The 72,089-nt window shown below is 35.2% G+C and overlaps 1 protein-coding gene and 4 non-coding genes across 6 annotated transcripts; 3 read left to right on the top strand and 2 right to left on the bottom strand.

The window, feature by feature from the left end:
- The first annotated feature begins 15,145 nt into the window (after positions 1 to 15,145).
- Positions 15,146 to 20,145, top strand: LOC123314994 (lymphocyte cytosolic protein 2-like). 2 transcript variants are annotated; one of them, XM_044900512.1, is made up of 4 exons: positions 15,146 to 15,303; positions 17,804 to 17,981; positions 18,698 to 18,957; positions 19,897 to 20,145. In XM_044900512.1, exons 1-4 carry the CDS (start codon positions 15,267 to 15,269, stop codon positions 19,959 to 19,961), a joined length of 540 nt encoding a protein of 179 aa, XP_044756447.1. In that variant the 5' UTR covers positions 15,146 to 15,266; the 3' UTR covers positions 19,962 to 20,145. The 2 variants fall into 2 exon arrangements, with proteins under 2 accessions (XP_044756447.1, XP_044756440.1); XM_044900505.1 differs by having other exon boundaries at positions 15,148 to 15,303; positions 17,788 to 17,981.
- Trnae-uuc lies at positions 15,803 to 15,874 on the bottom strand. The gene has a single exon. It is a non-coding gene; the product is annotated as a tRNA-Glu (tRNA).
- Positions 17,559 to 17,630, top strand: Trnae-uuc. The gene has a single exon. It is a non-coding gene; the product is annotated as a tRNA-Glu (tRNA).
- Positions 20,146 to 28,042: 7,897 nt separating the features above from the next.
- On the top strand, positions 28,043 to 28,114 carry Trnae-uuc. Its single transcript has one exon. It is a non-coding gene; the product is annotated as a tRNA-Glu (tRNA).
- Positions 28,115 to 50,999: 22,885 nt separating this feature from the next.
- Positions 51,000 to 51,071, bottom strand: Trnae-uuc. The gene has a single exon. It is a non-coding gene; the product is annotated as a tRNA-Glu (tRNA).
- Positions 51,072 to 72,089: the final 21,018 nt, after the last annotated feature.

The following is a 72,089-nucleotide window of genomic DNA, read 5'->3' as shown; positions in this document are numbered from 1 at the left end:
CATATCCATTTAATTCGAAAAAACATAGAAATGGAAATAATTTCGCCAACTGTTTGAAAAGAGTAAACCATATATAGGAGTGTCCGAATCAGAACTGTTTAAATGACATACGCCCAGTTGCAGGAAAGTCCATTAAGATTTGATACCCTATCAAAATTTAAAACTGTCATTTTTGAAGGGGAAAATGGAGGATTAAGATTTTAATGAAGTATTAAATTTTAATGGACTTTCCTGCAACTGGACGATAGGCTGTTAAAAACCTAAAAAAAAAATTCAATTTTATATCTCAATCAGTTTTATCGAATGAAATGAATTTCGGAATATACTTTTTTATTTATTTGATGAATCTTTCCTGAACACAAGATATCACCCACGTCCTCCAGTTTTCTCATTAGGACCATTACGTTACGTACCATAAAAATACCAAGAATTCAAAGAACTCTTTTGAATCTGAGTTGGACGTTTTGAACGTTTAGTAAAATAAAAGTATTCTTTATATTTTCTCGTATAATGCGCCGTTCTCGTGTAATTTGATGTTTAAAAATTAAAAAGTATCTGTTAAATTTGAAAAATTGGGTACTTCGGCTGAATACAATTTTGTTTGAAAGATCCACAGATGTGTAGTTTCACAGATTTAGCTAGGTATTCTGAAGGAACTTTGTTTTTCCAGGGGTGACACAGCTCATTATGAAAACTTAAAATGGCTACATCTTTTTATCAGGGCGATGAGGAGAAAATGGTATACAAAAAAAGTGTTTCTTTTGACCTCAAGAGTCTACTGTTAAAATATTTGTACGAGTCAAAGATTCACACTGTATGTATGCGGTTAAATTTGAAACAAAATGGTATAGGACTTGGAATATTTGGTATGAAGCGAAACTTTATTTGTATAATCTTCGAAAGTTTGAATTATGACAAAAAATTCCTGAATGTGGACCATGACAATTCAAACTTGGGCAATTTTTCAACTGTCCCACTTTATTTGCTGCTCAGTTAATTTCGAATATTCAGTTAATTGTCTGATGAAGAAGTTATAATCAGAAACGTTAAATAAATAATTCTGAATATGGAACAGCCATTCTCAGGTTTGGATTTTAATGAAAACTGCATTATAACATTTTCTAATCGTTTTGAATATCCTGGCAAAATCCAGTAGCTGAAGAACTAATTAATATTCAGTAGTACGAGTACTTGTACGACCTTAAGATCTTTACTTGAAATCGACAATTAAGACAACCGTACAAACCCTCAAATTGCTCAATCAGATCCAGATCATTATCTATATCGGAATTAAAATCAAACTCGAATCTCTCTCATATCGATTCGTACTCGAATGAAAATGTAAAACGTTTCGCTACTACGGCATTTATATTTCATCCTGTACGTCTGGGTGTGTTTATGGAAGTTAATGTGCCATTAATGAAAAGTTGAGAATCACTAATTGTTACATTTATTACATTATACGAACTTGTTATTCTTGGAAGGTATATGAGTAAGAAACGATAGTTTAGTTTTATGTACAATACATAAAGGTGCGATCCGCATGAAAAAGCTACCATTTTGCAATGATAAATGCCGACAGGTTTCGGTATGCGTACAGAGTCCATTATTGGAATCTGGAACTGGATCATCTACCTCTTCAATTTGTATCGTCTGAAAAACATCGGGCACGGGCAGTGCGAGCAGGTGTTGAATGTAGTCCAGCGTTTTTGTGACCAGATCAGGAAATCACAGCGAATTTTCACTTAATTATTCGACCCATTATTACATAAATAAAACGGAGAGCAATTTATTCGAACACACATGAAGTTTCACGCAATTAAACACAATTTGGATTTCGAAGTCCTCTGAAGAAAAGAATTACGACGGTATATTGAAAAATTCTTAGCAAACTATAGAACCAAGCAAAATTTCAATGTCAAAATATACTGCTCCACAAGAGTCAGGGATATCGTATTCAATCGTTTTTAAAAGTATGTAATCTTCGAGAAAATCGCTGCAAAATCATTGGAAACTCAATAACAACTTGAATCGATCCAATAAAAATCAGTATGAGACATTTCGTCAATCTGGTAGCCTTTTTTCTGAAGTTTGGTTCTTTGCATATGCTTCATGAATGTTCTTATTTTGAAATGAAGTCAGTTTATCAACGGCTTCGATTTGAAACGAGTTTTCTGAAAATGCCAAGACGTAAATTAACAAACGCTGAGGCTAATCGGGCTATCGGAATGCTACAGGGTGGAATAACACAGGTTGTTGTAGCGGAAAGGCTTCAAGTCAACCAAAGTGTGATATCTCGACTTTGGAATTGGAATAGGTTCAGCGAGACAGGTTCCGTGTTGGAAAGACTAAGGCTTGGTGGGCGACGAAAAACAACACCTGCTCAGGATCGTTTCATCACCGTTTCGGCGAGAAAAAACCTTACATCTACGTGTAGAATGCTACGGAATACTCTTCAAAATGCAGATGGGGTCCAAGTTTCCATCGAAACCATCAGACTACTTTTGAGAGAGGTGAATCTAGGTTCTAGACGTCCATTAAGATGAGTTCCATTAACACGTGACCATAAGCGTCAAAGACTGGAATGGACAAGGCAACATATCAATGGCGTAGTGTCCTTTTCACTGATGAATCCAGGTATGGACGATTTTCAGATTCTCGAAGAATAAGGGTAGGTATGGACAATCCCACGCATACCCCGTAATCGTCGCTATGTCCAAGAATTCCATCCATTCCGAGGGGGTAGTGTTATGGTATGGGCCGGGATATGTTTCAACGGGCGCACAGATCTACACATTTTTCCTGGGAATATGACCGCCTTACACTACAAGAGCATGTCATTGACAATGTTGTGCCAAGTTTTCACGCTGCTATTGGTGAAACTTTTCTAGACGATAACGTTAGACCGCACCGTGCAGCCACAGTTGAGAATGCGCGCGAGGAGCTTGCTTGGTATTCCACATTTACCACTACCACTCACCAGATTTGAATTGCATAGAACATGCATGGGACATGCTCCAAAGAAGATTAGATAAAATCATCAACCTACCCCAGAATCCTTGACTGATCTGAGAGAGCTTCTGCCCCGTTTATGGAACCAAATTCCTCAAGAAATGTTCAACAACCTCGTGTGTAGTATGCAAAGAAGATGTCAAGCTTTTATTGATGCCCGTGGAGGCCATACATTGTATTGATAGTTTTAAAATGCTTGAATTCTCTGGGAATAAAATTTCGTTATTTTACTCGATTTTTCTTAACCACCCTATATACGCTGCAGACCTACAGGCTAAAATTAATTTGCAACTTGAAATCATATTAATATGAATTTTCATCACAAAAATCTCATTTTAACTATATTTTTTTGCAATTTAAGTCAATATCCCTAACTCATGTGGAGCAGTTTATTTTATTACTCAACATATTCTGCTCTTGATTGGATACATTTATTACAGCAAACCTGCAACGTCTCTATGTAGATTTTCAAAAAGAATGTTTCTTCCTGCTCTGCAAACCAGACCTCCACAGCTTTTATTACCTCCTCGTTAGAAGAAAATTCACGACCTTTCAAACTTTTTTTCAGTTGAGGAAAGGGATGATAGTCGGATGGAGCGGAATCTGGTGAATAAATTCAAACCCTAAATTACGAATTTTTTGCATGGCAACATGAGATTTGTGTGTAGTAACTGAAAAAACATACAAATTATTCCGCGTTTCTAACACAATACTCATGCAGCAACACTAAATTTGGTGTTACTGAACAGGATGAGTTCCTATCGTTGAAGGTTCTTTAAAATATTCAATTTCCCACACAATTCCAATCGAAATCTCCAGACACGATACACCTAGAAAGTAGAACCTGGTCAAAGAACCTCCGTCTGTGGAACAAGCCACAAATTAGTTGAAGGATCCATTAGCCAATATATTTATCTATGAATTAGTTTTCTGTTATTCAAAATGGAGCTTTATCGAAGATTCCGATATATCGTGATAGATTTATTCTAATACAGTCCACTCCGAAGCTGTCTGAAATGACATAATTTGTATTTGATATGTCGATGCAAATGAGTGGCATTCGTTTTTCTAATTGATACTTTATCCGATATTTATTCACGTTCCCGGAAAGAATGCTATTTGAATAATAAGTAGAATACAACTCTTTTCGAGGAATTCCCACAATTCCTTCACGGGAATCACAGAACTCTTTCATTTTTCCTATGCTCTACGAATATTTCTTCGATGAATGATGGAAACCAATGGAAGGCTTATCTCAAAATTCAAAGTGCGCTTACAGTCAAGTAGGTAATTTTTTCTGGAAAAGCGATTTTTATATTGCAAACTGCATTTTTTTATTATTTGAGTCAATTTTAGGTTCCGATCTGGGGTAGATTGAACCGAATCTCGTTTCATACTAGATGGCGCTCGAGTACTACTCGATAATACTCAGTAGCATCAGCCAGTATTCGTGAGAGTCTATCAATTACAAACGTTTTTCTATCGAAGAAGGAGCTGTGTTGCTCTGTCGAGGTCAAATGGGACCGAAACCATGGTCAGCATCTGCTCTTCTTGGGTGGAACGTTCTCCATTTAGTTGTCCTGACGATGGCTAATTGGTCGTAACACTTGTTGATATTCATTCATATCGGCGGGTGGTATGCATCTGAATTAATTCTCATTATTGTTGCAATTCTACCAGTTGTGGCGTCATCGTTCTTTCACTAAAATTCAATGTTCGACGATAAATTTTGACAGAAAATGAATTTTAAATGGGATCTTGACAGTCCCAAAAAACAATTTAATTCAGTTTGAATTCGTGAAATGTCAAATTTATTTATCGCAACGTCTGATATCAGTTTCTTTCTGTGACAAAATTGCTTTTTTACCTTATTTCAAGTGTTTTCTTGATTGGGAATTCCAAACGAGCGATACGCCCGTCGGTGTCAATATTTGTAAATGAAAAGATAATGCATTTTTGATTGTTTACTTCTAGGAACGGAAAATATTTTGGTGTTTCATAAAAGATTTTCATAAAAAATCTCAATCTGTTGAAAATATCTTAATCTATCTCGTGAAAATGGAGTAAGTTTAGTGAAGTTATCATAATTTGCATCCTTTGAGCAAACCTCCGATAACGATTTACTTGTAAACATTTCAGTTTTTACTATTTTCCACGATAAAATGAACGTTTAATCAATGTTTAAGGACATATGTATAGCACCGTGAAGTTTCAGTACATTATAAATTGGGAAGAAGAGAAGGTGAAAACTAACCTGGATATATAACCTAAAAATGAAAGGATTTAAACAAAAACAAATCAGTGTTTCCCAGAGAGGATTTTTCCACCTAATAAGTTGATATACACATGAATTTCGATAGCATTCACACAAAACTCATTTAGAAAACCATTTCTGACGTCCAGTTCAACTTGGACAAGCTTTCTTAGCACCAATGTTGCAATTTTAGCTATTGTATATAACGGAGAAGGCAAGATATCATAGTTGTGGCTCTCCATATAATCAATTTCCTTCTATTATGATCGTGTAAGAAGCCAGGAAGTTCGGATTCAAAAAATATTGCTCTGTTTTATCAGCTGATTCAGAACATAGTCGGAATTATTTTCATAAGTACTAATTCTTCATGACATTTATTGAACTAAAATTGATAACAATAATTAACATACTTGAATCCAGTTTCGACAACCAATCTTCAAAATTGAGAAAAAACAACTATAAACTGAGAAAAAAGGATTTATTTAGAAAATCCCCTTCAAAAATTAAAATGACTGCATTAACTTGTCATCACCATGTAGCTTCAATCTACATTTGAATTTCCAATAACTCTGATTTTTCTGAAAAAACTTCCACCAGAAATATTCAAAATACTTAGTGTGACCTCCTGTTTTCACCATCACCCTGTATATCGTTACTTTATATGCAAAGGCACCTTTCCAGGAAGAGTTACAAGATAATTCAATAACGATTCCCTCGTGCGAAAAGCTCATTTTTTTCATCGATTTAGATTACAAGAATCTTAAGAATCTGAGTCAATTGGAAATATTCCTTGTCAAAGTTCATAATTTTCATTTGAGGGATGATACCTGCGCCATCTTGATAAAAGTTTGATTCAAAAAAAATCGAGTACCTAATAAAAATAAATATAAAAAAACAACAAATAACAACAGAGGTTCAAAAAAGTGAAAAACATCTCAGAAATACAATGCGCAAAAAAATTAACGCACATTCTGAAAATCTCAATTTTAATGAAAGTTAACTCTACATTGACTTAATAACTTATTTTTTTGGTTCTCTCGGGAAGGTTTTGAACGAAACAAGACACATTAAATGAAAGAAAAATTCAGGATTTCACCGAATCTTATGTGAAAGAAGAGAAATGAAAAATTTTCAAAATACTGAAATGCTGATGAGTGATTTAATACTTGGTATTTCCACCCCTTGCATTAATTATAGCTCGGCAACGACGGTTCATATTCAAAATGAGTGATCTTAAAATGTTCTGATCTAATCCTTCCCAGATTTCTCCGAGTTGGATTCCTAAGTCATTAAGAGTAGCTGGATGGTTTTCTGAACTTCTCAGCCTTTTATTGAGGTTGTCCCAAACCTGCGCAATCGGATTGAGATCTGGACTTTTTGCTGGCCATTCCATTCGAGAGACTTCAACCTCTTCAAGGTACTCCTGAACGATGCGCGCACGATGGAGTCTGGCATTATCGTCCATAAAAATGAAATTTTCACCAATGTATGGGGCAAATGGCAGTACATGCTCTTCAAGAATGTTCCTTATATACTTATCAGCATTCATAGATCCATTATCAACGACCACTAGGTCTGTGCGAGCAGTCAAAGATATTCCACCCCATACCATAATCGGTCCTCCCCGAAACCAGTAGTATTCAGGAAATTGCACTGAGCATATCTTTCATGTGGTCGTCTGTATACAAGGGAACGTCGATCTCAATGGTAGAGGCAGAATCTACACTCATCTGTGAAGAGAACTCTTTCCCAATCGGCCTCTTCCCAATGGATATGCTCTCTCGCAAAATCCAAACGCGCCCTTCGATGGGCTGGGGTAAGAGCTGGACCTCTTGCCGCGACACGAGGCCTTAAATCATATTCTCTGAGGCGATTTCTTATTGCCTGAGTGCTAATTTGCACCTCATGAGTTTGCTCAAGCTGAATTTGAAGGAGGCGAGCGGTTGCAAACCGTTGTCTCAACGAAGAAACTCTCAAGTAACGTTCTTGAATGGCAGTTGTTACCCGTGGTCTACCTTGTCCTGGTCTTCGGACATTCATACCTGTCTCCTTAATTGCTGCAACATTCTGGACACACTTGTATGGGAAACTCCAAACCTCTCTGCAATTCTTGTGTATGTCCACCCTTCTTCTCGCAAAACTACCGCTTGGGCACGTTCCTCTTGGGTCAAATTTCGTGTTTCGCGTTGCATAGCGACCGAGTGTAGAAAATCAAACGAAAGAAAAACTATTGATCACTAGAATTGATCGAGAACAACTGATTTTAGAATGGAGCCAGTACATTCAAAATCTGATGATATCATATTTTTTTTCCTGCTGGGAAAAAAAAATCTGTATTGAAGAAAACCGTTGAAAGCAGATAACATATGCATGCATAATTCTGATAAAAATAATTATCATTGAGAACACCTTCAGTTGTAGAATAAATTTGAGATTTCCATAATGTGCGTCAATTTTTTTGCGCAGTGTATGTGAGAGTGAATCTGAAATAGAAATTTTGTATTTCATACGCTGATATATCTGATGATGAAAACCTTGACATAGACAATCGTTGGTCATGGGAAATTGTGTTTTTCAAGGTTTTTCCTAAACAAACTTATGGTCAAGTCTCTCTCGTCCCCTGTTCAACCCCCATGGGTTAGGGAGACATCAGCCAATTTTCGATTCCTAAAAAAACAATTGCTGTACTCAAACTGTTCATCTCACCATCACTCTACTATTATCTTTTATTTGGGCATGATATCTTCATGCAAAAAAATGAGTTGCTGCCATTTACAGATACAACTGAAGGGGCTTCAGAGTGAAAAAGAGTTCAACTCTCCCAGACTCCCCATAAATTTCCCGACAATTTCTTCGAGGAAACCCTTTTTCTCTTCATCCCATCTCGATTCCCTCTGTTTTATTGCCGGAGAAACTCCAACGAGCGCACACCAATTGACGGCCAAGAATCCCATAATATGACGGCTAGATTGACGTTAACTGCAATCAAATCAGCCCGATAAAATCCAGACATGCACTGCAATTTGTGCATCAACGTGTCGAAGACCACGTGCTGATCGAATTAGAAAACTCGATTCCGATACGTTCGAAAAAACGTCTGGGAGCGAAGTATGTGCTACAAATTATTCTTGAAGTGCCTATAATTAGGGTGAAAATATCATCACTTCTCTCAAAATTATTCGCGAGACATTTATTGAGGTGTGGGGAAACCATATGTTGCAACAGAGTTGCAGAAAACAACGTTAGAAATTATATGCTTGTTCGGATTACGGTATTTCGCCCGTTAATGATGCTAACTCTATAAAACGGTGCATCATAGAATTCGTCTCAGCAAATACTCGTATACGCAGATAACCACAAAGCCAACGTGGTGAGGTATGATTATTGGTTCATACGGAAGACTGCGTTTATTAACGGGCAACTTGGAGCCTCTTCAATTCATCCTATCACTATCTGACACTTTCTCGCACTTCTTCATTCCGGAAAGGTAAATTGTCATCGTCGTTTAATCTTTGGTAGTCCGTCTCTAGAAAATACCAGCAAGAGTGATTGGTGTGAATCGCCTTTCAATGTTTCATCCAAAGTGTGGATATCATTAAACAATAAAAAGTGGCCCGTTTTTCTAAAACAGCTTAAGGGGAAGTACGAGGATATATTAAAAATTCTTAGCCTACTATAGAACTAAACAAAATATCAATGTCAAAATATTTTATTACTCCACATATTCTCCTCTTAATTGAATACAATTATTACAGCGAAACTGCAACGTCTCTAGACCTTTCTTCATGCTCGGAAAACCAGACCTCCACAGCTTTTATTCATCATCATCATTGCTGTATCCCGTTGCCGGGAATGAATCTACAAAAAGACGAAAAAAGGGAAAGAACAAAAAGAAAAGAAAAAGAAACGAAAAAAAAAGTGCGAACAGACTTAATTTTTCAGGGCTAATTGCGACTGTGTGCTCTCCTGTGACTGTAGAGACCCAACCGTGACCTACATATCCTACCACACTCCGGGCATAGATAGTCACCAACCAGATCTGGCAGCCGCTGTATCCTTCTCGAGTCTCCATTATAACTGTGTTACCAAAGACCTCCACTGTGACCTGTCTAACGCTAGTTGTTCCCAGTTATGATTGGCATTAACTGATTTTAGGGATTGATGTAGTGTATCCTTAACCCGCTTATACTGGCCTCCTGGTTTCCGGGCTCCCTCAGTGAATTCGCCATATAGAGCTATTTTGGGGAGTCTTGTGTCTTGCATCCTCAGAATGTAGCCGTTCCATCTGAATCGGGCCCTCGTTACTAGAGTCTCAATTGTTGTACAACTCGCGCGTTGCAAGACTTCTGCATTCGAAACTTTGTGGAACCATCTGATATGCATTATCTGTCTTAGCTTTTATTACCTCCTCTTTGGAAGAAAATATACGACCTTTCAAACTTTTTTTAGTTGAGGAAAGAGATGATAGCCGGATGGAGCCAAATCTGCTGAATAAGGGAGGTGTTTTAAAAATTCAAACACTAAATCATGAAGTTTTTGCGTGGCAACATGAGGGGCGTTGTCCTGTAAGAGCAAAACAGCTTTAGATAGCTTTCCGCGTCTTTTTTCTTTAATTTTTTCCCGTAGAGTGGTCAGTAACGTCGAATAGTAATTTCTGGTTATTGTTCTACCTTTATCCATAAAATCAATCATGATTACTCCATGGCAATCCCAAAAAACTTAAGCAAGAACTTTTCCAGCAGATTTTTGGACACGAAATTTCTTAGGTCTTGGAGAACCAGAGTGTCGTTATTCCATCGATTGTTGATTTGTTTCTGGATCGTAGAAATGTACCCGAGTCTCATCCATAGCAACAATTCGGTTTAGGAAGTCTACATCGTTTTCAAATCGAGCACAGATCGAACGCTATGCTTTTATCCTTGCACGCTTTTGGTCAACATTCAAACAATTGGGGATCCATTTTGCAGCAATTTTTTTCATGTCCAAATTGATGTGAACTGTATGATGAACGCGTTCGTATGCGTATGAAATATTCAGTTTTCAGATATCCGTTTTAGCCCAATTCGACGGTCAGATAAAATCATGTCATGAAGTGCATCGATATTTTCGGGGACTGACACAGAAACTGGCCTACCCGATAGGTCATCATCTTAAATGGAAAATTTACCTCTTTTGAAGCTTGCAGTAAAATGTTTCACTGTCGCATACGAAGGACATTGATCACCAAGGGTATTAAGCATATCTTCGTAAATCTGCTCACCTCTTAACCCTTTTTAATACAGGTACTTGATGATGGCTCGATACTACAATTATTCGATTCTCACATTTCGGTGGACATCTTTCTTCTTTCTTTTAATTTATTGCGTAACACTGGTTTACTTTTTTGACCTCAAACTTCACACTGACACTTCTAATGAGTTATTGTTCTTTGTAAGATGTCTAAAATCATGGTGGATGCACTCGTCAATTTTTGAATGGAATGACATTAGACTGAATCGAAAATGAGAGATTCGTTTCGTGGCGGCGCCACCATGTTCTATCCTTGTTTTTTGAAAGAAAATGTAATGATACACTCTCGCTTTATTTTGTTCTGCGTTTATATCGATCACAGATTACAGTTATCTCTGTGTTCCTGATCCATCAAAGAATCCAAAAAAAAATGAACCGGACTATTTTCTCAGCTGTTAACGAATATTTCTGATTTACACTTGAATTTTCGTTGTAAAAACGAAATTGCAGATATTTCAACACTATCGAAGGATTCGAAGGAGTACTTACTATTTTTCTTCAAGATAATTTCTGTTTGACAAACTGTATTCGTGAGGAAGGTAATACAATATGATTTCAATAAAATATAGTTGTTTGGCGAAATATTCAATATAAACAATTGACAGAAACGCAATTTTCACTATACTTGTGAAGAATATTTGAAGAACAGATTAACGTATTTCTGTTTCTTAATTCATGCTCACAATTCACATTACGATTTTTCAATACAGTTCCTTCGATTAAATATTGCTGAAGTTGCCATAAAACTGATTGTTCTATCCGTCCCGAAAAACGAAACTTATCTCTTATTTCCAAAGATGGAAAAACAAAATCTAATCAGTGCATACACCATGTTTTTGGACATCTTAGGAGTAAGGTTGGCACTCATGAAATGTCGTTAATGTCATAACGCCGTTGCCACAACTTATATCAATTAATATGACGAAAGTGATTGAAAAAAGAGACAGGGTTTCAGAAGGTGCTATTTAGAATTCAGGTCCGCTCATTCAACTAGTTATACCGTACACCCTGATATTCTAAAATCCACAATACGTCAGACGTCAGTGCATACACCATGTTTTTAGACATCTTAGTTCTTTGCTATGGTAACCATAGATGTGAAGTGTCAGATTTAGCCAGTTATTCTGAAGGTAATTTTGATTTTCCAGGGGTGACATAGTTCATTATGAAGACTTAAAATCGCTATATCTCTTTATCAGGGCCGGATCGGGAAAAATGGTATAGAAAAAAAAGTGTACCAGTCAAAGACTCAGCCTGTATACTAAGATATTAAAATTTCATATCTGGAATGAAAGCCTATTTCAATAACTTATTCTGTTTCTTATTTATCTTTGCAATTTGTTGGAGTGGCAATGCGACATCATTCAACAGGTCGAATCAAATAGAAATAAACGGCACCCACCCATAGACCTCAACTCCGCGAAGGAGAAAATCAATCTTCAATGCTCCTTATCCAAAAATGACAGGATTTTACGACCGCAACGTCTTTGGCGAATCTCTCGAGCTTTCCTTAATCGGCGTCCTTTTTCCGATTCCGTATTCCAGATTCCGAAAACAAACCACTCAAACGCTCCATCGAGTACACGTAGCAGCTACTCCGGCAATTCAAACCATGAGATTTTATGATACGACATCCAATAATTATTCGAAGAAGCAATTTTAAGCCAAGACGAGCTGTAATATACCGTCGTAAAATTCATTTTATGATAACTTCACACATGGTAATATAAACGAATGGTAGAGTCGTCCGGGTGAAACGATTATTCACACAACAATGGAAGGGTATCGTAGGTTTTCTCGAATTCGACCATGTCTAATAAAGTGTTGCTCTGATAAATATTCAGAGACCATATAAGTTACCGCAGGTACCTGTGAATTCTGGGAGGATGTGGAGGCTGTAAATGGTGAGGCAAATGATTAGTTGATTCTGGTAACGAAGTCTCAGATTCAACAAAGCTAATTCTATTCAATTTCCGTTGAAGGTAAATTTATCGACAGAAACTTTTTTACACCACGACCACCATGCACAACCATACATCTCTTGTCTTTTACTTTCCAGGAGCAAAAATAGTTTGAAACTCTCAGAATCCGACAGACACATATTTCACATAGGTTTATTGGATTAATTCTTCATATTTTGAGCTAAAGATTCTATGGTTGGAATAAACCGAGCAACAAACGAAGTGGAGCAGTTTAAAAATTGCCCAAGTATGACTAACTTCGACATTTCTTTGGAGATGGAGATATTGGACTTTCACCCTGAGATGCATTCTATCTCTTGTATGCCGGTTTTTTCAAATCCCTTCTTGTAGAACAAGGTGTGAGTGTAAGCCAAAAATTCTGGGAATAGTAGAAGACCTTACGAAATTTTTTTATACTTGGTGGATTGTTAGGTCAACAAATAAGACGTCTTTGCCCTTATTTTATTTCTAAATTCTAAGGTATAAATAGAAATTTATCCCTTCCCTATATTCACACCCTGTACAACAAGAAGAGCTTAAAAAACCTATCCTGCGCCAGTTACGTGAAGACTACTAGATGGCTCTTTTCACCACTGGCGAAAAATCCAATGTCGGTGAAGAAACGTAGAAATTAAAGCTAGAAAAACAGGTGATTTCATAAAATGGCGATATTTGCATAACCTCGTATTTTATTCGAAAAGTAGTAAAGACATCTCGAGGTGCTGACGTAACAATTCACCTAGCACGACAAAAAACTTTGTTAGGTCCAAATTCTTTTGGGAATCTGTCTTACTCACACCCTGTGCCAGTGACATTCAGACAAAGGATAATGCTTTGCATCTCGCAGTGAACATCAAACATCACCAAAATAATATCAAAATCCTGTCTAGTCAAACTCAGGCAATTTTTCAGCTGTCGCTAATCATTTGTTTAATTTCGATTAACAATGATGGTAAAATAAGCATGAATCCAGTGAAATGAATTATGGTATTTTTTATGTTTATACAGGGTGTTTTTGAGAGTAAGGCTTTTTTGACAGAAAACTCATCAAAATAAGTCGTTTAAAAAAAATTGTCTATATAAAATATCCAAGATGGTTGAGATATAACCTCTAGAAATTCGACAAAATTTCATTGAAAGGGGAATTTTCCTCAAAAAGTTTAAACTGAATAATTATTTTCATTCATGAATTTTTCAAATTCACCACAGAAAATATTCAAAATCAATCTTCAAATATGGGGTTTTAAAATTTAAATCGCTTCGTTTCAAGTTTACGATTTGGCAACAGCGCCTACCAGAAAATAAAAAGAACAATGTCCGATCAGCTCGTTTATAAAATAACAGCTGTTTATTTACAGCCATTAAGGTGCGTACTTACTGGCGAGCCTCAACAGCAAACCTCCATAAAATCCCATTAAATTTTATGACTTTCCTCGTTCGTCGCAGACTTCATAGACTTCATAGACATCTTTGTCTATCTCATCAAGATAATGTATAATATTTGTTGTCCTTTATCATCAACGCATATTTCAGTCGACGTTGCCAGCTTGTGCAATTGACACAAAACGCTTTAAATTTTAAATACCTATTTTTAAGTACTTAAAAATAATTTTTTTTGGGAAACGGTTGAAATGATTATTTCAAAATGTGACGTTTCAAAGATATTCCATAAAAAAAACATCATTTTTGTCAGAAGGAGTATTCCCTATTTCAAGTAGATACTGGACTGTGGAAGGGGATTTCGGCATCGCAAAAACGAAACAAAACATAAACATATGGCTGGACAATGAATGGTTCAGTACCAAGTTCATCGGATTAGATGCATCAGGTCACTTTTGAGAGAATCATAATTGTTGTATCGTGCAATTTAGGGTGAAAAAAATTGCAGAAAATCGAGGCAGTTTCTTGAAAGTGCTTATGTTAGTTATGTTGAAAAAGGTGCTATAATGTTTTCCCGTTTCATCCCATTTTATCCACGATTATTGGAATATTCGAACAAGAAGATTGTGATGCCCATTGTGAAAAACTTCTTGAATAATTTAGAAGAATTTTATTGGTGAGATTTTGAAGTATTATTATATTTTTCACACTTCTGTCAGTTGGTATCGAAATGAGCCATTTCATAAAATCGTGTAAGTTACTAAAAGATAATGAGAACAATTCGGCAATCCTAAGTTTCCATTTTCATTGCCACGTAAATATCGAACGAGTCAATATCCTAAACGAAACCACGTGGTCGAATCAGGGGATAAGTTTTTTCTCACTGCTTTGCGATAATTCAGCTAACAAACGGTCTAGAGTCTTATTAGGAACTATTTCAGTGATCATTTTCAATTTTTTTTCAACTTTGTCATTTTGAAAGTTTTGTATAGGTGATTTTTGTGAAACGCTTCATTTAAACCAGTTCTACCTTCTGTTTAAAAAAAAGAGTCACCTTCAAATACACCCTGTATAGATGGAAATACCTATACACTATAGCAGGATACATTTTTAGCCCCGTCTGCGGACATCCTGACCTAATTCAATCAAATCAATCGATGAATCAACATCCAATAATAATAATAATGGGTACAAATTCGAATTGCATTTCGTGCGATAAAAGTATTTGATCTGTATATTGAAGATAACTTATCTCTCATTATGTATTCCCTGTTCATTCTGTAAACATGGAATACTGAATTCGTAGCAATTTTCTCAGCTAATTTGTACGAGTTAATGTTTCGTGAAATAGTGGATTATGTGCAGATAGAATGGGCTTTTGTTGTTGTGTTTGCAGGAGGAAAAAAGGTTGGTTTGATTTAGAACTGAGTTATGATTTGGCAGCAATTTATATTGCGTTATTGGTGATTTTATGGAACGATGAATTAATAGAGATATTCTACTCTATTCTTCATGATGAATGACTTCAAAGGATTGGGAAATTTGGCAAATCCATTTAATGATGAAAACGTTTGATATTTTTATTCATTGTCACATTAATTGCAGTGTTGGTTTGAAATCATAATTCCGTAGCATCATTAATTCCGGCTTTGGTATTCTCATTGATTTTCCTCAATTGCTTTAAAATACGTAACCATTCTTTCTCACTTTGACCATTGAGTATGCAAGGCCATTAATACTTGTGCTAATATACAATCTTTCAACGAGAAGCTATGGACAATCAGTGGATGAAAGCAAAAACCATGTTTAAGCTGGACTAGAAGTTTTTCATGCGTTACCAGAATATTTCAATCGAACAGTTGATTTCTGAGGTTCTGATATTCAATATCCTGAAGGCAAAATGTTTTTCCGGTACCGGGAATCGAACCCGAGCCTCCTGGGTGAAAGCCAGGTATCCTAGCCACTAGACCATACCGGATTTATATCCAACAGAGCTTGTTCACTGCACACTAATCTAAACATAAAACCATGACTCTAAAAATACACCATACATTGTCTTGTCTATACAGAGTAGAGTGAGCTATCGAACACGATGCTTCAATGAAGTAAAATTTTTTAGAAGGACTTTATTTACTTCACATTATGATTGAGTGAATGAAATGAATTTATCCTCATTATTATGATTGAGTATCACCCTGGAGTCGAAATCCATGACAGTCTTCGAAATAGAGGCTTATTTGAAGTGGGCAGAAAAAAATTATATACAAACGCTGAAACACGCCGATTTTTGATTCAAGGGGACAATTTCTTTTGAAATGTGATCGTTACAGGAACTGTTGAGTTCATAGAAGGAATAACGAAGCTTTCTGCTTTTGCGTTAGTACAAGGCACGCGTTTGGGACGCTGGTTACTTGAGATCGTTTCGCCTGTGAATTAATTTTAGTGCTGATGGGTGTTCTAGGATGAAATTCAAAACTGTAGCGTTAGTGTGAAAACCCCAACCCCCATATTTTGAATAGAAAAATGGGGTAAGTGATACCTTATTTGAAACGCCTTTCTATTCTGAGTTCAGCATTTTTATTCTTTTTGTCATTCAATCCATTCGTTTTCGAAATATTGATATTTAAATTTTAAACAACGTTGGTTTTCCCTTCAAGCATGCTGTGTGAATTAATCAAATTTTGCAATTTGGAAAAAAATCTGCTGTACGCTTTCCGCACTGGTTATTTTTTAAAAATGCAGAAAGTATTTCAATTCTTATGCGTAAACTATTTATAGCTTAATTGTGAATAAAAGAAACAAACAGTAACATTTTGACATCTAGTGTATGGCAGTTAACGAATAAACATAGAATAAATTAGAGTTCAAATATTGATTCACACAGAATGTTTAACGAAATGACCAATTCTGTACAAAATTCAAATTGGAATATCTAAAAACGAATTAATTGAATGAAAAAAAATTAAATATGCTACACTCAGAATAGAAAGGTCATTCAAATGAGGTATCACTCACCCCATCTTCCCTATTCGAAATATAGGGTTGGGGTTGTAACACTCAGTTGGAGCGTTATTTTGGGTTTTCATAATGTGCATCCGTGGATCTTTTAAACGGAGTTGTATTCAGGCAAGGTACCTTTTAATTTTTGAACATCAAATTACTCAAAAACGGCGTATTATAGGAGAAAATATGAAGAATACTTTATTTTACAAAATCTTCAAATACCTATTCATTAGATAGCGTCCAACTTAGTTTCAAGAGTTGGGTTCTTTGAATTTTTGGTATTTTTATGATACGTCATGGTCCTTATGAGAAAAATGAAAGACGTGGGTGATATCTTGTGTTCGAAAAAATTCATCAAATTAATCAAAAACCAAAAACTTTATTTCGAAATTCCTTTCATTCAATAAAATAGTTTGTGTGATTTTTTTTCAGCAGTCTGTGGAAAAGAAGTGACTTGTTTTGACTCCAAGAATCTACTCTTAAAATATTTGTATGGGTAAAAGACTCACCCTGTATACTTAATTCGATTCTGCCGGCCTACATAGCCGCTGTTCAGTTTTCAATGGCCCACTCTACTCTGTATTGTATTTGGCATATGTTCAGAGTCATGGTGTTATTTTCAGATTAGTGTCCAGTTAACACGCTCTGTGGGATATAAATCCGGTATGGTCTAGTGGCTAGGATACCTGGCTTTCACCCAGGAGGCTCGGGTTCGATTCCCGGTACCGGAAAAACATTTTGCCTTCAGGGATCGAATGTCAAAAATCCGTTGATGAATTGAATTTTTTTTTAAACATGAAAAACTTCTAGTTTCAGCTAAAACATGGTTCACTCAGTATAAGCTCAATTGAAATTCACATCATAATCATCCTGTTGGAATGAAATAAGGATTCGGATATTTCAGATCACAGAAGTATTGTAACAAATGTATCAGTTAGTGGTGATGCGGATCATAACGAAAGGGAAGCTTTGAACAATAGAGAAAGTACATACACAACATCCTACTCCTTACAATGCTCAGAAAACAATCAGTTATCTACTCAATCGTCTCCAAATGGTCCAGATCCTCTTACTCCCTACAAGTAAGTAAACTGAATTTGTGAAATTTAAGGCACAAAATTAATATCTTCAATACTCAGGTACTATTTTGTGGAAAATAAAAATTTAATTCTGAATTGCCCTACTTTTCATAAGCATTCAGGAGTTTCTTATTGAATAATATTAATAGATCTAATAATATTAATAGAAGTGTCATTTTTGAGTTCAATACACGCTTTAGGAGTGATTGATGTTTATGAAGTGTTATCGAAAACATGTCCTTTCATAAAAGAACGTATCAATTACATATTAATTAATTTTGATAATTGGTATTCATATTTATCTATTACTACGGAGAAGTCATGTTTTCGAAAACACATTGAAAACATAAATAACTCCGAAAATGTATGCCACTGACCCCAAAATACATAAAAAAGTGTAAGAAATCGAATTCAATAAGTTAAAGCAGCAATAAAAGTTATATTGATTCCTGGTATAAAAGGTTAGGGTTCCCATATTAAAAAACCTAACTCAACTCAACTACCCCTGTTCTTGGTACAATGTTGCTTGATGAACTCCTCAATTAGGGGGAACTTATTGTAGCATTTTCTTACCAAATTCTAATATATTTGGGAAATGTATTTTGTGTATTACAGTGTATAATGAAAGACAATCGATATAGTTGATCAAAGAGTTTTGTATTGAGTATACCGATCCATTGTTTATTTCCGTTATTTTGCTAGTGATTCAATTTTTTCAGCTGGTATTTTGGATATATTTCAAGAATGCAAGCTCACGAACTATTGAGACTTGAGGGAAACGGCACGTTTCTAGTGAGAAGGGCCACTGATGTCGATACAGATTACCCCTATATTATATCAGTAAAACATAAACCACCAGATGGAATTGCTGAAAAAGAAAATTACCATTATAGGATAAGGAGAGACGAAAACGGATATTTCACTTTAGGGTGGAATCTCTATTTTAAGACTGTTAAGGATTTGCTGGACTATTACAAAGGTAATATCGAAAAATGATTTTATTTCCCCTCTTCAAATAAGAATGAGTAGTTTTCTTTCAAACGTATAGCTCATAATACAATTATAAAGATATAGATACCTATTTTATATCAACAAACACCACTGCTTGAAACATTTGGCGTTTTGATAATAGGGAATACTCCTTCTGACGAAATTAATGTATTTTTTATGAAACATCTTTGAAACGTCACATTTTGAAATATCCATTTCAACCGTTTCCAAAAAACAATTATTTTAAGTACTTAAAAATGAAAAATAAAAATGGGTATTTAAAATTTCAAGCGTTTCGTTTCTATTGCACAAGTTGGCAACACCGACTGAAATATGCGTTTATGATAAAGGACAACAAATACACTATCTAGATGAGATAGACAAAGATGGCTGTCTGTGCAGTCTGCGACGAACGAGGAAAGTCGTAAAATTTTATGGGATTTTTATGGCCGGTTGCTGTTGAGGCTCGCCAGTCAGTACGCGCCTTATGATGGCAGTAGATTAACAGCTGTTATTTTATAATCAAGCCATTGTTTTTTTTTATTTTCTAGTAGGCGCTGTTGTCAAATCGTGAACTAGAAACGAAGCGATTTAAATTTTAAAACCTCATATTTGAAGAATGATTTTGAATAGTTTCCGCGGTGAATTTGAAAAATTCAAGAATGAAACTCATAATTATTCAGTCTAAACTTGCATATGCTATGATAACCCAAATAGGAGAATTCCCCATTGGACTTTTTATCGCAAACCAGTGATTATTTCCATTAATTTCAGTATAGCTTCACAAAACCACATTATTTCACAAATCGTTCGAATTTTTAGATTTAAAAATGATCAAGATATAAAAATGATCAAAAATCATATAGGTACAACTTCTCCAAGACATTTACTTCTCAAATTGAAACCTTTCAATTCATTTTATTCCCAGGTAAGACTGACATACTGAAGGTTCCACTGAAGACATTTATAGACCAGAATCATCCAGTTAGGTGAAACCTGAAGATGGATTATGAAATTTGTGGTTTTCACTTATTTGTAGCTGTATAAAGTTTCGATGTTTCACTTCATTTTGTAATGTATTGGTATCAAATATCGTTTAAATCGAACTATCCTTGTATATTGTTTTATATTTCATTAAAAACATTCTTTATTGATTAATAAAACTTATAAAATCGAATTGAATTTTAACTATAGGTGATTTCTAAGCAGTGAAGCGTTTGCTGCTTACAGAATGTCAGTCATCTGTTAAATTTGTCGTATATTGAAAACACAAGTTTTGTAAATCCGTATCTATAATTCGTGCGGTAAAAAATCATTTCCTCATGATGTTCTCAGAGTGAAGAACGCACAGTCGAAGGTCCAAATCATGGATTAATAACCAAGAAGCAAGAAGTGATCACGAATGCTCCTATTAATTCAGCCTTGGCAATTCTCTTTATTGAGGATGATAACATTCGAACACTTAGGTAACTATTATTCAATAAACCAAGATCGTCATATTTTCGCAGATCTAGTTTATAATTACACAGGAGTGCACGGATAATGGTTTCATGAATTTTTAGTAAGTAAATGAGATCACAATCTGAACGACCTTGGTGATGCAATAGAAATCGTTTAGAATGCTCATCCTGTAAGTGTTTAGCACCGTTTGGAAATGGGGAATCGATTAGATCCAATTCCGATGCAGAACTCATCTTGAATGAACTTGTCTAGTTGGAAAAACTAACATCCTTCAACGATAAATGAATGGATGGAGGTAATGATCAATAAAAATCTATTAAATGAAGCAGTCAAATTTTATGGACCATCTGTGCGATGCCCCAAAGATCGCCGGACTTGAAATCATCCAAATCTAGCAGATGGGTTATGTTAAAAGAAGTATTTAGAGTAGCTCTTCAGAAACTGAAGTATATTCTTGATATTAAAATGTATAACAAAATGTCTGGCAAAACATTTCATACAAGTTTTTCATTTCTATTGTTGGAAATTGTATCACAGAAGAAACTTTCTGGTCATAGATCTACCACGATAAAGAAACAAAATAGATGCCATAAACAGAAATGAGAACGTACCATTCTTCCATTCTCTGGATCTATACACTTTCGAAATCTCAAAATTACAGTCATAATTCTGAAACAACATTTCAATTAATTCACCATTACAAGAAGCCGTTGCGGCACAATTTCTACTATTTTATTAATATATCCCTATATACATATCATACATTTGTCAAGCAACAACAGTTTAGCAGAAAACAAACTCCTATTGTGAATCACTCTACACGGACTATTCCAAATAAGGCGTCTGGAACAATACGAAATAAACCTTAATAAGATGCAGATAAGGTAGTTAGGTAATGTAAACAAGAGGGCGTTCGAATACATGTACATAATCTACTAATTATAACACACTCCAGTTTGGAAAGTACCTTTATGGACGTTCTCTTACCGAAACGTTGTAAAGATTCCCACTCGAAGAAGTGACTACTACGATGATATATTATTTGTTGAGAAATGCTGGTCTTTCTCAAGAAAAACAATAAATTCATTGAATTTCTTTGAAACTATAGTTTATCTTGCTGTGCAAACTAGGCTTCCACAGCTTTAATCCACAGCTGGGTTTATCAGAAGCAAAACATTTGTTATCTCTCGTAGAGTGCTCAGTAAAATATAAAATCGATTAGCATTTTCCGTTTTTTATTCCACCCTCACCATTCATGATTACCTCCCACATGCTAGTCTCAAAAAACACTAGTACAAGAACTTCTTAGGTCTCACATGGGGAAACAGATTCCTTTCTGAGTATTGTACCCAAATTTCATTCATAGTAGAAGTAGATGTAGATGCACTGTAATCTTATCAGAGCTGTTCTTTCTTTATCAAATTATCTAATTTGATAATAAATTTGAACTCGAAAACCATTTGCTGTAAAACAGTGATCTCCATCAATTTTGGAGCATTGTATATGATATACGCCTTGTATGAATTATTAAATGCCTCAGATATTCATTTCTGCCCAAATTAACTGACTTATAAAATCGTATCATCTCATCCATATTTCAACGACAAACCCAGAAACTATCCTTCTTGAATTGTTTTCACCTTTTTTTCTGTTGACAAAATGGTCATAGGCAAAGATTTTTAGAGGATATAGAAAATGTCGACATATCTTTAGTACTAAAAACCGACTACATTTTGGCCAGTGTTTCCACATTTGACAATGAGATGGCACTGAGAACGTGCTGTCAATACAGAACGACTATTCAATATCAGTTTTCTGTTGTATAATTGAAGGGCGCGAAATTCAAATCCTATTCCTTTGTTGAGACCAGAAAACAAACATCCCGAGGAACAAAACAAAAGTTATGTTAGTTTTCATCTGAACATTGTTTGGAATCCATTAATATCAATGAAATACGCTGTCAGATGTGCTAAATTTTCTTTTGCAATTCATAAAACATTCACAAAAATTTTAAATTATTGGCAACAAATAGAGCTTTGAATAGAACACAAAAGTGTATGGTGATCTGTTATACGTCAAAGGTGTTTTTTTCTGTGCAATACACTTTTTTGAATTGATAAACTAAGCTGAATTTGTACAATTTGTAATAGAAATTAATATGAACCAATATTCAATATACCATCATAGCACACACATTTCAGTTCTTTACATATTATTTATAGAATTTTCAGAACCACAAATAAAAAAATCTTTACAGAGGTATACAAGACCTGTATTTTAGCTCGTAGGCAATAATTCCTATATGATATGGTCTATTATGACACAATATACAAAGTGATTACGGAATGAACAGCAGGTTTAATAGAACTTCGACTGTCCAATCAACAATTTGACAGTCACTCGATTTCCGAATCGAAATCAATAAAACCTCTGCGTTTCTGAATATATTGAAGGAGTAGCAATTGAGAATCATTGAATGGACGTATGTAAAGGTCATAATTTCCCTTAAAGTGGCCCTTCATGCAAGGGATGCTTCCTGCGTACAACAATTTACGTGGATGAACAGTTTTCGATTTACTTACAGTAAAATGTGCACATGGTGTAGCCAGTAAGTAGTGTTTGCTCAAGACCTTGTCTTTACGCCCTGAAAATTTTATCTACTTCGGATCCTTGAAAATAAAAATCAATATATATTTCCATTTTTTTTTGGTAAAGTATAACACTTAATTTCGGAAAATCCTTTTATTCGATCACAGTTCTTCACCATGCATTAATTTTCGAAAGATATTTTGAAGTTTTCACCAAGAAATTAGACAAAAAAAATTCAAAATCAGCTAGAAGGAGCTAATTAAACAAAACATTCAAAACCTCTTTGATCAAAATGGCCATATGATATCTTTCAAAATTTCATATGTTTCTGCAAATGGAATCTTTAGGTCTATATAGTGAGAAGGGGTTACAGTTCACTGCCACCTTAAGGTCTATTGTGCCCATCTTTAGGTCTAAGTAACACATGGCTCTGTGTTCTCAAATTTTTGTAACTAGAACGAAGTTAGGTTGGCACTCATGGATTGTCGTTAATGTCATAACGCCGTTGCCACAACTAATATCAATTTTTATCACGAAAATGCCGAAAGTGATTGAAAAAAGAGACAGGGTTTCAGGAAATGCTATTTAGAATTCAGGTCCACTCATTCAAATAGTTATACCCTGATATTCTAAAATCCACAATACGTCAGACGGTAGCGAACATATTCAATGTAAGAGAATTTATATAATGTTTCATCTGAATCTAAATGACTTATATTTCAGATGAATATTTCTACAATCAGAAAGACTGTGAATGAAGAGGATGACAAAGAATTTCCTTCTATTGGGAGACCCAAAAAAGTGGTGGCATTTGAGAATTTTATGTTTGAGTGAATTAATGCGAAAAGTTTACTACAGAATTTTCGATAAATGTTATCGGAGAATAAGTTCCCTAAAATGGATTTTTCTATTTTTCATTTGACTTGTCCTATACAATGTAAATGTCTTAATACCTATAATTATTATTGTTACATCAATGTATTAGGATGAATAGCCACAAATACGCCCAAGTTGCCCTGTCACTTGTTTATTCATGTGAAATTTTTGTTCAAAGGTGAAGTTCATCTTAACTTGAAACTTCCTTCAATTCATTTTACTTATATTGATGCAAGATGATTTTTTTGTTGAAGAATTTAACATTCTTGTAATTACCTGTTAATTTCTTCGGGAGATACCCATTCCCAACCAATGCATCATATGCATTTCATCTTCGAGTTAATATTTTCGAAATCTACAAATGATGTAAGCCAAAGAAGATAACGAACATTAACTCTTCTCAAGCTAGCGCATATTATGATATTATACTGATTTCTTGTATTTTCCATGCAAATAACTGGATTTGGTATACCTTCAATCAGTTTGTATAAACTTCAATTATGTTCGTCACATATTTTCCGAAGAGATTCGACATTGTGATAAAATACGTAATAACAGAAACTTTTCGTAGAACGGGCAACATAGCGTTGATTTAAAACCCAAAAATGTTTTGACAAGCTTCATAACCCCACATTTTCGTACTATACAGAGTGAAATGTGTCAAATTTCCATGGCCAACCGACTGCTAAAATAAAAGTGAATGAAGTATAGGATTGAACTTTAGTTTGACAATTGTCAGATGACAAGATGTCATTTTCCAGATCTAAAGACTGGCAACATCAATTCCACTGTGGATAGGGAGCTTGGTTTAATTCTCGCCTAAGAATAAATCGGTCATATCGATCCATCTTCCCGTCCATTTCCCTGTAAATTGGTGACATTTTTCAGCAATATCAGTAGCGTAGCCACGATAAGCGGAATCGGTATGCAACTGAAACGAGGAGTTCCTTCGGTATCTCGCAAAACGGTCAACGAGATTATCTCGTGGGAGCAAAACTCACAGTAACAAGCTAAAAAAGATAGTCGCTAGCAAAGGCTGCTTATCTTAACGGCGAGAAATTTTTTACTAGAGCACACCTCTTTCCTTACTACCCATAATGTAATGAGTCAATTACAGAAGCCCATCTGATAAGACAATGCAGTGCAGGACACTAGTTAATAATTACCAGGCGTTGAGAGTTGATACTTGGGCATTTACATAAACACGATCCTCAGATTCATTATCGATGCCTTGCCATGTCTTTATTGGCGGCACTTATGGCTGCCATAGACTCCACACTACTTCATTGATTGATTATCATACCTCGTACAAGACAGAAATGGATATTTTTCATTTCGATCGTTTGATAGAGCAGGTCAGTCGATGGGATATTACGCTTTTGATTTTTATTTCTATACTTATCCGTTTGATCGATGATTAGTCTTTTTCAAATGAGACAGAATGAACTGTAATCTCCTCTTTCATCGGATGAATGACCTGATTTCATGTTTTTTTTTCAAACTCTAGCAATCATCTCCATATAAACAGAAAGGATTGTATTTATTTATCTACTGAAATAGAGATTCTTGCGTTATTATACTCAATTGAAGAATCACGGTCAAAAATGCTGTGAATTCATAAATATTCTCACTTTCTTTCAGGTAGTGAATCTTTCCAGATCTTTTCCGATCCTTCCCCAATATTTTCGTATCGTGTTACTGAAACATTCTTTCTTATCAATGTGTATTCGTAAACATCTTTCATTTTAATTTTCGAATTTTCAACCAATCAACCTGGTAAAAAAGGTTTTAGTTTTTGAGAAGTTCTTCTATATTTCTGATTTGGTCCAACATGGAAATATGTTGAATGAAAAGATTGTTTTTTGTGAATAAACAGGATGAGTCTTTCAGTCGTACAAATATCGTAACAGTAGATTCTTGAGGTCTAAAAGAAACACTTTTTCCTATAACATTTCCTCGATTCGGCCCTGATAAGATAAAGCCATTTTAAGTTTTCAAATGAGCCGTGCCACCCCTGAAAAAACAAAATTACTTTCAGAATAATCTAATATATAAAATTCTCGTGTCATAGTTTTCGTTACCATACTCCTCCGAAACGGCTTGACCGATTTTGATGAAAATTTTTGTGCTTATCCGGTATCTATGAGAATCGGCCAGCATCTATTTTTCATCCCACTAAATGTTAGGGGTAGTCCACCCCTAAATTTTTTTTTGTATTTTTTAGACAAAATTTTTAATTTCTATTTTTTTATGATACAACATACAAAAATACATACAATCCTCAATTTTCACCCTTCTACGATCAACCCTTATTTTTTGATAGCCATTTTAGTAATTTAATCATTAGGAAATTATTTATATGGCAAAACAACGTTTGCCGGGTCAGCTATCTATGAGAATCGGCCAACATCTATTTTTCATCCCCCTAAATGTTAGGGGTAGTCCACCCCTAAATTTTTTTTTGTCTTTTTTAGACAAAATTTTTAATTTCTATTTTTTTATGATACAACATACAAAAATACATACAATCCTCAATTTTCACCCTTCTACGATCAACCCTTATTTTTTAATAGCCATTTTAGTAATTTAATCATTAGGAAATTATTTATATGGCAAAACAACGTTTGCCGGGTCAGCTATCTATGAGAATCGGCCAACATCTATTTTTTATCCCCCTAAATGTTAGGGGTAGTCCACCCCTAAATTTTTTTTTTATTTTTTAGACAAAATTTTTAATTTCTATTTTTTTATGATACAACATGGAAATTATTTATATGGCAAAACAACGTTTGCCGGGTCAGCTAGTAATTATCTAAATCTATGATACTACACATCTGTGGATCTCTCTATCTTGTGAAATTTGCACTAAATCAATGGTTATTTTTAAATTGAAGCTTAGTCCCATAGACTCTGTGGAAAGTGAACAGTCCTCGAATTGTTCGTATTTTCATGCCCATAATAAATTTACTATATTTGTGAGGTTTTTTAACAGAACATTTTTTCTTGTATCAATAGCGAAGAACAAATCTGAAGATTTTACTGATGTTGCTTGGTTAATGAAATCATTTTTTATTTCAGGATGGATTTGGAGAGTTTCTACTCCTTTTAATAGACTGCTCTTGAAAGGAGTCACAGATCTATTCATTTCAGCTTCAATGTATTTTTCTTTTCAGAAAAAATGAAGAGTTCCGTAGAAACACTTTTTTTCTACACTATTTTTTCCGATTCGGCCCTGATAAAAAGATATAGCCATTTTAAGTTTTCATAATGAGATGTGGCACCCCTGGAAAAACAAAATTACCTTCAGAATAACTAGTTTGATCTGTGACACTACACATCTGTGGATCTTTGTAACAAAGTTGTATTCAGCCAAAGTACCCAATTTTTTAACTTTCACAGAGGATTTGAATTGTATGAGTTGATTGGGGTGGTTTCATGCGAATACTTAACTCCACTATAACTATCTAAGCTTGTTTACTTACCTTTCCTTCAAAATAAAAATTCTGAGCTTCAATTCTTAATATTAAATCGTGAGAACGTAGCAAATATGGAATTGCTGTGGATCTTTGAATCAGAGTTGCATTCGGCCTAAGTAAACAATTTTTTTAATTTCACAGATATTTTTTATTTTTTAACATCAAATTACTCGAAAACGGCGCATTATACGGGAAAATATGAAAACAACTTTTATTTTACAAAACGTTCAAATATTCATTAGATAGCGTCCAACTGAGTTTCAAGAGTTGGCTTCTTTGAATTTTTGCTATTTTTATGGTACGTATGGTCATAATGAGAAAACTGGAAGACGTGGGTGATACAAAGATACATCATTGAAAAACTATATTCCGAAATTCATTTCATTCGATAAAACCGGTTGTGAGATAGAACTAAAAATAACATTACTTTTAAACCGAGCCGATTCGGGAAAAATGGTGAAGAAAAAAGGGTTTTTTTTTACTCCAAGAATCTACTCTTAAAATATTTGTACGAGTGAAAGACTCACCCTGTATACCTAATTCGATTCTGCTGACCTACACAGCCGCTGTTTGGTTTTCAATGGAACACTCTACGCTGTATTTGGGATATTTTCAGAGTCATGGTGTTATTTTCAGATTAGTGTGCCGTTAACACGCTCTGTGGGATATAAATCCGGTATGGTCTAGTGGCTAGGATACCTGGCTTTCACCCAGGAGGCTCGGGTTCGATTCCCGGTACCGGAAAAACGTTTTGCCTTCAGGGTATTGAATCTCAAGAATCAGCTGATCAAATGAAATGTTCTTTTGACACATGAAAAAATTCTAGTTTCAGATAAAACATGGTTCAGTCTGTATAAGCTCAATCGAATGTCACATCATAATAACCCTGTTGGAAGGAAATAAGGATTCGGATATTTCAGATCACAGAAGTATTGTAACAAATGAATCAGTTACTGGTGTTGCAGAACATAATGAAAGAGAAGCTTTGAACAATAGAGAAAGTACATACACAGCATCCTCCTACTCCTATACAATGCAGAAAACAATCAGTTATCAACTCAATCGTCTTTAAATGAATATTTTTTATTTTTGAAAATCAAATTACTCGAAACGGCGCATTATACGAGCAAATATGAAAAATACTTTCATTCTACAAAACGTTCATTATATTAATTAGATAGCGTCCAACTCAGTTTCAAGAGTTGGGTTCTTCGAATGTCTGGTATTTTTATGGTACTTAATGGTCATAATAAGATAACTGAAAGACGTGGGTGATATCTTGTGTTCAAGAAAGATTAATCAAATAACTGAAAAACCATATTTCAAAATTCATTTCATTCGATAAAACCATTTGTGAGATAATTTTTTTAAGGTTTTTCAACAGCCTGTATCTTTTAAACCTAGCTGATTCAAAAAAAAATGGTAAAAGAAAAAAGTGTTTCTTTTGACCTCAAGAATCTACTGTTGAAATATATGAACGAGTCAAAGACTAACACTGTATATCTCATCCGTGTTCGAACAAGTGAAACTATGAACTCTCCACAGCTATCCTACGATTTATGTCACCAATTAAATAATACTCATTAAATGCCTTTCAATTTTTCAGTTGACTAACTATCCACTTCCGCGCTTTCGGTTCTAGCCAAGAGCCGATTTATCCGTTAGTTGAAAATTTTCCAGCGACATCAATGTAAACTATCGAGGAGAGTTCAAGTGTTCCAAATTCAAGTATGCTTTTGGAAAAGGTCCCAATTTTCCTCCGGCAACATTCCACAGGCAGTGATGATCATAATCAACTTCGTTAAGCCGACTATATCAACAACAATCAACTTGATTAACGTACTAAATTAGATTTAGCTACTGAATTTGCTCCTAATAATGCCGGCAGGACTGATAATGACAGGGAAGGAGTTTTGATTGACCTTCGGCTCCAAGCGACCTCCAAGTCCTAATATACCGTGATTAGACATATTATCGTTAGGAAATGATCGTGACTTATTTGAATAATTTTTGTGCCATTATAGAAGTAATTGTAGAGTTCAAAGAATAATGCATATTGTGTTCCAATTGTCTTTCTCTGACCGCAGGGTATAATGCACTCGATAAAATTAATTCGTCGCAAAATAGAAGGAAAGAATGTTGTTGGTAAATGTCGGCTCTCGGTAGTCATTTTTTAACCGCCTTCCTTTCTTCGGTCGCTCATTTTTTGAGAACATGAACTGAGAAAATCTCTTTCTAAAGATTCCAAATCGGTAAACAAAAAATTTTTCTGTATCTGGTATAGATGCAAGAGGTCGAAATTTTAAGGATATACATTACAGAAAAATTACAAAAATATGTACACGTTATCCAAGGCTAAAAGCTCGGTAGAGGTTGGAATTTCCATAATTTTCATCATAAGTCTTTCGCAATAAACTGAACGTTTCAGCTGTTACGGCAAATGCAGGAATATTTGGAACTTCCTGAGATGAATTTGATTGAATTTCAACTCATAGAAAAATTTGCAAAATAAGATATCATCGAACAGTTCTGTGGTTTCATGAAATCAACATTCGAACGTGTTGAAAGACTGTCACTATACCGTAGATTCGGGTGACTTGGGACGATTGTTGAATTCAATTTGTCCTATTTCCAAAACGGTGACCTATTTTTATCTGAAAAAGGTTCGAATATGCTTAATGACTCAGAATAGTGATTAGGATATATACCATGCTTCAGAATTCGGATATAAATTTTGAAAAAAATAAAATATACTTGTCCCAAATCACCCACGGAGTTGGGAGGCTTGGGACACAGGTTGAAATCCATTGATTTCTCAACTCCCAAATGAAATAGGTGACTTGGGACGGTGTATAGTTCCAAAAAATCAGAATATGTGATTATATAGTTGCAATTCGGTAAGGAAATTAAATGATAAACCCCTATTGCAGCGAAAGTAAATATACTGCAACTCAAATGTAAAAATACTAAACAAAACAAGGGAACTTTGATTTCTTTCATTCTTTGATGATTTCTTTGTGGCAATAACGTAAATAATAATATCCTGCGAAAAATCGGCATATTTCCTCCTGCCAATGCGCCGCTTGTATCTATTCGGCATTGTCCCAAGTCACCCTATGAAACAACAAAATAAATGAATGAGATCTGTGTTGGCGTTTGATTTGTAAACAACCTTGTTTCATGAAACATCTAATATCCTAATATCCCACGTATCCAGAAAAAAAAATTACATATGCACAAAGTGAAACACATGTACAGGACACTAGAAAGTATAAGGGACATAAAAAACGCGCTTTTACTCTCCTGTATCGTTAATTTTTCCTGTCAATTCAAACGCTCTGCTCACGGCTAACTCAACAGGAATTAATTGTTAAACTAACCGAAAAGACGCTACACAATCTTATAAGTTTGTCCCTTCACTCATAAATGGTAAGAAACAAAGAAATCTGCAAGGGGTGTAATTGCCCAAGTTACAGGACTGTCTCAAGTCACCCGAAACTACCGGTGAGTAAAAGATTCTTGAATTCAGTTGTGCTACAAGATTTAAGTCGATCTTCCAGCGATATTCTTTCAAAAAGTGTTCTTTTTAAAACGGGTTTCCTTTTTATGGTCTTTGAATTTTTGATATATGATCCCTTTTTTCTATTCCAAACAGTAACTTGTTCGAAAATTTATATCGGCTTCTATATTTGTTTAATTTTGAAATACCTTCAACTAAGTATAATTGAAAACTTGAAATATCTGGTCTACCCACGAATACGCTAAAACGTGTTTATTTGTGAAAAAGATTTTAACATCACTTTTTTTGCTTGAAAAATGTGAATTGAAAATAATTAATGATACTCTTGTTGAAACTCCAATTGGGATCTAGATTTGCAATTTTTACTTTCAGGCATACACTTTTTTATGTTTATGAAAACATGTTTTAGTTTTGGCTTATTCATTATTTTCGTCGTTGTTTTCACCTGAATTTCGAAAAAATAACAGAATTTTTTTCTGCCAGTATCTACTCTTTTCTTGCATTGCTGTTTTTTTTTATAGCTGCTTTCGCAGGTACGGGTCCAGATTCAGATTTATCATTTTCACTCGCACGCGTTTCTCTCTATTGCTTGTTAGTGAATATTTTGAGTCAGAATCAGAGCCAAATGGCTCAGCAGACGTTCTGTTTACTGCAGAGTCATTGTCACTTATGGTAAAATAAGACTACCACTTTGTGATAATCAAGAGTATGACAGGAAATCACCTACTAAATTTTTTTGCAACTATTGAGGTATACTGTACCAGATATTGTTTGGATTGTGAAGTAATCCGCTTTTTTTCATTGATATTCTTCGATCCGAATAAAAATCAATCTTTCAAAAATGATTCAAAGACCGCGTTCGGGATAAATGGAAATAAATTCAATCGGCCGGTAGGAACGCCCGAAAAATGCAGTTATCAGGAATACAAATCTCATCCTCCTGCAATATAATACCTCGAATTTTATGTTGTGGGCATTCTGCGGGGAATATTTTCGTTCACGTTCGGCGATAAATCAACGGAGAACAAGATTATAATTTCAAGAATTCGGTGAATATTCGGACTGAACGCGATCTGTAATACATTTCTCCCATTCTTATAGTCCAGTATATTCTGTGTACTGCGACCAGTGGCGTACGGCGTAGAAATCAATGAGAAGAGAAACAGGATTTCATATGAAATTTTTTTTTGAAGTAACGTGCATTCCGAAAAATTAGTCATCAAGTAGGCTATTTTTCTATATCCTACTAGACGAAGAATTTTTTTTTACTATACAGGGTGAGTCTTTGATTCGAACAAATATTTCAACAGTAGATTTTTGAGGTCGAAAGAAACACTTTTTACCTTTACCATTTTTTCCGAATCGGTCCGGTTTAAAAGATACAGGGTGTTGAAAAACCATAAAAAATTTTATTATCAGTTCTATCTCACGAACGGTTTCATCGAACGCAATGAATTTCGGATAATAGTTTTTATTTATTTGATGCATCTTTTTCGAACACAAGAACCACCCACGTCTTCCAGTTTTCTCATTATGATCATTACCAACGTACCATAAAAATACCAGAAATTCAAAGAACCCAACTCTTGAAACTCAGTTGGACGCTATCTAATGAATATTTGAACGTTTTCTAAAATGAAAGTATTCTTGATATTTTCTCGTATAGTAGGTACGCCGTTTTCGAGTAATTTGATGTTCAAAAATTAAAAATATCTGTGAAATTTGAAAAACTGGATATTTTGGCTGAATACAAAGCTGTTTGAAAAATCCACAGATTTGTAGTGTCACAGATACAGCTAGTTATTCTGAAGGTAATTTTGTTATTCCAGGGTTTCACAGCTCATTATGAAAACTTAAAATGGCTATAGGTACCTTTTTATCAGGACCGAATCGGAAAAAATAGAACATATGCTGTTAAAATATTTGTACGAATCAACAGTTTTGTTGATTTCAACAGAGGGTAGAACTGGTAAAAATGAAGCGTTTCATCAAAAATCAGCTATACAAAACTTTCAAAATGACAAAGTTGAAAAAAAATTGAAAATGATTACTGAAATATATCCTAATACAACCCTAGACAGTTTGTTAGCTGATTTATCGCAAAGCGGTGGAAAAAACTCATCTCCTGATTCGACCATGTTTCTTTCAGGATATTGGCTCGTTCGATATTTACGTGGTTATGAAAATTGAAGCTTAGAATTGCCGAATAGTTCTCATTATTTTTTAGTAGGTAACTTAGACGATTTTATGAAATGGCTTATTTTGATACCAACTAACACAAGAGGCTTAGGTCACAAGTGTAAAAATAGATTAATACTTCAAAATTTCACCAATAAAATTCCTCTAAATTATTCACGAATTTTTTTTTCACAATGGGCATCACAATCTTCTTTTTCGAACATTCCAACAATCGTCGTAAGAATGGGATGAAATGGGAAAACATCATATCATAGCACTTCTTCCACATAACTAACATAAGTACTTTCAAGAAACTTCGATTTTCAACTTTTTTTTTCACTCTAAATTGCACGATACAAAAATTATGATTCTCTCGAAAGTGACCTGATGCATCTAATCCGATGAACTTGGTACTGAACCATTCATATGTTTATGATTTGTTTCGTTTTTGCGATGCCGGAGTCACCTTCCACAGTCTCGTACTTAAAATTCAATGAAATTTTTGTCGAACTTCTAGCAGTTGTATCTCAGCCATCCTGGATATTTTATTTTATATAGACAATTTTGGGTTAAACGACTTATTGTGATGAGTTCTACCTTCGGTCAAAAAAAAGCCTCACCTTTGAAAACGCCCTGTATAGTACCTAGGTGGAAAATGAATATTTACTTTCTATAATTCAATATTCCACAAATTCAACAATTATTAATGTGAGGCTGTTATAACGTCAAATTTAAATTTCGAGTAAGAATCTTCGAAAGACAAGTACAAACCCCAATTTTCCAAATATGAAGTATGGGCTTCTGCTACTTCGTTTGAGAAGTCGCGTTATTCTCTATTCAGAAATGTTTATTTCCATTTTGATTTTTGAAATTAACATGGCAATGAGCATTTCTGAATAGAGAATGACGCGACCTCTCAAACGCTGTACAAAATATAATCAAGTTGGTACAATATCAAGAATTTTGGTAATTCATTATTTAGCAAAAAAATTATGTATGTAAATGAAGTAGATGTATTTCTGAATAGAGAATCACGCGACCTATCGAACGATGTATCACAAGTCCATACGTCCTATTTATAAAATTGGGGGATGAACCTGCCATTCGAAGGAGGTGAAGGGTTCGCATTTTTAAGTAGAAGAATGATGGACAGGTTAAGAATTTGATTTCGACATGTTTCAGGATATTCAATGAATATTTACAGTAAACGAGATAATGAATTTATTCCATTATTCCACTGTGTATATTAGTATATTGTATACGCATTTGTCCTTCTGAAGGAACAGTTTATAAAAAAAACAAGAGGATGTTTGGCAGATTTATATAAATAGAATATAGTTGTAGAATGAACTCTGAATTCATACATATAAATAAGGGAATATTTTGAACAATTTTTTCACTAAGGTGCACTGAAAGGGTTAGCATGAAAGCAGTAGATATCCGTAGATTTGCATGAACTATGATAACTTCACTTAGAGCCTGCCATTATCACGAGATAGCTACAAATATTTTCAACAGATCAAGATATGTTTTCATGAAAACTCTTATTACACCAAAATATTCTTTTCCCCGATGTAAATAAACAAAAATCTACTAACTTGTTCAATATTCCTGTTTGTAGGATTCGCCAATGCTACCTTTCCTCGAGGTGCATTATGGGAAGGTCAAGTAAAACATTCAGTTGAAATGATCGTGAATAGGTTGTTGGTACATCAGTTCCTAATACGAATCGGTTGTTATAAATAACGTTATTGGTAGAGCACCGATCTACAAGGTCTGGTACGAACAACAGGACGAACATGAGCGGGGTTTATCAGTCGCATCGCTTTGCCATGGGAGTTCGTGTTCTTGTAATCGGATGTGAAAATATCAAAGTCTACGTAAAAGGACACAGCGGACAGAAATCCGACGATATCATGACTGAAATACGTCCGCAAGACGAGATCTGGGTAGGACTCCGTAAATATTTCGATAGTTGAACCTTTGGCGCAGATAACGCAGAATTGTGGCTATGGTGCTCGGAATGCCACGGTTACTGTAGATGAGATAGAGGAAATAGAAGGGAAATCATACGTGGCTGATGTACGGTATGCGATTTCATCGAACAGGAGACTTCTCTTCTCATCGACTGTGTGACAAATTCGGAATGTTTTCGTTTCATTGGGTGGGAATTTTGCACCTTGATTTTCTTTATGTGTGTTCCCTCAGGAAACAGAGACTTTTGTCACCTTGTGGGTGTCCTGAATGGAAAGTGACACTCTGTATGTTCTCATTTTAAAATGCTAGAGATTATACTCCGACAGAAACACTTAGGCTGGAACTGTGAGTTCCTGGGGTTGTTTATTCAACAGCTTAAGAGGAACCGTAGTGTGATCTGGCTGCATCATTGATCGACATCATTTCGCCTAAATGTCTGTAATTCTCTAATTTTGATATTGAAAATATCCTGAAACAAGTGGGCAGGAGGAATGGTTGTCAGAAACATCCCAAGTCGGAGTATAAACAAAAAGACCATTAAGTGCAAGTGGTCATGGTTGGCTAATTCGATTTTTAACCTTAAAATTGTTGATTTGTATATCAATGGATTTAAATTTATAGTCCATTCAAGAATGATTGACATCTTGGGTGACTATGAAAAATTGAATTTAAGTTGGTAATAGCCCATAAGTTAAGATTTTGTGTTGCGGAATTCAGGTTGGTATTATAAATGAACAGTGATCTATTATAAGTGAATCTATGCACTGAACCATTGACTGACGATAATTTGAATTTTGTACTGCTGTTTATGTCCTTAATTCATTCGTACAAATTGGAAACATTATTCTATCAATTCTGAATGCAGATTAATATGCTCTGAATTCGAATATTTCTCCTTTTCAAATGCTTTTTTAGGTTATATTTATTTATTCCAGTTCTCTGATTAAAACTACAGAAATTGTTGCAGCTCTTCTATGATCCGATATTAAGCTGCGTCTGGACTTTCAAGTCCTACTGGGATGTCAATCATTCTTGAATGGACCATATGTGTCTAAATTAATTGCGATTATTATTTTTCTTACATGAAGGCGTTATGGTGTTTTTTGATTCAGATTTCCGGGCAACGGTTATTGCCGTGCATTCGAACGTTTCCAAAGTTCCGAAGCCTCTCGACTACTTGATGACTGCAAATTGCGGTTCCTGCAAACAAGAGTATGGATCAAATGTATAATGCTGCCATCTTCACTCAGGGAGTTACGAATGTGAATGGTTTGGATCTCTTTATCTGCCAGGTGGTGCTGTAGCATGGTCATACATCAAGACGTCCATCAATCCGTTGATTCGTCGAGGTCGGTATTCGGTTGCTGGTCAAATAAGATCGAAACCATTGTCATCATCTACTCTTAGATTTTAATGTAATAAAGGTCTTCCTGTTGATATTCTGTGTGTTGGTGGTTAGCTAGTTCAATCTACATCGTAACATTTGTTGAATTTTTCAACAATAGGTGTTATGTATGGGGAGTCCGGGAGAGTTGAACCCCTTTTCACTCTGAAGCCACTTATGTTGTATCTGTAAATGGTAGCAACTCATTTGTTTGGCATGAAAATATCATGTCCAAATAGGAAACGATAGATAATAGTAGAGAAATGGTGAGACGAACATTTTGATTGGAGCAATTTTTTCTGGAAACAGAAAATTGGTTCATGTCTCTCAACCTATGGGAGAGTTAAACAGGGGGCGAGAAAGACTTTCAGGAAAAACGTTGAAGGAAAACAATTTTCAATGACCAACGATTGCCTATGTCAAGGTTTTCATCATCGGATGTATCAGCGAATGAAATACATTTTTTTATTTCAGAGTCACTCTCACTTATTTTCGAGATGTTTTTCAGTTTTTTGAACCTTTGTATATTTTTTTGTTTTTCTTCTATTATTCAACGCAAACTATTATTTAAGCTCAGTGCGATAAACTTGGACTACTGATTATGTCTCCCGACCATAGCATGGGTCAAGTCTTCCGCACTCCCTTTTAGTCCATTCAACAGATGTTTTCTTGGAACTTTCACAACTATTATTAAAAAGGCTCATCGTTTGTAAAACAATCTTAATCAATGAAAGCAATAAGACTAAATAACACTACGCACCTACAGTTAGGTACCTAACTCTATAATCTTTGGTTGTGCCTTGTTACGGTTATGTTATGTCGCAAGCTATTTACGATACCGGTAGCGCGAAATTTGTATTGAAATATTTGAGGTGGTTCAAGTCTCCTACCTGAGCAAGTCTCCCGGACTCCTCCTATCTGTCAATGGATGTTTCATATTTATTATCTTAATGATTTTAATCGATTCTGCTCGCCTGTAGGTACACATTTAGATCCGTTAGGTAAGTAAAGGAGACTTGGAAAATTTCAGAGAGGATTGAGAGCAAAAATGTGACCGTAGATTTTTTCGTAGTTAGATATATGCGAAGGATATGGAATCTTTAGGTTGAGAAGCCTAGAAGTTTGTTTAAACGAGCCAATTTTAGGAGCTATCTGTCAAAAAACTTTTTTTCCTGAGAGAGCCCGCTTATTATAGAAGATTATGGGCTATAAAATTACTCACTATGACTCATAGAAGCGCAACAGGCCTGTATATTTTTATACGGGTAAAATCGCGGATCACCGCTAGCTACTTGAAAGCACATTTAGATGGGCATTCATTAATTGAAAAATGACCAGTGACGTATCTTTTGCGCTTCTTTCAAGGTTTTTTCGATTCTCAGGGATTTCATCGTTATTCTGCGAAACAAAAAAATTTGATGATGAGCTTGACGCACTGAAGCTTCATGCCCTCACGCGAAAATACTAAACTAAACTGTCAAATAAAATTAGCCTAACAAGTTTTCAAAATTTTTCTTCTTGCTCTGCAAACCACACTTCCACAGCTTTTATTACCTCTTCATTGGAAGAAAATTTACGACCTTTCGAACTTTTTTTTCAGTTGAGGAAAGAGATGACAGTTGGACGGAGCCAAATCTGGTGAATAAGGGGGCTGTTCTAGTCATTCAAACCCTAAATCACGAATTTTTTGTATGGCAACATGAGATTTGTGTGCAGGGGCGTTGTTCTGCAAAAACAAAACACCTCTGGATAGCTTTCCGCGTCTGCGTCTTTTCTCTTTAATTTTTTCCCGTAGAGTAATCAGTTACGTCGAATAGTAATCTCCGGTTATTGTTCTACCCTTATCCAAAAAATCACTCATGATTACTCCATGGCAATCCCAGAAGACAAGCTTACTTGTAACTACTACTAATATACTAAAGTGTTAGAAGAAGTGAGTAATGTGGTGAGGTCAGAATGTATTTCCTACACCCCTGGAATCCAGATCGAATGAATCATCTCATCCAACACACCTCGACTACGTCACATGACAAGACTGTGAAAAATCGCTTGTATCATAAGTCAACAATTCATGAAAAATCCCTGCGAAGATACAGATCAATCACTCTTCGAAATTCGATTTCGAAATTCGTTCAAGGAACAGACGTAGAATGCTGATTGACAGATTGTGGAATGCTCACAAGTTCATCCGTGAGGATGGCTGACACCTTTCGAATCTAATTATATTATGCTCGAGAGCAACATCATATTTCTTGGGTCTTTATGCGAAAGTCAAGACAGAGCCGTAAGAGAGCAGAAGGGTCCCTGTATACATTACTCAGAAAAATGATCTATAACAAGAGAAAGATTGATGTGGAAATCATTCGATCTTATAGACTGTGAGACTTGACTTATTGGTTACCTGTGATAAATGAGAAATCCAGCGCGAGAGAGTACCAGCTATGACAAGATGAATTACCTGGAGGTGGATTTGAATATTTTATAATCTCATGATACTCAGTTTTTCTACCAACAGGTATCGGAGAGAGCATTTAGTACAAATGATAATTTAGAATACTGCCCAGAATGAGATTCATTGAATGGTATATTTTATGGTGAATCTATTCGCACTCACTAAGGTACCAATCCATCGAAGGATGGACACCAGCACATATTTTTTTAAGACTACATATCGGTTAGCATATTTCTCTATTTCATTGGATCCATAGTTTCTTCTCTCACTGTATCTGCTGTTGCCACAATGTCAGTGCCCATTATGATTTATCTAATGTGTAAATTATTTCTTTAGACACTGATTTCAGTGTTCCTCTCGAGTTCAAAGATTGAGAATTTTGCGTAGGTATACATTAAACAAACAGCGCAAATTTGCGGAAGAAAAATGCCTCTTTTGAATACAATGGAATTGGTGGCTACGAGCACCATATGTAATTACTAAGCTAAGTGTAATATCTTCATTAGTCAGAATAGCTCCACTTATATACGACGAAGTTCAGAGATTTATGTCTTCATGCTACGAAATATTATCCAGGGTTATTATAGTGCCGGTAGCCAGCAGAAAGGAATGCTCAATACAAAAACGAATGAGTTATTCAAATGCCAGTATACATTCAGCCATTGAAACAGCAAAAGAAACAATATTGTCCGACGTATACATGGCAATGGCTAAGAACGAACAATTATTGAGATTTACGAGATATCTCGGTTGGCTGTGTGCGTAGGTACTGTAAGATGTAGCTTCAGTATCACAAGGATGATTTTTGCCTTTACCATACTAATTTATCCATAAAAACTGATTTGGACCTTATATAATAGAAGGACTTGATCTGGCGAGAAATATCTGCTAGCTTTTGACAATTCTTCTAGTAAGGAATCTGAGAAGTTCATCCATCTCGGCGGAACCGTTCGGTCCTGACGAATTCTCAAGTGAAATTTGCAATTTTTGAAAAATGCCCTTTCCGAGATAAAAAACTGAACGAAGGGAAACTGCAATCCATAGATTCAGCGTGTTCGAAAAGCTATATTTTCATACCAAAATTTCATATAACTGGCCCCGTTTCGGAGAAAATGATTTTTTTTGTTTTTTCACTTTTCGTTTTTGAGTTTACCTAGCAGAGCTCTCTAGAATCATCAACTGTTTGGTTGTCTAGAATCTGCAAAACAAATTCAATACGCTCCTTATGTTAAGACAGTAGTAGAACATTCTGATTTTCAGAGAAAGTATCAATTAGGTCATTTTAGGGTCTAACTGTAATTATATATAACTAACATAACTAAAAATAAATTTCTCTTAATAGTTTTTCAATAGCTTGTATATTATAAACCGAGCCGATTTGGGAAATATGGTAACAGAAAGAAATGTTTTTTTTTACCTCAAAAATCTAGTGTCGGCTCGGTTTAAAAGAGACAAGCTGTTGAAAAACCATATAAAATGTTATTTTTAGTTCTATCTCACAAACTGTTTTATCCAATGAAATGAATTTCAGAACAGGCCCGGATCTACGATTTTTTCTGACCGGGGCAAAAATTCATGATGACGCCCCCTTCCCTTTCTAAGGTTCTTTGGAAACATATAATTGTATATTCGTCATTGCGATTTCAACCCGAGTTATTTTTTTCACTAATTCGAGGTCGTTGATTACGAATTTGCAATTAGATTTGTCCTAAAATGAGTACTTCAGGAAAAAAATCACTTTTATTTTGTTCCCATTGTTCCATTAAAAGTTATTTTTTTCCCATCTCATCTTAGGAAAAATCTAATTGCTTAGTCGTAATCTTCGACCACGAATTAGTAGAAAAAATGACTCGGGTTGAAATCGTTCGAAAAATAAAAAAGTTTGTTTTTACAAGAATGTCGTTTGCAACCCTCGCTCACCTATCGTTTTTACCCTCTCTTTACGAACGAAATTATTCCGAACGAAAATTAATTTTTTCAGCGACATATATCGACCTTGGTCATTTTACTGATTTTACTTATTAATTCGAGGTCGTAGATCACGAATATGCATTTTGATTTTTTGTAGGATCAGTATTTTGAGAAATAAATCATAATAATAAATTGGTCAACTTTGAGGAGGTGTAGCAGCCAGAAAAAAAGCACTAGTCATATGCTGATTTTTTTGTGATAGACTGGTTCTTCGCAAATAGAAAAAACCACACTTCATTCATCTACCGCTAATAGTTTAGATTTTATAATTTTTTCCGCGAAGGTCCAAAATTTCCGATTTTCCATCGACCATAACTTGAAAACTTGATTTTTAAAAAAATATCTGTTTGCACATTCGTGTTCTACGCCCTCGAATTAGTGTACAGTACGAATTTGGTTTTGATCGGAGACCAAAAATATTTTTCAAAAAATCCATACAGTATGGAAAATTTGAAAAATTTTCGATCTCTGCGATTTCCACCAATATTGGTGTATTTACTAAATCGAGGGCGTAGATTACGAATATGCGAACAGAATTTTGCTGAAAGGATTAGTTTTTAAGTTATGGTCCATTAAAAATCGGAAATTTTGGCCCTAAGTTCCAGATGAAATGGGGATGAGTCGGTAATTCCCCAGGCAAAGAAATTACTGGCTCTATGCTTGCGACACATTGTAGACATATCCTATCTTTTAACCTATTTCACCCAAGTGTAGCGGTCATTCCTAGATGACTGAATAAAACATATACAGCTAATTGATCCCTCATTGATTTTGAAGATTTTTGGCATAGTGATGGTTTATCATGTTTCCATTCTACAGTTTCGATTTTAGCACTAGGAAATTAATTTTTTCCGAGAAACTAAAAAAATTAATTAACCTCTGGTTGATTTTGGCGCCCCCTTATGCTGACGCCCGGGGCAAGCGCCCCGCTTGCCCCCCCCCCTAGATCCGGGCCTGTTTCAGAATATGGTTTTTCATTTATTTGACGAATCTTTTTCGAACACAATATATCACCCACTTTTCCAGATTTCTCATTAGGACCATTACATACCATAAAAATACCAAAAATGCAAAGAACCCAACACTTGAAACTAAAGCCAGTTTGCAACAGCCGAGAATTCTCTAGAAAATTTACTCGAGATTTCATGCGCCGTGAATTATGTACCGTTACATACGCACTTTCGGTAGAATTCTCTGTTGAGTTGCGTACTAAATTAGTGCAAGAATTTACGCAGGAGCAAATCGTTGATTTCATTTTTAATTGATTTTGTTTCAGAGATTGGGAGTGAAAACCCTAAAAAGTTTATGAATAAATAATCTCTGCCGTTTTCTTGCGAGAATTTTGTAGAGAATTCTCCAGAGAATTCTCGGCTGTTGCAAACGGGCTTAAGATGGATGCTTTATAATGAATATTTGAACGTTTTGTAGAATAAAAGTATTCCTAATATTTTCTCGTATAATGCTCCGTTTTCGAGTTATTTGATGTTCAAAAATTGAAAAGTATCTATGAAATTTGAGAAATTGGGTACTTTGGCTCAATGTCGGCTCGTCAGGGTATGCAGGGTCGGCCGGGCCGACCCAAAAATAATCGAGAAATAGAAAATAATTATAATTATTTTATTCTTCGAAACTTATTCCAAATGATCAATTTCGATATTCAAATCTCGATTAATTCCGTAGTATAACGTACTACAACTGAATTCGGTCAACATGACGCCCCAGTCGCCCTGAATTAGTTTATTTCGAAGTTCTCTTTCCTTACGCTAAACACGCTAGGTCGGCCAGCCGCACTAGCCTAGTGAAACGCTATGAATTATGGTGAAATGTTATGGTACTGTACAGCACCTACGTCGCACGCAGTTATCACCAAGTTGAACTGTACAATACATCGTATTACGTCGCTGCTAGATACATACATGGTCGGCCAGCACGAGTTGGGCCTACCTTGCTATAGTTTGGGTGTTTAGTTTTCATATTTCTAGATTTCCTCATTGTCTCCAAGATATATTATCATCAAATGAATAGTTAATCATTAAATATTTATGTCTAATTTAGAAAAGAGCATGTTCTTACCGTTTAAGAGTAGTTTAGTCAATGAAAATATAAAATATATCCCTAATTATAGTTAGATTTTTTGTTTATTAAATGAATAGAAACCAAATCGAAACAAACTTTGCATCTTGTCACAAGATCATATGACAGTAGAAGGAGGAATGTTGAAATAAAGAAAGGAAAAATTAGCACATTATCACTCAAAATCAAAATTGTAGATGTGTTTCAGTAAACTTAAAATTTTGATTCGTATTGACGTTGATTTTTTGTGTTGTAATAAATTTGTAATCGGTATTTACAGAAAGACCCCGAACAAGAATGAAACTATTATTCAAAAGCTTGGCGAAAACAAAGAAGTTTAGTACATTCTTTCTCCAAAAACAAGCCTAAACTTTTATACACTGCGGTTGTATAAAAGAAAATCAGATTATATTTGCAGGGTGGGACATAAGTCTGGAATAAAATTAATGTTTCTTCAATATTAATCAACCACTCAAAATGAAGACGCTGAAACCCACCAATTGCTTTTCAATTACCTTCTTCTATCAATTAATAGTTTTTCAACCAATAACTTAACATCAAGATGCTGAAAAACTTGTCAATTGAGTTCTGATTGCACTTATTTTTGGGAAATAAAATTGAATATTGGTTGAAGAAATAGATACTAATTTTATTCCAGGATATTCCCTGTATATCCTGGGTCGGGCCGACCTAAACCTTATGGGCACGAGCCGTCACTGCTTTGGCTGCATAAAACTCTGTTAAAAATTTCCACAGATGTGTAGTGTCAGATATTTAGCTAGTTATTCTGAAGGTAATTTTGTTTTACCAGGGGTGACATAGCCCACTATGAAAACTCAAAATGGCTTATCATTTTATCAGGGCCGGATCGGGAAAGATGGTATAGGAAAAAAGTGTTTCTCAAGAATTTACTGGTAAAATATTCGTACGAGTCAAAGACTCATCTCTCAATCACCCATTAAAATTTTTCTCATCAATTTAGAAACACTCTGTATAGTTATAATAAACATATTCGACATAATTCAATTTGAGATTGGTGCAAACTGAATTGAAATCTTGATTTAATATTTTTCGATACGTATTTTCTGAAAAATGGGCTTTCAACACCGGCGAAAAATATCTATTTGTAAAAGCCGAAAGAGTGCGAATATACTTGTAACATGTAATTTCGCCTCATCATTTCAACATCGGACTGGTGAAAAGGTGTTTGCAATTTCCGTAATAATGGTCATCATGTAGGAAAATGCATATAAACACTGAATCGTGAATGAGATGAAATATAAAGGCAGTCATGGTGAGTCAATTACCACGAGGCACTCTGGTTCGCATACTATGTGATCTATGAAAGTTCTCAATATGAGACGTGGAAATATTTTCATGATCGCGGTATTCGTTTCACGTAGCTGTTGTTTGGAGGGCATCTTCGCGAAGTCGAGATTTCGGAGGATATACAGGGTGCGTCGGGCAACGTGACCCATTAGCCGTTTCAAGAAAACCAGATTGATTATGGATATGAAACTTTGTTCATGAATTTATACTCATCGTCATGATCCTGTTGTGCTCTATCTGAGGTCAAGATTTATCAAGAAATTCAATGTTATTTGACAGAGAAGTGTAACGGTCTGTTCAAGTGAAATGAAGTCAGCAAATTCCTCAATTCGAAAATACCTTTTTTTTCCTAAATAACCTCTATTTTTTATTTTGTTGTCATCGCATATAAAAATTTTGATTCATTCCCAATTGCTTGACTGTGGCAGACAGAATCTTAAGTAAGGGGCCCTTAAGTTTTTATATCTAGTGATATTTCTGTTTTTTATTTTGGTGCAACTTCATCCTAGTCCAATAAAGCCATTTCATTGGTTGGCCGGTTGCCAATGATCGTAGTCATTTCATTAACCTAACTTTATTTTCCTGTCAGTCGGTGTCAAGCATATTATTATAATATTATTAAATAGTAACAACTTTTTGTTGTTGAATTAGCATTAATATTGATGATGATGATGATTGTCAAATGAAAGGTACCTAAGTTTATATAAGTACAACACTGTCTTGGTAAGGTCTTGTGTGACCTTGTTTTACTAATGTTGAAGAGGAACGTGAAGAAAATGTCCTTATTGCCCTTGTTAGTACGAATACGGTGAATGATTGCCAAGCAAGTGGTGGTAATTTACGAAGGGCACCAACTTCTCAACAGAAGAAAAGAATTTGTTGCTAACTACAGTATGATTTGTAACACCAAATTGAAAATTAAAAAAGAATGATGGCATTACAATAAAGGTAAAAGAAAAGGCTTGGTATTCAGTAATGTAATTCATTCAATTTGCAAAATCCATCAAAAATGGGAAGTTCTGAAGCCAGTTCAACAAATTATTTTAGGTTAGAATCCCGCCCAAATACCTAAGTGGTCATTATATCCTATAGGAGCGCTTAAATTTAAGGCTAGCTTTAGCCATTCAAATGTCACTTAACAGTTGGTGCAACGTAATTAAAGTTAAGGGTTCAGTTTAACGAACACTTAACACTACGTGCGTTTGGTGCAAACGGGTCTTATTATATTATGTCTTGAAAATTTTCATGTTGGGGATTTCAACAATGAACTTGTCCCTGAAATATTTTTAGACTTCTGCAACTCATTGTTATACCGTAAACAGCCAACCACTTTTTTATTTCGCACACCCTGTATATTTTGCATCATTGTATTGATTGCATTTTCAGCATTATGCCATATTTTGGACAAGAACTCAATGTTTCATAAGTTTTCGAATTACAACAACAAGGCTGTTATTTGAAAATCTTGAGTTTTGATGAATGCGATTTGTCTAACTATATGATTCTCTCATGAGCACCCTGTTCAGTTCTGGCGCGAACAACGAACATTAATATGCTACAGAAGCCCAAAATTATGAATGCTAAAAGAAAAATTTGAAAAAAAGATCACGAAAAATGTTGCTTCCTTTTTCTCAATTTTTTTCATAATAATCTGAATAACTCATAAACTTGAGTTTTCTTCTAAGGTATGACATACTGTTGAAATCTTCATCAAATCAACTTTCCAATGATGCAAAGATTTTTTGTCATTCCAAATAAGAAAGTGGTAGGCTGTTTCCTATGTATAAATGGAAGAAGCAGGGGCCTAAACATATTTTAGGGACAAAGTTCAATCTTTAGCATATAATTGCGATTGGTTTTCTATAAACTTTTATTAGGTCATATAAACCATGAAACCGCGTGAGAGATTATTGACTTTTAACAGCCTGTATCTTTTTCAATCGAGTCGAATTGAAAAAGATGGTAAAAGTAAGAAGTATTTATTTTGATTTCAGGAATTTTCTATTGAAATATATGTACGAATCAAGACTCGCCCTGTATGCAGTATATTGTGCTTGTGGTCGTATTTTGAACAGAAGATTGATTGATAGGGTTATGATAAATTCACCTTTTTTCCCCATTGAAAATACGGAATAGGATGCATTCGAAAATCTGACGAAATCGTATCCTCATCATCGATTCAAAAATGAAAGGAAGATCCACCAGGTGCCAAGCATACTCTAAACCTATAATTACGACGTATGAAGCCGACCTCCACAGATAAGAAGCACGATTGAATCGTTTGGTATTCAATTAAATATTAGAGATTGAAGCTGTGGATGTGCATCATCCGAGGAGGAATCAAGGTTTCGACATAAATGCGAGAAATAGAAAACTAGTACGTAATGATAACATTGAGCGAATTCGATCTACCGAAATTACTATCTTAGAGGTGCATCGTGCTCGTCTAACCGGCGGCAAAAAAAAATAACTCAATCTGGGCCGTTCGTCTAGATCCTATACGGCACACGGCAATTAGCGAATATCGTGAAAATCGTAGAGATCAAAATATCATGCAGAGATAAACCTAGAATTACGACGAGGAGGAGAAAAGCGAGCGAGGTGTTGCGGCTTATTTTATAGAAAGTCACAAAGGTAGAATTTGCTTAATAACCTTGTTCGAATATGTTTTGATTGTGTATAACCGTCAAAGATTACCTGTACGTGTGCACGCTCGTATCTCCATATCTAGTAAAGCGTGATATGTATAACACAATCCAAAATAATTGCTAATAATAACCGAACTCTGGATCGTGTGAACAGGTAATACCCTGCGTTCAAATAAATATTCTCTCACGCATAATGTGCCGGTATATTTTGCAGTTTATGGCCTTTCAGTTCTGCTGCTTTCTATTGTTGTTCGAATCGTTTCAGTGGAATCGTTTTTCGGACCGACTGAAATCAAATTGTCCAAAATTTGTGTCAGTGACGGACTTAGGTAACCGAGTACTACATTTATTAAGCATACGATTGCAAATAACTTATAGTTCTAGGGTCTAGGATGCCTATTTTAAAATTGGGAATTCCAAACGAGCGATACGCCCCCTCCTGTCAATTTTTGTAAATAAAAAGCTAATGCACTTTTGTCTGTTTACTTCGAGGAAGGAATATTTGGGTGTTTCAATAGAAGTTTTTATAAAAAATATATCTTAATCTGTTGAAAATATCTTAATCTATCTCGTGACAATGAGGAAAGCTTAGTAAAGTTTTCATAATTTGCATCCTTTGAGCAAATCTCCTATTACGATTTTCTTGTGAAGATGTCAGTTCTTATTATTTTCCACGATGAAAGAAACGTTTAGTCAATGTTTAGTGTCATGTGTATCTCGTCCTTATAGCACGGTAATGTTTTTGTACATTTCAAATTTGTTACGAAGAACAGGAGGTGAATTTACTAACCGGCACATATAACCTCAAAATGAAACGATTTACACAAAAAAACAATCTGTTTCCCCCAGAGAGGACTTTTTTCAACCTAGTAAGTTGATAAACATATGATTTTTGATAACATTCACACAAAATTCATTTAGAACATGATTTCTGATTTTCAGTTCAACTTGGACAAGTTTTCTCAGCATCAATGTTGCAAATTTAGCCATTTTATATAATGGAGAAGGCAAGATATATAACCACTGGTTAATATTTAATGACCATTCCATGCCAATATGGAAAAAAATCAATTTATGAATGTTGATCATAAAATAGCACTTTCCCCAATATACAAGGTGCTTTATTCATTTGGTCCATATTTTCAACAAGCCATAACTTCGGAACCACTCGGTATATTCTATTCAATTTTTAGGAGAATGTGTTGAGTGGATATACTCATCGACTGTTATAGCAGCGAAACCTGACGGGCTTAGTAAAATTTGAATATACATCTGAATTAATGAAAGTGGACATACTATTTGGAAAGAACAGGAAAAAATTGGTCCAAGGTAACTTCATAATTTCGCATTCGGTTTTAATACGTACTTTATGGGCCAAAACATAGTGAATAGGGAAATGTATAGTGGAAAGAATTGAAGTAGAAGTTTTGGCTACTTTATTGTAAAAACTTCGGATTCGTCCACCTTAAATACACTTTCATTCACTCATGGGGTTGTTAATTAGCAAATCAATTATTTAGAACTTTCCATTTTTCGTTCATTGTCAGGCAACAATTGTTTCCATCTGATTTGCTCCTGACAAATTAGTGCAAGAATTTACGCGAAACAAATCCTCACTCACTCCCAGTCTCTGAAATAAAATCAATTGAAAAATTAAAATAATCGATTTACTCCTGCGTAAGCGTAAATTTTTACACTAATTTGTCAGGAGCAAATCAGATGGAAAAAATTGTTCAATAAACGAAAAATGGAACTTTAAATTGATAAAATTTCGTAATGTTTCGGAGTCTATATCAGACTTCTTCATCAGAAGAATTCTTAAAAATCTTGAAGAAGAAGAATTGTAGATTTTCACTTTGTCAATTACACGGGTCAACACCAAATTTGACCTTGACTGCAAAGCATAAAATTTCGATAGTTTAGATTCTAGTTAGACGAAAAAAAAATATATGGCATGAAAAAGTTTGCTTCTGTGTTTAGGAAACTGATTCAACGATATCATTTACAATAACTATAAGCAACATGTAGAGCCCATGGCTTGTCTTGATTTCAAACAGGAAAGTCAAAATATGCTTCATAGGCTTCAGAGAGAACGTGAAATGTCTTTAATTCGTATTTCACGTCACGAATTATAATAAATTGACCACATATAAAACAAAATGCATCAGCATCGTATTAACACTTTCTTGACGATAATTGAAGTTTGTCGGGGCTTGTTAACAACACCTTATCGTTGTTTATGACTCGAGTGCCCACCAGTGACACTTTGTAAGGGTAAATACCCCACTCTCATCGCGCGGTTTTTGAATTATTAAAAATTATAAAAAAAAATGAAGAATGAGTATTAATACTATAACTATCACAAAAGCAAACTTATACCAAAAAAAGGTATTTTCTTTTCGTTTTTGCACTGTTGAAAAAAATTATCTCACAAAAGGTTTTATCGAATGAAATGAATTTCATAATATAGTTTTTCAGTTATTTGATTAATCTTTTTTGAACACAAGATATCACCCACGTCTACTCGTTATCTCATTATGACCATTAAGTACCATAAAACTACCAAAAATTCGAAAAACCCAACTCTTGAAACTAAGTTGGACGCTAGGTATCTAATTAATATATGAACGTTTTGTAGAATTAAAGTATTTCTGATATTTTCTCGTATAATGCGCCGTTTAGAGTGATTTGATGTTCAAAAATGAGAAATATCTGGGAAATGCGAAAAATTGGGTACTAGGCCGTTTGAAGACGATTGAGTTGATAACTGATTGTTTTCTGAGCATTGTAAGGAGTAGGCTGTTGTGTATGTACTTTTTCTATTGTTCAAAGCTTCTCTTTCATTATGTTCTGCATTACCAGTAACTAAGATGTCTAAAACTCTGGTGTATTCACTGATTCGATTTTGTTTTTAATTTCGTGGGGATTTGGGATCAGTTTCGTTTTTTTCACTGTAGGTAGCGCTGTTTAGAATTTGACAGAGCATTGTCATTTGATATTTGAAAATAATTTCCTACGACGTACGAATATGTTGTATTTATAAGCGATTGTTGGTGTGTGAAAATGTATTAGTTTCGAGAAAGGGGTGTAGAACATTCATTTATTCAACATGTCGTTCAGTAAGTTCAGTTTTCCATATGGACAATCAAGAGTTACAGCTAAGAATTCGGTGTTGTTGGAATTTGAAGCAGAACCAAATCAGATGAACGAACATTCGGGACTGATATAGCTAAGTTTTATGGAAACTTCAGCAATATTTCAAAGAAACTGTATTGGAAATATGTAATGTGAATTGTGAGCATGTATTGAGAATCAGAAAAACATAAATCTATTCGAGTATGTTACTTCAAATATTCTTCCTGAGTAGATATAGTGAAAATTTCCGTCAACTGAATATATTGGATATTTGACCAATTAACTGTGTTTTATTAAAATCATATTGAATTACCCCCCTCACGAATTCAAGTTGTCAAACAGAAATTATCTTGAAGAAGAACAGTAAATCCTCATTCGAACCCTTATTCGATAGTGTTGAAATATTGACAGATTTGTTTTTACAACGAAAATTGAACTATAAGGCACAAATATTCCTTAACAGCTGACAAAATGCACCAGTTCAAGTTCATATTTTGAACTCGTTGGACGTTGATCGACATTCTATATCAACGCAAAACAAAATAAAACGAGAGAGTATCATTGGACTTCCTTTGGTGGAACAAGGATAGAACCAAGCAAATGACATGGTGGCGCCGCCACGAAACTGATCCCATATCCCCGATTTTCTGAAATGTTGATACTTGCAAAAAGTGACAAGTGCACACACCAGTGTTTTAGACATCTTACCAGTAACTGATACATTTGTTACAATACGTCTGTGATCTGAAATATCCGAATCCTTATTTCCTCATAGATGTATAATACTAACCTTGGTATTATAGGTCCATGTATTTCCTTCCCACAGGATGATTATGATGTGACATTGAGCTTATACAGAGTGAACCATGTTTTATCTGGAACTAGAATTTTTTCATGTGTCAGAAGAACATTTCATTTGATCAGCAGATTTTTGAGATTTAATACCCTGAAGGCAAAACGTTTTCCGGTACCGGGAATCGAACCCGAGCCTCCTGGGTGAAAGCCAGGTATCCTAGCCACTAGACCATACCGGATTTACATCCCACAGAGCGTGTTAACTGCACACTAATATGAAAATATATAAATATATGAAAATAACACCTTGACACCCTTGAGTATTCACCACATTCACCCCTAAGGGGGTTGAATACTCGAAGATGAAACTGAAAATATCCCAAATACAGCGTAGAGTGGGCCATTGAAAGCCAAATAAAATTATTTTTAGTTCTATCTCAGAAACGGCTTTATGGAATGAAATGAATTTCGGAATATAGTTTTTCTCTTATCTGATGAATCAACACAAGATATCACCCTCGTCCTTCGAATTTCTCATTATGGTCATAACGTACCATAAAAATACCAAAAATTAAAAGAAACCAACCCTTGAAAGTAAGTTGGACGCTATCTGATGAATAATTGAACGTTTCGTAAAATAAAATTATTCTTCATATTTTCTCGTATAATGCGCCGTTTTCGAGTAAATTGATGGTCAAATATTAGAAAATATCTGCGATATTTGAAAGATTGAGTACTTCGGCTGAATACAACTCAGATTCACAGATGTATAGTGTCACAGATTAAGCTAGTTATTCTGAAGGTTATTCTGTTATTCCAGGGGTGGCACAGCTCATTATGAAAACTTGAAATGGTTTGATCTTTTCATCAGGACCGAATCGGAAAAAATGGTATGGGAAAAAAGTATTCCTTTTGACCTCAAGAATCTACTGGTGAATTACATATTTGTACGAGTCAAAGACTCACCTGCATGCTCTGTTCTTTAGGTAACTTTCTATATCTAAGTCAAGATCTGTGTCTTCGTGGAATTTCCCCAATATGGGACGCTGTGTATAGATGTTTACGGTTGCATTATTAAAATCGATCACTTCCTCAATAAGATGCCGATCGATCTTGCGAAATGGGCCCGTAAAAAATTCTAAATCAATCCCGAAAAACTGTCCATTTCGTAATGCCCCTTACCTTTGACTTGACCTCACGTACATCCGCGGCACACCTTTGGCATCTCCGATCGAATTCTTACCAGGTGAAGCGAATACGATTGAAAAACCGAACCATAAATATAATTTCGATAGAATTAATTTTATTGCCGGTTTATTGGGATAAGTTCAATTTCGAGATAAATTGTCCGTCATTTGAATATATATGGCGGCGATAGAGGTGACGGCAACGTCTCAGGTATCCTCGGTAATTATTTTATAACAGAAAAACGTCGTGACTTTCGGCCGAATGGGTTTCATTCGAGCCCGTTCCGGATTGAATTGGAATAGATCGCGTTTCGGGATGGACCGAATGTGCTCAAGGATGAAATAAATTGACGGATCATAATGTCATTCCACTGCGATTCGTCGGTTGTTTTGCTAAGGATATTATACTGTGTGGCCCACATTGAACAGTTTCCGAATCTTTTTTGAATTGGGGTTGTGAATTTTAGGTCAATTGGATATACAGGGTTAGAACTATTTAGAGGCTGACTATAGGAATATCGAAACTTGTTAAAAATAAAGGGTGGCTTAAATTACAAAGAAGTAGTACACCAGTATAATCGCTATATAGGATTATGACTACACACCGAATTTCGTGTAGTTATCTCCAAAAACAAATGAGTTCTGAATAAAATATGATAATATTGATTTTCAGTTTTTTCGAGATATCTCAGGAACCATCAGAGATATTTGCGAACTGTTCACACACACCCACTCATCCTTGAATAACGCAACTTTTTCGTAATTTAAGCTACCCTGTATTCGATATCCCTGTAGTCCCCCTCTAAATAGTTCTAACCCTGTATATAACTCAATTCATTATCTTACACTTTTCTGCTTTTTTTTATTCAAGATGAAATTTTCTGGTAACTAAACCAGAGTTACGCAATAAATTAATAGATAGTAGATGTCCACCGAAATTGTGAAAATCGAAAAATTGGAGTAACGAGCCATCATCAAGTACTTGTGTTTAAAAGGGTTAAAAGGTAAGCAGATTTACGAAGATATGCTTAATACGCATACCTGCGTATGCGACCGTGAAAAATTGGACTGCAAGCTTCAAAAGAGGTGAATTTTTCATTAAAGATGATGACCGATCGGGAAGGCCAGTTTCTATGCCAGTCTCCGAAAATATTGATGCAGTTCATGACATGATTTTATCAGACCGTCAATTGGTCTAAAAGGGATATCTGAAGCACTGAATATTTCATACGAACGCGTTCATCATATAGTTCACGTCAATTTGGACACGAGAAAAATTGCTGCAAAATGGATCCCCAAATGTTTGAATGTTGACCAAAAGCATGCAAGGGTAGAAGCATCACGTTCGATCTGTGCTCGATTTGAAAACGATAAAGACTTCTTAAACCGAATTTTTACTATAGATGAGACTTGGGTGCATTTCTACGATCCAGAAACAATGCAACAAAGCAGCAATCGATGGAATGGCGACACTCTGGTTCTCCAAGACTTAAGAAGTTTCATGTCCAAAAATCTGCTGGAAAATTTCTTGCTTCAGTGATCGAGTTTTTGGATAAGGGTAGAAAAATAACCGGAAATTACTAGTCGGCATCACTGACCACTCCATCCGACTATCATATCTTTCCTCAACTAAAAAAAAGTTTAAAAGGTCGTAAATTTTCTTTCAACGAGAGGAGAATATGTTGAGTAATAAAATATTTTGACATTGAAATTTTTTTTGGTTCTATAGTAGGCTAATAATTTTTCAATATATCCTCGTTTACCATTGTGTTGAATACTCAAAACTTATATAGATGCTGATGAAAAGATATAGCCATTTGAAGTTTTCATAATGAGCTGTGATACCCCTGGAAAAACAAAATTACCTTCGGAGTAACTAGCTAAATCTGTGGCACAACACATCTGTGGATTTTTCGAACCGTCGTTTTCAGCCGAAGTAGGTACCCCATTTTTCAAATTTCACAGATTTTTGAACATCAAATTACTCGTAAACGGCGCATTATACGAGTCAATATGTGGAATACTTTTATTTTACATAACGTCCAAATATCTATTAGATAGCGTCCAACTTAGTTTCAAGAGTTGGGTTCTTTGAATTTTTGGTATTTTTATTGTACGTAATGAGAAAACTGGAGAAATTGGGTGATATGTTGTGTTCGAAAAAGATTAATCAAATAAATGAAAAATTATATTCCGAAATTCATTCCATTCGATAAAACCGTTTGTGAGATAGAACTGAAAATAATTTTTTTTTATAGTTATACAATAGTCTGTATGTTTCTCGGTATGTTTCAAACCGAGCCGATTCGGAAAAATGGTAAAGAAAATAATTGTTTCTGTTGACCTCAAGAATCTACTGTTGACATATTTGTACGAGTCAAAAACTCACTCAATTATTTAATGGTCCATTTCAAGTTTTTTGCGCACACTTTTTGGCCCAAAAAGCCTTCAAGCCTGTTTTTCTTCTTTCCACCCTCCATATTTCGGGAATTTATAGAGTGTAGGTCACACAAAACTGGACCAAATTAATTTCATGTTGAAATCTTGCGCAGAACTTAAATGTTGAATTCCCAGACTAATGTTCTGTCACATATTTCACCGTCCGCAGAGATATAAATTTAATAAACAAACACATCCATAAATGGAAAACATTTATTGCTACATCTCGAAATCATGACGAAAAAATTGTTGAAATAAGAAATCTTCACTCCTTGGTCACGCTTCCCAGTTCTATGAAGTATCGAGATGAATTTTGACGTACATATTATCAATTATCGTTTCTACATAATTAATTTTATACCCGTCTTGAAGTCATTAAAGATAAAAGTTTTGATTTCATTGTAAGAAAGAAGCAAAATACATAAGTAATTCTATTATTTTTATAAATATTAATTACCTACCATTTATTGTTGTATGATACTTATACAGATACACATGATGACACCTGTGACATTGGCGTGCAAAAATTTCAACCAAGAACTTTGTCTGAATCCATTCAGCTGAAAGTTTACGCACATCCAAGATGGAAAATTCACCTTTTTCGAAACATGCAATAGAACTTTGCTTGTTCACAGATGACGAGCAATGATTATCAAGGGTATTGGGCATATTTCGACCCTTTCTGATACATTAGATTAAGGCTCATCAAGCAAATTGTTTCATATACTTGAATGTTCCTGTATAAAATCGTTTTTTTGAATTTTATTGCTCATCTCTAGTTTTATATTTTCACCTGGAACTTCATCACTGGCATTTCTAATAGGTTATTTTTCATACATGGTACTGCAATATTTTTGTATCCATTGACCTAGTCTAGCTTTACCAGATATCAATACATCCTCGTATGTACAGGCTGGGCAAAATTGGTGATACCTGAATTACAACTTCTTCAATCCAATTTCAACTTTGGTCATAATCTCCGTTTCTGTTTGAGCTAGGATGTTGAAATGAAAACATTATACATACTATGATTTTTTCCAACAGGTATATATGCTGAGCTATAACAAAAACATGTATTTTTTCTTATGAGAACTTATGACTTAGAAAGAATGAGGGCGATGTATGATATATTTCTGAAACGGTAAAAAAATGCCGATTCTTTCTAAGTCATTTCAAACCACTGTTTTCATAAGAAAAAACACAACTTTATGTTATAGCTCAGCAAATCAACCTGTAGAAAAAATCATAATACGCCACTGGATTGCTATCCAAAAAGTGTCTGTATTGTGTCTTCATTTCAACATCCTAGCACAAATAGAAACGAAGATAATGGCCAAAGTTGAAATCGCCAAAATTTAAATTTTGGCCTATAAATCAAAAACAAAAGAAGATAGAGGAATGCAGTTTATACATTATTAGTTTCTCGAGAAAAAACAGCACAAATGGTACATCCATTTTTCTCTATCTCTTTGGGTTAAAAAGTTGTATTTCAGGTATCACCAATTTTGCCCACCCTGTACAACTTCTAGACTCACTTTGTATATAGATGAGAGAAACAGAGATCAGCCGAGTGTGGGTACCGTCTGGTCGGTGTGATATTAATTTAATTCAAGAAGTTAACCTCTTTTGTATTATTTCAATTGTTCTGTCCTCTATTTCCCACACCTCCTATACCGAACAACTATATCACCTACAGGTCTGACTCACCATGGGATTGCCTCTCAGGGGGCGATATTCATTATGCTCACATTATATTTAAATTCAATTAGACATGAAATTATATCTCACAGATTCATACACAAGTGGGCAAGCGGTGATATATTATCACGGTAGGACTCAACGGCAATAATAATTGTCATGATGTTTCAATGGATTTCTTGGCTTCGCTTGGGATGCTTTCAGAAGTCTTTACTCAATTCCTGTTCATTTAAGACGGAAATTATTCATATTGGCTTGGTTTGCAAACAAGCTGCACGAAGGATAGCAGAAACATCTAAATTACAAATTTCTGTTGGCATTGAAAGTTTTCCTCATTAAAAATGCACCAGCATGCCACTGAGCTCTGTAAGGGGCTATGTTCGATACTTACTCACTTGTAATGAGAACCTACACCAATAAAAATGTACTGGAGATAGAATCTTAGAGGGGCTATAGCCCCTCTAAGATTCTACCATCTCAGTGCAATATATTGCACTGTGACCTGAAGGTGTAGTGTGCCCCTACAGCTCACCTACCAGTTTCAGAGTTCTGAACTAGTTCTGATAAACTCCAAGGAAGCTACGTTATCGCCCAAAGCATTTTTACATTGACCAGCAATGTTGGGACATTCTGTCACCAGATTATCTGTGATTTTATCCTGTTTTGAACTTATTTGGGACCTCACTTGACTGTTTTGGATGTGAGGTGTCACTTGCTTTAAGCTAGAATATTGTTGCCATTTTAGTGAATATTGTTTTGTTTGTGATTTCTGATATATGCTCATTTTATGGTTGTAATTATTGTTCAATTTTTATTTTCAAATGGGTTGTACTGTTCACTGTACTGAGCAATGCTAATATTCATAACTAAATAGATTTCTTCTACCTCCTCGCAGAATATGTACTCGTCAGTTTCTGCTAGACTATTCTATTTATAGATGCTTCCAAAGGAAACAGTACCCTTTAAGGAAGCTAGTGGAAGAGGTGTTGGATATATTGCTTAGGTTCAGATACTTTTTTGAATGATCCAGCTCTGAATTATTCCACCAGAGTGTTTAACTTTCGGTTCCTTTTGAAACTTTATCTTGTATATGCTTCTTTGTTCACTGCTTACCAATTGATTGGAAGAACTAGTCTTCCATCAATTTATTTCAAGAAAAATCGCTTCAAAACCATCATTTTGATCAGATACCAGAGTATGTACATTGTACAGGGTGGGCAAATTCGTTGTGGGTACCTCGAGCAACTAAAGCAGCTAGAAGAAAACGAATGACACGTTTTCTAGCTTTTTTTGCCTAACTAATCCAAACCTGAAAACAGAACCGGCCCATCAAACCTAGATTTTGAATTCTAAACAAAATTGGAGAAATTGCTCTTTTCAATATATCTACTGAATTATTCGCAAGTATCAACTCGTATAAAAAATGATTTTCACATTCTACAGGGACTTTTTTCAGCTACATATTTTCAAATGGAAACTTTTTTCAAGGTTGCTTGATCCTTAGTACGCGAAGTGCAAATAGACAATGTATAGTATAGGATGGATAGGCCTGTTACCACAAAGCGTGGGGGACTGTATAGCTTGCAAAGATGACTTTTTATTGACAAAGATGTGTTTACCTATATTCAGTTCCGTATAATCAAACAGCCATAGGCGTAGCCAGGGTTAAGTTTCGGGGGGGTTTGAAATAAAATTTTTCTGATTTTGACATATAAATTGAGACTCTTTGAAACTAATATTATGTACCTATATTATTTCGGGGGGGGTTTGAACCCCCAAAACCTCCCCCCTGGCTACGCCCGTGCAAACAGCCCTTTTTCCTTCATGGTGGTGCTATTCTCAACTCGATGAGATGAAATAAAGATGAAAAAATATGTCTTTTAGACTTCCCAATCATTTTCCATCAATTTCTATAGGATCAGTATGCCAGTAACTAAGAATCTGCTTAAAGTATGGCGTGTGGGCAGAGAGATATTTCTTGGAGGAGCAAAGATACAGAAAATGGATCCTGGACATATATAGGCTGTGTTTGAAGATGAGACTTTTTTTTCAACAGAAGTTAGAACTGGTCAAAATGAAGCGTTTCACCGAAAATAGCCTATACAAAACTTTCAAATTGACGAAGCTGAAAAAAAATTGAAAATGATTACTGAACTAGATCCTGATACGACCCTAGACAGTTTGTTAGTGAATAATCGCAAAGCACTGGGAAAAAACTCATCTCCTGATTCGACCATGTGGTTTCGTTTAGGATATTGGCTCGTTCGATATTTACGTGGTAATGAAAATGGAAATTTAGGATTGCCGAATTATTCCCATTATTTTTTAGTAATTTACACGATTTTATGAAATGGCTCATTACGATACCAACTGACAGAAGAGATTTAGGACACAAGTGTAAAAAATAGAATAATACTTCAAAATCTGACCAATAAAATTCATCTAAATTATTCACGAATTCTTGCACAATGGGCATCACAATCTTCTTGTTCGAACATTGCAACAATCGTCTTGAAAATGAGATGAAATGGGGAAACATCAAAGTACTTTTTCAACATGTGATTATCTCAAAAGTGACCTGATGCATCTAATCCGATGAACTTGGTACTGAACCATTCATTGTCCAGCCTTATGTTTATGTTTGGTTTCGTTTTTGCATTGCCGGAGTCTCGTACTTGAAATTCAATGAAATTTTGTCGAACTTCTAGGGTTTGTATCTCAGCCATCTTGGATATTTCATAAAAATAATTTTGGGTTAAACGACTTATTTCGATGAGTTCTACCTTCTGTTAAGAAAAAAGCCTCACTTTTGAAAACACCCTGTATTGACTGCACCAAGATAATGTTGATTGAGACTCCACCTTCATCACCTGAAATCTGCAACGTGAAAATGATTCTATTTAGTTGTGATGAACTGTCATATCAGTATTCTCCATCAGCATCGAACTGAATCGAATTAGAGCGAGAGAGCCGTTCGCGATAAATAGAAAAAACGATCAGAATTCAATGTATTTATTAACTGTCCGCATTTCCCGCATCCTATACCCCGTGTTATATGATATATGTTGTGGTGCAATCATATTGTCAGCAAAAACTAGAAGTCGCCTATCAGAAGCATTCCATGAAAGCATATCTGTCCGCGGTGATATTTATATCAACAGTGCGGCATGAAGTTTGTCATACATGACAAGATTATCATAGGAATATGCCCATTCGTCAAGCTAAGTATGTTGGGATGCGATGAAAAAAGTTGCACCGTAAACCGGATAGGCTCGTGCGTTAGATGCCGATCGGTTTCTCTTCTATGCGGCCAGCACCGGTCAGAACGGTCAGAGAATTATTTGCGGAATTATCGATTGTTTTTGAGATGCGGATTGAGAGAAATTCAACCACAGTTATAACATTGTTCGCGGAGAGCCCTATCCTACGACGAAAATTACGGTTTTACGATTATGCGTTTGTTTTTATGGCACACTCAGGTCGTAGCTGTTTACGGGTGTTAAGAGGTTTACTACGAAAATGTTACCTTCAATCTTGTATTTCGTATATCATAAATCATAACATGAGAAAAAAATGAATGAAGCAAAAGACGAGTAATCAGAGTAGAATATGTATTATGATACGGAGTGTATAGCAAGTTAACGCAGAGTTCTTCAGAACTAAGACCTCGGAAATTTTGGCAGAGGACGTTCACGTGATCGCCGTTTGGCGTTTATATTCTTTGTTTTCTTTTACTTTTAACACGTTTATCATATGGTATTATTTTCATACACCTGAATACTGATGGATCAAAATCAAAGAGGGGCACCGGCGTATATGGACCTAAACTAAGTGACTCTAAAGCCCTCGGAAGTGAACCGTCTATTTTACAGATCGAGACACTGGCTGTTTACGTATGCGCTCCGGAGTGTCTAATGGCCGTATGCACTGTTTGATTGAACGAAGTTTAAGCTCTAAAACGACGTTTATGCATAGAATCGCTATGGAAAAAAGGATTTTTAAGGAATTATGCCCGTTTGCACCGTTTCGCTGGTTACCATGGTTAAACTAATCGATGTTTAATATTTAAACGTTGCTTAGCGGTTGTCGGTTTGCACCGTGGAATCATAATCGCTGTTTACTTTAATCATCGATAGGTTTGGCAACACCACTTACAGCATAGAAAATTCAAAATTTCAGCCAAGCAAATCATAGAAGATAAATTAAAAAGAAAAAGAATTCAAGGTTTTGTGACTAAAGTTCTGTTGTCAAGGTGGAAAATTCGAACATTTCTTTTGGAGTTTCGGTGTTGTGTTTCGAATTTGAAGTGCGAACATGAGTACTCTGAGTAGCATCCACACATTCTATTAGTCTAGGAAAAGAAGCCTTCTTGTGAAAGGACTGTTGGATTTGCACTATTTCCTCATCTTTGGCATTTTAATGAATTCGGAATATAATTTACCAATTGCTAATGAAAATTTAGCAATAATTCTTGATGCTGTAGATACATCTACATTTATGAAATTGGCAACAGAAGCCAAGTAACCAGCACTAGCATAAAACCTCAATGTAGCTATCAATTGATTTATTGTTGCCACACTATTATTCCTGAAATATCTATATTTCTATAATATAACTAATTATTGAATTCCAAATCATTCTCCATATATGGAAAAAAAATAACACAGTTTCTTTCGTTAAACGAAATCTTCTGAAAAAATTGAGCTCCATTCTTTCGAAATAATTTCTTCTACAGGGAAAACATCTGGGAAATTCCAAATCATTCTCCATATATGGCAAAAAAATAACACGGTTTCTTTCGTTAAACGAAATCTTCTGAAAAAAGTGAGTTCCATTCTTTCGAAATAATTTCTTCTACGGGGAAAACATCTGGGAAATTCAAATTCGATATTGCCAAGCGCATCAAGATCATCATCAAGTAATATCTCATCTTCCAAATCATCCATTATTAATTCGAATTTTATATCAACACAAATAGAAAATACAGTTGTCAATCGAATTTGAAGTATTACTTCAATCAACGTTTTAATCGAGCTTTAATCGAGCAAATTCCTGCGATTAGTTTAAACAACGTTTAAGGGCCTTATAATCAACGTTTATGAACGGTGCAACCCGGTTAGGGAATTAAACGTTGTTTAAGGATATAATCGTTGTTTAGAGAAACGGTGCAAACGGCCATTAATCTCGTTTAATGAAACGGTGCATATGGCCATTAATGAACCTCAAAGGGGAGCATATCTATATCACACTGCCAGGGATCTCTGGTGACATGGGAGCGTCGTAATACCATGAAGCAACTGGCCAGAAGCAATACAGTGACTCTAATATGGGTAACAGGGCTTTGTGGTGTTGAAGGAAATAAAAACGCCTATGAACATACAAAAAGAGCATCAAGGTTAACACCTGCTGGACCTGAGCAGCAGTGCAACAACGGGAGTTGAACAACAGAATAATCCTCTGGAAAAATACTCCTGGATTCAATCAGTCGAAGAAATTTGTGATGATTTCACCGACCACTACCAGAAAGCAGTTGAAGCTGTCACGAGCTAGGCTTCGGGTGAAATGTGTTTTGGTAGCTATTTTGGAAATTATGTAGGAAAAGTCAATGTTATCGTTGCTTCTGGCTTAAAAACATCAGTGATTTGACAGGTAGGTAGGTATTATTGATGAACCTTCTCACTTTCGTTCGTCGAGATTATTGAAGAAGAAAATTCTGTACAGTGACTATACTCCATTCACTTTTATTTTAGCACTCGGTTGGCCATGGAAATTTGACACATTTCACTCTGTATAGTACGAAAATGTGGGGTTATGACGCTTGTCAAAACATTTTTTGGTTTTAAATCAACGCTATGTTGCCCGTTCTACGTAAAACTTTCTGTTATTACGTATTTTATCACAATGTCGAATATTTTCGGAAAATATGTGACGATCATAATTGAAGTTTATACAAACTGATTGAACCAAATCCAGTTATTTGCATGGAAAATACAAGAGATCGGTATAATATCATAATAAGCAGTAGCTTGAGGAGAGTTAATGTTCGTTATCTTCTTTGGCTAAAGTTTGAATACGTTACATCTGTTGTAGATTTCAAAAATATTAACCCGAAGATGAAATGCTTATGATGCAGTGGTTGGGAATGGGTATCTCCCGAAGGAATTAACAGATAATTACGAGAATGTTAAATTCTTCAACAAAAATCATTGCATCAATATAAATAAAATGAATTGAAGGAAGTTTCAAGTCAAGATGAACTTCACCTCTGAACAAAAATTTCACATGAACAAACAATTAACATAACAGGACAACTGGCGCGTATTTGTGGCTGTATTTATTGGTACCTTAAGACATTTACAATGTATAGGACAAGTCAAATGAAAAATAGAAAAATCAATTTTCGGGAACTTATTCTACGACGACATTCATCGAAAATCCTGTAGTAAACTTTTCGCATTAATTCACTCAAACATAAAATGGTCAAATGCCACCACTTTTTTGGATCTCCCAATATTCTTTGTCATCCTCTTCATTCACAATATTTCTGATTGTGGAAATATTCAGCTGAAATATAAGTCGTTCAGATTTAGATGAAACATTATATACATTCTCTTACATTGAATATGTTCACTACCGTCTGACCTATTGTGGATTTTAGAATATCAGGGTATAACTATTTGAATGAGCGGACCTGAATTAAAAATAGCACTTCCTGAAACCCTGTCTCTTTTTTCAATCACTTTCGGCATTTTCGTAATAAAAATTTATATTAGTTGTGGCAACGGCGTTATGACATCAACGACATTTCATGAGTGCCAACCTTATTCCGTTCTAGTTACAAAAACTTGAGAAAATTATTTCATGGCCAACCGACTGCTTAAATAAATGTGAATGGAGTATATATACCTACCCCCACAGTGGCGACATAGGCTGTCTCATTTTCTATTGATTGATCCGCCATAAATATGGACAAAATTGTCGGACGTCAAAATGACTGGTATTTGCATATAATCTGTAACGTATCGTATGTTATTATTTCTATGATTATTTGTCTACGTCGTTGACAAAACATGGCGGATTTTTGACAGTTTCATGACCTGTTGTCGCCTTTGTGGGGAATATATTGGTCACTGTAATTTTCTGAATCAATATGAGAAATGGAATACGAAATGCAGAGATGTGGTCCATTTTGACAAAAAAAAATGAATACCCAATTTCCACTTCAACATTGCACCATGAAACGAGTGGGCAAAAAACGAGTAAAATATTAACTCCACTCATTCAACACCGATCCTTTTCAAAGGTCCCAATGAAGTAATCCAAGCAGATTGAATTCCAACCACAACGGAGATAAATATCATGTAATGAAGTTATATTTCTCAACAAATTATAATATCGTTGTCGCAAAATATGAAATAACACACTCATTAAAAAGAATACTGTCGCCTGGCTTCACATAATTGCAGGAAGGTTACAGCTTTGGAGCTTTACCAGTGTTTTATGCCCACGCATCTTCTCTCTCTCCATTCATTAAGAATCCTCACTAAGGTATATCTCCCGTTATATGTTACACCTTTGATCAGTAACTTTTACTAGTTTACATCCTTGATATTGGAGGACGTTAATACGGGTATCGCATCCTCATCTCGGTTATCATCTTCGATATACAGGGTGTATTTCATGGAGAGGATTAGTAGGATCATTTGTCATCGAATACTTCGGAGTTTGCTTACTTTTTGGTATCTTTTCCGATGGAAAATAGTTTCCATATGTTTTACTAATGAACGGGTATACTCCATTCACTTTCATTTTAGTACTTGGTTGTCCATGTAAATTTGACACATTCCACTCTGTAAAGTACGAAAATGTGAGGTTATGACGCTTGTCAAAACATTTTTGGGTTTTAAATCAGTGCTTTGTTGTAGGTTAGATATATTTATTTTAGATATTGAAGAAAATTGAAATATTGACACATAATATGTGGTAGCTTGGGGAGAACTAATTTTGGTTATCTTCTTTGGCTGGAAGACTTTACATCAGTTGTAGATTGCAAAAAAAAAATCCACCCCAAGATGAAATGCATATAATGCAGTGGTTGGAAATGGGTATCTCTCGAAGGAATTAAAGGATAATTACAAGAATGTTAATTTATTCGACAAAAATCATCTTGCATCAATGGAAGTCAAAATAATTCGTTAGTTTTCAGGCAAGAGGAACTTTTAAGCAAAATTGCTCGTATTTATGGCTGATTATTTTGAATACTTTGACATACTAATAATAATTATGTATTTATTGATACCTTAAGACATTCACAATGTATAGGACGATGACATTAATCGAAAATCCTGAAGTATACTGCTCCACAAGAGTTAGGGATATAGTATTCAATCGTTTTTAAAAGTAAGTAATCTTCGAGAAAATCGCTATAAAATCATTTAAAACTCAATAACTACTTGAATCGATCCAATAAAAATCAGTAAGAGACATTTCGTCAAGGTCGCCTTTTTTCTGAAGTTTGGTTCTTTGCATATGCTTCATGAATGTTCTTATTTTGAAATGAAGTTAGGTTATCGACGGCTTCGATTTGAAACGAGTTTTATGAAAACGACAAAACGTAAATTAACAAACGCTGAGGCTAATAGGGCTATGGGAATGCTACAGGGTGGCCTAACTCAGGTTGTTGTAGCAGAATTGCTCCAAGTCAGCCAAAGTGTTATATCTCGACTTTGGAATAGGTTCAGGTAGACAGGTTCCGTGTTGGAAAGACCAAGGCTTGATGGGCGACGAAAAACAACACCTGCTCAGGATCGTTTCATCACCGTTTCGGCGAGAAAAAACTCTACATCTACGTGTAGAATGCTACGGAATACTCTTCGAAATGCAGATGGGGTCCAAGTTTCCATCGAAACCATCATACGATGTTTGAGAGAGGTGAATCTAGGTTCTAGACGTCCATTAAGAGGAGCTGCATTAACACGTGAACATAAGCGTCAAAGACTGGAATCGGCAAGGCAACATATCAATTGGAACGATCAATGACGTAGTGTCCTTTTCACTGATGACTCCAGATATGGACGATTTTCAGATTCTCGAAGAATAAGGGTATGGGCAATCCCACGCATACCCCGTAATCGTCGCTATGTCCAAGAAGTCCATCCATTCCGAGGGGGTAGTGTATTGGTATGGGCCGGGATATGTTTCAACGGGCGCATAGATCTACACATTTGTCCTGGGAATATGACCGCCTTACACTATAGGGAGCATGTCATTGACAATTCTGTGCCAAATTTTCACGTTGCTATTGGTGAAACTTTTCAATTTCTAGACGATAACGCTAGACCGCACCGTGCAGCCATAGTTGAGAATGCGCGCGAGGAGCTTGGTATTCCACATTTACCAGTACCTCCTCACTCACCAGATTTAAATTGCATAGAACATGCATGGGATATGCTCCAAAGAAGATTAGATAATCATCAACCTACCCCAGAATCCTTAAATGATCTGAGAGAGCTTCTGCCCCGTTTATGGAACCAAATTCCTCAAGAAATGTTCAACAATCTCGTGTGTAGTATGCAAAGAAGATGTCAAGCTGTTATTGATGCCCGTGGAGGCCATACATTGTATTGATAGTCTGAAAATGCTTGAATTCTCTGGGAATAAAATTTCTTAATTTTACTCGATTTTTCTTAACCACCATACGCTGCAGACCTACAGGCTAAAATTAATTTGTAAATCATATTAATATGAATTGTTATCACAAAAATCTTATTTTAAATAAATTTTTTTGCAATTTGAGTCAATATCCCTAACTCATGTGGAGCAGTTTAATTTTTCTTATTCGATCAACCATTAGGTTGAAAAAATGGTCTCCCAATGGAAGGAAATTCTTTCTCATCCACTTCATTCCCAAATTTTCTGGAAACTTTGTAGAAACATTTAGCTAAAATATAAGTCGTTTAGATTCAGATGAACATTATATAAATTCACTTATATTGAATATGTTCGCTACCGTCTGATATATTGTAGATATTAGAATATCAGGGTTACCTACTATTTAAATCAGCGGACCTGAATTCTAAATAGAACTTCCTGAAACGCCGTCTTCTCTCTCTTTTTTCAATCACTTTCGGCATTTTTGTAATATTAATTGGTATTTGTTGTGGCAACGGCGTTATGAAATTAACGACATTTCATGAGTGCCAACCTTACTCCGTTCTATAGTAACAAAAACTTGAGAAAATTATTTCATGGTCAACCGACTGCTAAAATAAAAGCGAATGGAGTATATTTCACAATTTTATCCCTCAGCTGTATGCAAATTCCTCCGAAACTATTGCCCGACCATTACTCAGTCCGTTATTTTTTCCTAGACCTCTTTATCTTCACATGATCCGGATCAAGATACAGTTCCACAAAAAAATTAATATTCCGCTGTCATTCGACCCAACAGCGTACACAATATTCGAAATATCTCAATTCATCTGAGGTAACCGTGATACAAACGCTCGAGGAAGAAACGTATGATTTATGTCAACTTTTTAATACAAGCCATCAATTTCGCCCGCATGGATATCTCCTGGCTGGTAAAGGTTTGATAGTAACGAATTTCCACGTCTGTCGAGTTGACATCTGCCCGTGTTAGAACTCGGCTACATTGTCTGCACATTAGCGGCCATGTTAAGGCCGTGGCCGTCGCCAAACAACCTACCTACGATAAATTAGATAACTGAAAATAACCACGGACACATTTTTAAAACTTTATCAGATCTCTGAGGGGAATTTATCTTGGTTTTTGGGTGGAACGCAATGGGGAATCTACTGCGGGTCTGTTTGGAGTTTCGATACATTTTTGTGGGTATAGTAGATCATTTGGAAAGTGAGTCGAGGTTACAGCGACTTTTTTTTTTCGTGTCTCCTAGAATTCAACCAAATTTGTTATATCTATACATTAGAAGTAGGTACTATTCGTATACTCCATTCACTTTTATTTTAGCACTCGGTTGGCCATGAAATAATCTTCACAAGTTTTGTTACCAGAACGGAGTAAGGTTGGCACTCATGAAATGTCGTTAATGTCATAACGCCGAAACCAAAACTAATATCAATTAATATAACAAAAATGTCTCAAGGGATTGGAAAAGAAAGAAGACAGGATTTCAGGGAGTGCTATTTAGAATTCAGGTCCGCTCATTCAAATAGTAAGTAACCCTGATATTCTAATATCTACAATATATCATTCGGTTGCGAACATATTCAATGTAGATGAATTTATGCAATGTTTCATCTGAATCTAAACGACTTATATTTTAGCTGAATGTTTCCACAGTCAGAAAGATGGTGAATGCACAGGGTGGCAAAGAATTTCCTTCTATTGGGAGACTCAAAAAAGTGGTGGCAGTTGAGAATTCTATTTTGTAGTAAACGAATGCGAAAAGTTACTACCTACAGGATTTTCGATTAATGTCTTCGTAGAATAAGTTCCAGAAAATATATTCCTCTATTTTTCATTTGACTTGTCCGAAACATTGTAAATGTCTTAAGGATCAATAAAAATATAGGTAAGAATAATTATTTTATCATTATATCAAAGTATTGAAAATGAACAGCAGTGAATACGTGCCAGGTGTCCTGTTAATTGTTAATTCATGTGAAACTTAAATTATTTTGACTTCCATTGATGCAAGATGATTTTTGTTGAAAAATTTAACATTCTTGTAATTATCCGTTAATTCCTTCGAGAGGTACCCATTCCCTACCACTGCATCAGATGCACTTCATCTTCGAAATGATAACAACATAGATAACCAACATTAACTCTCTTCAAACTACTGGATATATGATGATATATTGAAAAATTCTTAGCTTACTATAGAACAAAACAAAATTTCAATGTCGAAATATTTTGTTACTCAACATATTCTCCTCTCAATTGGATACATTTATTACAGCGAACCTGCAACGTCTATAGACTTTTAAAAAAAAAATTTCTTTTAGCTCTGCAAACCAGACCTCCACCTCCACAGCTTTTATTACCTCCTTGTTGGAAGAAAATTTACTTCAGTTGAAGAAAGTGATGATAGTCGGATGGAGCCAAATCTGGTGAATAAGAGGAGGGTCTAGTAATTCAAACCCTAAATCACGAATTTTTTGCATGGCAACATGAGATTTGTGTGCAGGGGCGTTGTCCTGCAAGAACAAAACACCTTTTGAAAGCTTTCCGCGTCTTTTCTCTTTGATTTTTTTCTGTAGAATGGTCAGCAATGTCGAATAGTAATCTGCGGATATTGTTCTACCCTTATCCAAAAACTCAATCGTGATTACTCCATGGCAATCCCAAAAAGCTGAAGCAAGAACTTTTCTAGCAGATTTTTGGACCCGAAACTTCTTAGGTCTTGGAGAACCAGAGTGTCGCCATTCCATCGATTGTTGCTTTGTTTCTGCATCGTAGAAATGTACCCAAGTCTCAGCCATAGAAACAATTCGGTTGAGGAAGTCTACATCGTTTTCAAATCGAGCACAGATCGAACGCGATGCTTCTGCCCTTGCACGCTTTTGGTCAACGTTCAAACATTTGGGCATCCATTTTGCAGCAATTTTTCTCATGTCCAAATTGACGTGAACTATATGATGAACTCTATCGTATGAAATATTCAGTGCTTCAGATATACGTTTTAGCCCAATTCGACGGTTTGATAAAATCATGTCTCATGCATCGATATTTTCGGGGATTGACACAGAAACTGGCCTTCCCGATCGGTCATCATCTTCAATGGAAAATCTACCTTTTTTGAAGCTTGCAGTCCAATTTTTCACGGTCGCATACGAAGGACATTGATCACCAAGGGTATTAAGCATATCTTCGTAAATCTGCTTACCTCTTAACCCTTTTAAATACAGGTACTTGATGATAGCTCGATAGTCCAATTTTTCGATTTTCACAATTTCGGTGGACATCTTTTTTCTTTTGATTTAATGCTTGACTCTGGTTTACTTTTTTGACCTAAAACTTCACACTGACACTTCTAATGAGTTATTGTTCCTTGTTATGGTAACTATGGAACTGGTCTAGGCTAACTAGATATCAATACATCCTCGTATATGTCACTAATTCAATTTTCTTCTTGTTTGCTCTTGTATTTTTCATACAAATAACTAGATTTGGTATGCCTCCAATCAGTTTGTATAAATGTCAATTATGTTCTAAGCATATTTTCGACTTCATATTATCCGAAGTGATTCGACATTGTGATAAAATACGTAATTACTCAAACTTTTACGTAAAACGGACAACATAGGGCTGATTTAAAACCCAAAAATGTCATATCCCCACATTTTCGTACTATACAGAGCAGAATGAGCCAAATTTTCATGGCCAACCGAGTGCTAAAATAAAAGTGACTGGAGCATACTGAGTGGGTCATTTGAAATGAGAAGCAATTTTAGTCCTTCAAGTAAGGAAACAATGTATTTCCTGAACTAGAAACCAGCACAATCAAGAAATATTCATACGTATAAACCATACTATATTATAACTACGTATGGTATGGTATTGAGTACCCAATCGAATACGGAATGCACATCTTGAAAATAATTCCGTTGTTCCAGAATCGCATAGCACTCGCCACGTGTAAGCCAGTTCCATCTCGCGATGAAAGAAAAGCAGTTTACCGGCACAAAACAGAAAGACTCTCGGTATAGTGAAACCACTTCGTACTGACAAACAAGCAGAGGCTCATATGCATACAATTCACCATAAAGTCGCCGCCTTTCATGATTCCACATCGGTACGCTACATACGGGTGTCAATCCAGAAATAATTCTGTAACTGTACCTGATTCCATGAAATAAATAGTCGTAAAATAGCAAAGAACAAATGTGCTAATGGACTCATAAAACTGCTGGCTGAATTATGGCCCCGTACTGCGAAGCTGTTACAGGATTAAATAACAGATCCGATAGTGTACGTTCTTCTAAAAACAATTGGCTTCTCGCAGTCATATTTCCCAATACTTTTTTGTTGCGAAGTGGTTGCGATGAAGATTATCCTATGGGCACGCCGGCAGGTGAACGACGAAATTGAATTTTTCCTACCAGTACAGAGCTTTATGAAGATGCGCTTGTCGATTTCTTCATTTCATATAAAAGCAGTGTTGAAAGGCTTTCGAGAAGGCAAAAAAATGATTTCACGGTCTCAAAATGAGAAAGTTGTTGTTGAGAAAGTGATTTCCAATTATACAGGATGTCCCAAAACTAGTGGATCAAACGTCACACCACGATAGAGTAGATCAAATACTATCGAATTACACCAACATCAGTTGAGTGAAAATGTACCGTTTCTGAAAAAACCTAACCTAAAGTTGCCGATTTCCGAACTATTTTTTCAATCGCAAGACCAATTTGTGATTAAGGATAGCGTTTTTCTCCCATATTATCACCCCTATAGAGGGGGTTTATTCTGATTGATAAAAATGATGTAGAAAAAACAATTGTTTTAATTTACATTTACTTAGGTTATCGATTAACTACTTAAAATAATTTCAATTTGGGGAGATAAAACAATAATCTTTGTTCAATATAATTTAAAATCGATATCCTTTTTCATAAACTGGCCCTTTGATTAAGAAAAATAGTTCGAAAATCGGCAACTTTAGGTATTTTAATGAAATTCTGATTATTTTGGAAACGGTACATTTTCGTTGAACTAATGTTGGTGTCATTCGATAATATTTGGTCTACTTTATCGTGGTGTGACGTTTGATTCGCTAGTTTTAGAACTCCCTGTATGTGGTGTCCCACGCTGAGTGGCTTATTTAACTTTTACGAAGAACGGATCATAGGATTTTTTTGAATATTTGGGTACTAAGGTTTAAGCTTCTGATCTATCTGACTAAGATATGATCAATATTGTGACGTTGCCGCTTATACGAAAAAATACTAAAAACTTGGCTTTTTCAAATGGGACACTATATTTATTATAATTTTTTCCGATTCTCTAACCTCATCTGAGTATTTTTGTCTAGTTGCTATGTATCCTTATTCCCGATACTTTCGGAGATATCAACGATTTTCCACACAAAACATGGATCCAATGTAATAAGTAAAGAATAATCATTTAATTTTTTTTTGAAGCTGAAATTTTGAATTTGGATCACTGAGATACTTAGGATGAGTTTCGTGTGGAAGACACATGGTTTGTGATATACAAGGTATTCCAAAATTCTTCGCCTTTTCACTCGTTACAAAAACGGCCAAAAGTTGTTTTTTTCTAAGGCAACGCCTACTTTTTATATTATATTTTCAGGGAAAATGAAAATACGCATCTAATGTTGTATCATGTTCCTATACGAAAACCTCATGGTTTCGGCAATAAAATAAAATTTTTATGAAACAGAAAACCGAGCAGAAAACTTATCCTCAGAATCTCAGTGATTCATTTTCAAAATTTCAGCTCCCTAAACTAAGAAATGTCTTTTCTATGCCTATTTCATTGCTGAATGCTGAATGTTTCTACAATAAGAAAGATTAGTGAATGACGAGGATGACTATTGCTATTGGGAGACCCAAGATGATGGCAGTTGAGGACACTATATTTCGAAAAGACCTTCAACGACACATTTGAAATTATAAGTTGAAAAATGCATTTCATCTTTAGATTGATTTATATGAATAAATTCGTGATTAGAATATCAGCAACTGGTGTCGTGACGTCTTCAAAATTAGTCCGAAAGAATGAGCAACTATATTTCCTCCATAGCAAAAATAAATATATTCAAACACTGATCTCTTGCACTTTAAATGCAAATGACCAGATAAGGAACCCCTTCAATCAGTTTGTATAAACGTTAATTATGTTCATGTTCTCAAATTCTTTTATTTTCAAAAAAAGTTCACATCATAACGCTAATTTAAAATCAAAAAATGTCCTGACAAGCG

The sequence above is a fragment of the Coccinella septempunctata genome, chromosome 1, assembly GCF_907165205.1.
Source record: "Coccinella septempunctata chromosome 1, icCocSept1.1, whole genome shotgun sequence".
Lineage (NCBI taxonomy): Eukaryota > Metazoa > Arthropoda > Insecta > Coleoptera > Coccinellidae > Coccinella > Coccinella septempunctata.
The sequence above is the reverse complement of the archived record's forward strand: the minus strand, read 5'-3'. Positions and strand labels throughout refer to the sequence as shown.

Excerpts from the sequence above, each read along its gene's own strand:
- LOC123314994 (XM_044900505.1), top strand. The coding sequence starts at position 15,232 with ATGTTTCGTGAAATAGTGGATTATGTGCAGATAGAATGGGCTTTTGTT. Across the intron at positions 15,304-17,787 it reads TGTTTGCAGGAGGAAAAAAG|GATTCGGATATTTCAGATCA; the intron begins GTTGGTTTGATT and ends GAATGAAATAAG. Across the intron at positions 17,982-18,697 it reads GATCCTCTTACTCCCTACAA|CTGGTATTTTGGATATATTT; the intron begins GTAAGTAAACTG and ends CAATTTTTTCAG.